This window comes from Zea mays, chromosome 7 (genome assembly GCF_902167145.1).
Source record: "Zea mays cultivar B73 chromosome 7, Zm-B73-REFERENCE-NAM-5.0, whole genome shotgun sequence".
Lineage (NCBI taxonomy): Eukaryota > Viridiplantae > Streptophyta > Magnoliopsida > Poales > Poaceae > Zea > Zea mays.
The window spans coordinates 126,729,467-126,801,555 of record NC_050102.1 but is presented as its reverse complement, the minus strand read 5'-3'; the positions used below and the strand labels follow the sequence as shown (position 1 = coordinate 126,801,555).

General features: G+C 45.5%; 3 protein-coding genes and 1 long non-coding RNA gene across 4 annotated transcripts; 2 read left to right on the top strand and 2 right to left on the bottom strand.

Moving 5' to 3' along the window:
• Window positions 1-32,473: 32,473 nt before the first annotated feature.
• LOC103632817 (copper transporter 5.1) lies at window positions 32,474-33,753 on the bottom strand. Its single transcript, XM_020541257.3, has 2 exons — window positions 33,064-33,753; window positions 32,474-32,737 (listed from the first exon to the last, which is right to left on the bottom strand). Exon 1 carries the CDS (start codon window positions 33,531-33,533, stop codon window positions 33,066-33,068), a length of 468 nt encoding a protein of 155 aa, XP_020396846.1. The 5' UTR covers window positions 33,534-33,753; the 3' UTR covers window positions 32,474-32,737; window positions 33,064-33,065.
• Window positions 33,754-37,250: 3,497 nt separating this feature from the next.
• Window positions 37,251-41,251, bottom strand: LOC103632816 (uncharacterized). The gene is given in 10 exon segments (NM_001346529.1): window positions 37,251-37,484; window positions 37,577-37,730; window positions 37,816-38,033; window positions 38,615-38,767; window positions 39,298-39,414; window positions 39,516-39,647; window positions 39,901-40,163; window positions 40,263-40,365; window positions 40,483-40,574; window positions 40,671-41,251. Coding segments are annotated over 10 exon segments (1,662 nt in total). The 5' UTR covers window positions 40,882-41,251; the 3' UTR covers window positions 37,251-37,265.
• LOC100277983 (uncharacterized) lies at window positions 40,849-41,653 on the top strand. Its single transcript, XM_020541165.2, has 2 exons — window positions 40,849-41,208; window positions 41,296-41,653. The coding sequence occupies exons 1-2, from the start codon at window positions 41,044-41,046 to the stop codon at window positions 41,458-41,460; spliced, it is 330 nt and encodes a 109-aa protein (XP_020396754.1). The 5' UTR covers window positions 40,849-41,043; the 3' UTR covers window positions 41,461-41,653.
• A 5,762-nt stretch (window positions 41,654-47,415) lies between these two features.
• On the top strand, window positions 47,416-47,883 carry LOC109940962 (uncharacterized). Its single transcript, XR_002263752.2, has 3 exons — window positions 47,416-47,502; window positions 47,587-47,691; window positions 47,785-47,883. It is a non-coding gene; the product is annotated as an uncharacterized lncRNA (long non-coding RNA).
• The last annotated feature ends 24,206 nt before the right edge of the window (window positions 47,884-72,089 follow it).

Here is a 72,089-nt window from a genome sequence, read left to right as displayed (position 1 = left end):
ATCGCAGTCTATTCGCGACGCACAGCGAATACAAACAGGCACAAACAAACATATACTTGCATAAGAACAATACACCATACAAGATAAAATATTATAAAAGCGAGCAATATAAAATAGAGAGCGCTTCTACAGTTATGCGAGGAAAAGAACCACGATAGTCGAAGCTACGGTCGAGGGGTTAGCGCGTTTACGTTAAACAAGTACTAATTAGAACATCCAATTCAACATAATTATATTAATTGATATTAATCAAATGTAAATTAATACTACTACTTAGTTTTGACTAACTTACTATTTTAATAGTTGACAGTTAAGCAAGTAACTTAATGAATATGAGCGATTCTAAGCGAGACGAATTAACGACGCACGACATGCAAACACGATGTGGGCAACGCGCGGACACAAACGACTTAGCACGCGGACAACGCGCGATACGCGCGAGCGGCACGCGGCAATGCGCGCGACACATGCGAACGGCACGCGACAACGCGTACGAACAACACGCGCGACACTCGCGAACGACACGCGACGACGTGCGCGAAACAGCACCGCGGCACGCGCGGACCGACATGCGAAACTAATAAATAAACAATGTGATTAAACTAAATAATTATTAATAAATAACATTTCAGTTAAGGTTAATCATATTGGTAACTACTTATAAGTGCACAAATCGAATTCCTAAATTAGGTTTTTAAATTGAAACGTCGTTCTAGTAGCCACTGGTTAAACAAACGTTTAACTAAATTAAATAAAATATGCAAAAATTGGGATAAATGTATCTAAATTAAGATAATTTTAATACGAATCTAACGCAACTTGAATGGATCGAATCGGGTTTAAAACGCAAAAGTTATGAATGTTTTAAACCATACTGTAATTCGCGCGGACTAAATTTACGAGACTGCCATCGTCTTCTTCCTCTCTTCATCTTCTTCCTCCCATCCATGGAAGAGAGAGGAGAGGAAGGGGAGGGGGCTGCGCAGGGGAGGTCGGGGTTGGGCCGGCCGGGGGTGGGCGCGGCCGCACGGGGCGCGAGGAACACAGCCACCGCTGCCGGGGAGGGGTGCGCGCGGGCGTGGGGCGCGGGAGCACGAGCGTCGCCGTCGGCCACCGCCGCCACCGCCGGGGAGGGGGAAAGGGGCGCCGCCGGGGAGGGGAAACGGAGGGGGAGGGGCGCCGCCACCGGGGAAGGTGAGGGGAGAGTGGGAGAGGCTCTGCACGGACGGGAAAACGAAGAAACGAAGAAACCCTAGGTGCAACAATGGAGGTTTCTCACCGGGGAAGAAGACCCTCGCCGGAGCCGAGGAGAAATCCGTCGATTGCCGGAGATTCGGGGATCCAATCGATGAACCGAACGCGCTGCGACGAAGCCTTCGACGAGACGAACGCAGCGGTACTCTCGGATTCCACAGACGATGCACGGATTGGGAGTAATTGCTCGCCGGAGTTGTCGCCGGAGTTGGAACCGCCCCGAACTTCGGCGAGCAATACCTGGAGCTAGGGATTGGATTTGGGGGAAACGTTTGGTGTTCTGGAATGGGCTCGACGAGATGAAGCCGGACATGTATATATACCTAGGGTTTGGACGAGATAAAAATTCGGTTAAAATTCGGATTTTATTATTTTTAAAATTCGAAAAAGCCTAGAAATCCATATTTTGTGCTCAAAATATTATAGATACTTTCAAAAATTCCAGAAAAATTCCTATAAATGTTTTGGGACCTAATGAACTCAAAAAACATAATTAGAATTTCTAAAAACATTTTTAAGTTCCACAAATAAATAGATTTTGGTTTCCGGAAAATAGAAAAATATTCCGAAAAATATGAAAATTTACCGAGCGCTTCTATAAGATATGTTAACATGTTTCAAACACATTTTGCACTTAGAAACACTATGCAACAGCATGAATGCAACAACCAAAGTGCCTCTAGGGCTCATTCCACTAGGTTTACGCTAACATAAAACAAAATGATTCTCCATTTTTAGGGAAAAGAGAAAGGAAAGCGAAGAACTGAGAGAGTAACACCTGAATTTGGTGGATATTAGAAAAGAAATTTTATACCCCCAAATTCAGGGTGTTACATCCGCTGCGGGAGAAGCCCTCTTGATCTACGTAGCCACAACCACTCAGGTGGTCAGCGCCGCAATCGTAGTCGAGAGACGGGAAGAAGGGCATGCACTGCTCGTCTAGAGGTCGGTCTACTTCATCAGTGAAGTGCTATCCGAGACCAAGATCCGCTACCCGCAAATTCAGAAGCTACTGTACGCAGTAATTCTGATGCGGCGAAAGTTGCGACACTACTTCGAGTCTCATCCGATGACTGTGGTGTCATCCTTCCCCCTGGGGGAGATCATCCAGTGCCGAGAGGCCTCGGGTAGGATAGCAAAGTGGGCAGTGGAGCTCATGGGCGATACAATCTCGTTCGCTCCTCGGAAGGCCATCAAGTCCCAAGTCTTGGCGGACTTCGTGGCTGAATGGGTCGACACCCAACTGCCAACAACTCTGATCCAACCCAAGCTTTGGACCATGTACTTCGATGGGTCGCTGATGAAAACAGGAGCTGGTGCAGGCCTGCTCTTCATCTCGCCCCTCGGGAAACATCTCCGCTACGTGTTGCGCCTCCATTTCCCGGCGTCAAACAACGTGGCCGAGTACGAGGCTCTGGTTAATGGGTTGCGCATCACCGTCGAGCTAGGGGTTCGGTGCCTCGACGCTTGTGGCGACTCGCAGCTTGTCATCGACCAAGTCATGAAGAACTACCGCTGCCACGACCGGAAGATGGAGGCCTACTACGACGAAGTTTGACGCCTGGAAGACAAGTTCTACGGGTTGGAGCTCAACCACATCGCTCGATGGTACAACGAGACGGCGGATGAGCTGGCGAAAATAGCCTCGGGGCGGACAACGGTTCCCCTTGACGTCTTCTCTAGAGACATACATCAACCCTCCGTCAAGATCGACGACACGCCCGAGCCCGAGGAGGCCTCGGCCCAGCCCGAGGTACCCTCGGCCACCGAAGGTGAGGCCCTGCGTGTCGAGGGAGAGCGGAATGGGGTTGCGCCAAATCAAAACTGGCAGACCCCGTACCTGCAATATCTCCACCGAGGAGAGCTACCCCTCGACAAGGCCGAGGCTCGGTGACTGGCGCGGCGTGCCAAGTCGTTCGTCTTACTAGGTGATGAAAAGGGGGTCTACCACCGCAGCCCCTCAGGCATTCTCCAACGATGCATATCCGTCGCCGAAGGACAGGAGCTATTGCAAGAAATACACTCGGGGGCTTGCGGTCACCACGCAGCACCTCGAGCCCTCATGGGAAACGCCTTCCGACAAGGCTTCTACTGGCCGACCATGGTGGCCGACGCCACTAGGATTGTACGCTCCTGCCAAGGGTGCCAATTCTATGCGAGACAGACGCACCTACCCGCTCAGGCCCTACAGACAATATCCATCACCTGGTCGTTTGCTGTGTGGGGTCTGGACCTCGTCGGTCCCTTGCAGAAGGCACCCGGGGGCTTCTCGCACCTGCTGGTCACCATCGACAAATTCTCCAAGTGGATCGAGGTTCGACCCCTAACCAGCATCAGGTCCGAGCAGGTGGTGGCGTTCTTCACGAACATCATCCATCGCTTTGTGGTCCCGAACTCCATCATCACCGATAATGGCACATAGTTCACTGGGAAGAAGTTCCTGGACTTCTGCGAGGACCACCACATCCGTGAGAACTGGGCCGCCGTAGCTCACCCCATGACGAATGGGCAGGTGGAGCGTGCCAACGGTATGATTCTACAGGGACTTAAACCGAGTATCTATAATGACCTCAACAAGTTCGGCAAGCGGTGGATGAAAGAGCTACCCTCGGTGGTCTAGAGTCTGAGGACGACGCCAAGCCGAGCCATGGGTTTCTCACCGTTCTTTCTAGTCTATGGGGCCGAGGCTATCTTACCCACAGACTTAGAATACGGTTCTCCGAGGACAAAAGCGTACGACGACCGAAGCAACCAGACCAGCCGAGAAGACTCACTGGACCAGCTGGAAGAGGCTCGGGACGTGGCCTTACTACACTCGGCGCGGTATCAGCAGTGTCTGCGACGCTATCACGCTCGAGGGGTTCGGCCCCGAGGCTTCCAGGTGGGAGACTTGGTACTTCGACTGCTACAAGACGCCCGAGGGCGCCACAAGCTTACTCCTCCCTGGAAAGGGCCATTCATCATCGCCAAGATTTTGAAGCCCGGAACATACAAGCTGGCCAACGATCAAGGCGAGATCTACAGCAACGCTTGGAACATCCAATAGCTATGTCGCTTTTACCCTTAAGATGTTTTCAAGTCGTTCATATACCTCATTTTCTTTACATACATAAATAAAGTCTAACCGTCAAGGAAGGGTCAGCCTTGCCTCGGCAAAGCCCGACCCTCCCTCGGGGGCTAGAAGGGGGGAACCCCCTCTGCGTCAAAATTTTCCTCGGAAAAAGTCTTTTGCCAGAACGTCTTTCGCGCTTTTTCGACTGCTTCGATAGCAGAGTCCTGAAAACGATGAGAGTACACGTAAGTGGCAAGGCCGACCGAGCTGAGGGACTCCTACGCCTCCGGGATACAGATACCTCACTCATCACCTTCCGCGATAGGTAACTCACGCTCGGATAAGCGATCCTGCTGCCGAACAAGTCCTAACGCTCGAAAACTTTTCTGCCAGAATGATTTTTGTTCCTTCTCGACTATATCGATAACATAATCCTACGAACAAGTAAGAGTGCACGTAAGCGGCAAGGCCGACTGAGCCGAGGGACTCCTACGTCTCCGGGATACGGATACCTCACTCATCACCTTCCGCGAAAAGTAACTCTCGCTCGGATAAGCGATTCTGCTAACGACGAACAAGTTCGGATACTCGAAACAAGAGGAAAGGAAACACAGCTTTATAACACGACAATAAGATGTTTAGGCCTCGGCGGCCGCAAAAAACATACGCATACTACAGACAAACTGTTCCTGCAGGTTCAGACATCGACAGAGGGAGCAGCAGCACCCTCGACGTCGTTTCCACCTTCGGCGGAATCTGGCCCAGCCTCGGACAGCGACACGGGTGGAAGGATCTCCACCTCGAAGGAGGACGCCAGCACCGCGCTTGGGCCATCGCAGCTAGGGTCTCCGCAAGGGTTCCAGCCTAAGCGGACGCCTCGGCTGACCGCTCCATAGCCTAAGCCAGCTATCCCCCGAGGGCCTTAGCCCGGCTCACGGCCTCGGCAGCATGACTCCAGGGTTGGTCCCGCTAGCGGATGACCTAGCTAAGCTCCAGTCGCCGCTGCTGCACCTCCTCGGCCAGGGAAGCCACCTGCTCTTGGGCCGACGAAGCCTCTTCTCGAGCCGACTCTGCCTGTGTCCACGCCGACACCGCTGCCTCCGGCTCCGGCTCATCGCAGAGTGGCCGAAGGTTCTAAAACTGAGCAAGAGAGGCCTTGAGTGGTAAGGCCGACCGAGCCGAGGGACTCCTACGCCTCCGGGATACGGATACCTCACTCGTCACCTTCCGCGCAAGGCAACTCACACTCGGTTAAGCGGTTCAGCTAGCCGACAGGCGAGTCCTAGTGCTCGAAATTGGGAAGAAACACGGTATTACGCTCAAATACCCAGATGTTCAGGCCTCGACAGCCACAATGAACAAACACCCATACTCAGGGTGCCATTACAAACGGAACTCTGGTTCCACTCCCACGGGTATGAACTACCTCCACACCAGAGGGCCTGCGGGACAGCAAATTCCGGGTAGCTCGCCGGCGACCGCTGCACCAACAGCGCAGCAACGACCTCCGTCTCGGACGGCAAGACAGCAGCAGCAATGGCCCCAGGGTGAACGCTACCGCTGGAAGGCCCTTGTTCACGTCCCCTCATGGGGGACGAGAACCAGCCATTAAAGCCAAAGAGCCGGAGGCCCGGAGCGCAGGTAGCACTGACGGTCTCGTCAGTAGGGGCAACCGCTTCAGCAGAAGCAACCTCCTCTGGCTGCCCACCAACACCGCACCAGCGAGCGGCGGCCGCCCCAAAGTGCACCGGCAGGTCCTCACTCACGTTCTCGCCACGAGAACTGAAAGTCGCCTAGAGGGGGGTGAATAGGGCGAATCTGAAATTTATAAACTTAAGCACAACTACAAGCTGGGTTAGCGTTAGAAATAAGAACGAGTCCGAGAGAGAGGGCGGAAAACAAATCGTGAGAAAATAGAGAGCGAGACACGATGATTTGTTTTACCAAGGTTCAGTTCTTGCAAACCTACTCCCCGTTGAGGTGGTCACAAAGACCATGTCTCTTTCAACCCTTTCCCTCTCTCAAACGGTCCCTCGGACCGAGTGAGCTTCTCTTCTCAATCAAACGGGACAACAAGTCCCCGCAAGGACCACCACACAATTGGTGTCTCTTGCCTCGGTTACAATTGAGATGATCACAAGAAAGAATGAGAAAGAAAAGAAGCAATCCAAGCGCAAGAGCTCAAATGAACACAACAAATCTCTCTCTCTAATCACTAAAGCTTTGTGTGGAGTTGGGAGAGGATTTGATCTCTTTGGTGTGTCTTGTATTGAATGCTATAGCTCTTGTAAGGTGTAGAAGTGTAGAAACTTGGATGCCATTGAATGTGGGGTGGTTGGGGTATTTATAGCCCCAACCACCAAAAATGGCCGTTGGAAGTGTGCTGTCGCATGGCGCACCGGACATTCCGGTGCGCCACCGGACACTATCCGGTGCGCCAACCACGTCAGTGGACCGTTGAGGTTCGACCGTTGGAGCTCTGACTTGTGGGGCCTCTGGGCTGTCCGGTGGTGCACCGGACAGGTCCTGTAGACTGTCCGGTGTGCCAACTGCACGTCCTCTGTCCTCTGCGCGCGCAGGCGCGCATTTAATGCGTTGCAGTCGACCGTTGCGCTCGAAGTAGCCGTTGCTCCGCTGGCACACCGGACAGTCCGGTGTGCACCGGACAGTCCAGTGAATTATAGCGGAGCGCCCTCTGTCTTTTCCCGAAGGTGAAGAGTTCGGCCTCGAGTGCCCTGGTGCACAGGACACTGTCCAGTGCGCCAGACCAGGGTGCCTTTCGGGTTATCCTTTGCTCTCTTTGTTTGAACCCTTTCTTGGTCTTTTTATTGGCTTATTGTGAACCTTTGGCACCTGTAGAACTTATAGACTAGAGCAAACTAGTTAGTCCAATTATTTGTGTTGGGCAATTTCAACCACCAATATCAATTAGGAAATAGGTGTAAGCCTAATTCCCTTTCAATCTCCCCCTTTTTGGTGATTGATGCCAACACAAACCAAAGCAAGTATAGAAGTGTGTAATTGAACTAGTTTGCATAATGTAAGTGCAAAGGTTACTTAGAATTGAGCCAATATAAATTCTCATAAGATATGCATGGATTGTTTCTTTATATTTTCATCATTTTGGACCACGCTTGCACCACATGTTTTGTTTTTGCAAATTCTTTTGTAAATTCTTTTCAAAGTTTTTTGCAAATAGTCAAAGGTAAATGAATAAGATTTTGCGAAGCATTTTCAAGATTTGAAATTTTCTCCCCCTGTTTCAAATGCTTTTCCTTTGACTTAAACAAAACTCCCCCTCAATAAATTCCTCCTCTTAGTATTCAAGAGGGTTTTAAGATACCAATTTTTGAAGGTGCTATTTTCTTGAAAATAAAATACCAATTGAAAAATTCATCATTTCAAGACCTTTTAAATTTTGAAAATTGGTGGTGGTGCGGTCCTTTTGCTTTGGGCCAATACTTTCTCCCCCTTTGGCATGAATCGCCAAAAACGGATACTTTGAGTGAAATATAAGCCCTTAGTAACTACTTTATCCCCCTTTGGTAAATAACATATGAGTGAAGATTATACCAAAGACGAAGAATTGCTCAGAGCGACGACGAAGGATGAGTTGATGGAGTGGAGTGGAAGCCTTTGTCTTCGCCGAAGACTCCAATTCCCTTTCAATACACCTATGACTTGGTTTTGAAATTCACTTGAAATCACATTAGTCATAGTATATAAAAGGGATATGATAAAAGGTATACTTATGAGCTATGTGTGCAAAAACATCAAAAGAAATTCCTAGAATCGAGAATATTTAGCTCATGCCTAAGTTTGTTAAAAGTTTGTTCATCTAGTGGCTTGGTAAAGATATCGGCTAATTGTTCTTTAGTGTTAGTATATGCAATCTCGATATCTCCCTTTTGTTGGTGATCCCTTAAGAAATGATATCGAATGGCTATGTGTTTAGTGCGGCTATGCTCAACGGGATTATCCATCATGCGGATTGCACTCTCATTATCACATAGAAGAGGAACTTTGGTTAATTTGTAACCATAGTCCCTAAGGGTTTGCCTCATCCAAAGCAATTGCGTGCAACAATGGCCTGCGGCAATATACTCGGCTTCGGCGGTAGAAAGAGCTACGGAATTTTGCTTCTTTGAAGCCCAAGACACCAAGGATCTTCCCAAGAACTGGCAAGTCCCCGATGTGCTCTTTCTATTAATTTTACACCCCGCCCAATCGGCATCCGAATAACCAATTAAATCAAATGTGGATCCCCGAGGGTACCAAAGCCCAAACTTAGGAGTATAAACCAAATATCTCAAGATTCGTTTTACGGCCATAAGGTGAGCTTCCTTAGGGTCGGCTTGGAATCTTGCACACATGCATACGGAAAGCATTATATCCGGTCGAGATGCACATAAATAGAGTAAAGAGCCTATCATCGACCGATGTACCTTTTGATCGACGGATTTACCTCCCGTGTCGAGGTCGAGATGCCCATTGGTTCCCATGGGTGTCTTGATGGGCTTGGCATCCTTCATCCCAAACTTGTTTAGAATGTCTTGAATATACTTCGTTTGGCTGATGAAGGTGCCCTCTTGGAGTTGCTTCACTTGAAATCCTAAGAAGTACTTCAACTCCCCCATCATAGACATCTCGAATTTTTGTGTCATGATCCTACTAAATTCCTCACATGTAGATTCGTTAGTAGACCCAAATATAATATCATCAACATAGATTTGGCATACAAACAAATCATTGTCAAGAGTTTTAGTAAATAAAGTAGGATCAGCCTTTCCGACTTTGAAGCCATTAGTGATAAGAAAATCTCTTAGGCATTCATACCATGCTCTTGGAGCTTGCTTGAGCCTATAAAGCGCCTTAGAGAGTTTATACACATGATTGGGGTACTCACTATCTTCAAAGCCGGGAGGTTGCTCAACATAGACCTCTTCCTTGATTGGTCCATTGAGGAAGGCACTTTTCACGTCCATTTGATAAAGCTTAAAGCCATGGTAAGTAGCATAGGCAAGTAAAATGCGAATTGACTCAAGCCTAGCTACGGGTGCATAGGTTTCACCGAAATCCAAACCTTGGACTTGTGAATACCCCTTGGCCACAAGTCGGGCTTTGTTCCTTGTCACCACACCATGCTCATCTTGCTTGTTGCGGAAGACCCACTTGGTTCCTACAACATTTTGGTTAGGACGTGGAACTAAATGTCATACCTCGTTCCTAGTGAAGTTGTTGAGCTCCTCTTGCATCGCCACCACCCAATCCGAATCTTGTAGTGCTTCCTCCACCCTGTGTGGCTCAATAGAGGAAACAAAAGAGTAATGCTCACAAAAATGTGCAACACGAGATCTAGTGGTTACCCCCTTATGAATGTCGCCGAGGATGGTGTCGACGGGGTGATCTCGTTGGATTGCTTGGTGGACTCTTGGGTGTGGCGGTCTTGGTTCTTCATCCTCTTTGTCTTGATCATTTGCATCTCCCCATTGATCATTGTCGTCATCTTGAGGTGGCTCATCTTTTTGATCTTCTCTTTCATCAACTTGAGCCTCATCCTCATTTTGAGTTGGTGGAGATGCTTGCGTGGAGGAGGATGGTTGATCTTGTGCATTTGGAGGCTCTTCGGATTCCTTAGGACACACATCCCCAATGGACATGTTCCTTAGCGCGACGCACGGAGCCTCTTCATCACCTATCTCATCAAGATCAACTTGCTCTACTTGAGAGCCGTTAGTCTCATCAAACACAACGTCACAAGAAACTTCAACTAGTCCTGAGGACTTGTTAAAGACTCTATATGCCCTTGTGTTTGAATCATATCCTAGTAAAAAGCCTTCTACAGTCTTAGGAGCAAATTTAGATTTTCTACCTCTTTTAACAAGAATAAAGCATTTGCTACCAAAGACTCTAAAATATGAGATATTGGGCTTTTTACCGGTTAGGAGTTCATATGATGTCTTCTTGAGGATTCGGTGTAGATACAACCGGTTGATGGCGTAGCAGGCGGTGTTGACCGCCTCGGCCCAAAACCGATCAGAAGTCTTGTACTCATCAAGCATGGTTCTTGCCACGTCCAATAGAGTTTGATTCTTCCTCTCCACTACACCATTTTGTTGTGGCGTGTAGGGAGAAGAGAACTCATGCTTGATGCCCTCCTCCTCAAGGAAGCCTTCAATTTGAGAGTTCTTGAACTCCGTCCCGTTGTCGCTTCTAATTTTCTTGATCCTTAAGCCGAACTCATTTTGAGCCCGTCTCAAGAATCCCTTTAAGGTCTCTTGGGTATGAGATTTTTCCTGCAAAAAGAACACCCAAGTGAAGCGAGAATAATCATCCACAATAACTAGACAGTACTTACTCCCGCCGATGCTTATGTAAGCTATTGGGCCGAATAGGTCCATGTATAGGAGCTCGAGTGGTCTGTCAGTCGTCATGATGTACTTGTGTGGATGATGAACACCAACTTGCTTCCCTGCCTGACATGCGCTACAAATCCTGTCTTTCTCAAAATGAACATTTGTTAGTCCCAAAATGTGTTCTCCCTTTAGAAGCTTGTGAAGATTCTTCATTCCAACATGTGCTAGTCGGCGATGCCAGAGCCAACCCATATTAGTCTTAGCAATTAAGCAAGTGTCGAGTTCAGCTCTATCGAAATCTACTAAGTATAGCTGACCCTCTAACACTCCCTTAAATGCTATTGAATCATCACTTCTTCTAAAGACAGTAACACCTATATCTGTAAAAAGACAGTTGTAGCCCATTTTGCATAATTGAGAAACTAAAAGCAAGTTGTAATCTAGGGAATCTACAAGAAAAACATTGGAAATGAAATGGTCAGGTGATATAGCAATTTTACCCAATCCTTTGACCAAACCTTGATTTCCATCCCCGAATGTGATAGCTCTTTGGGGATCTAGGTTTTTCTCATAGGAGGAGAACATCTTCTTCTCCCCTGTCATGTGGTTTGTCCACCCGCTATCGATGATCCAACTTGAGCCCCCAGATGCATAAACCTACAAAACAAGTTTAGTTCTTGATTTTAGGTACCCAAATGGTTTTGGGTCCTTTGACATTAGATACAAGAACTTTGGGTACCCAAACACAAGTCTTTGATCCCTTGTGTTTGCCCCCAACATACTTGGCAACTACCTTGCCGGATTTGTTAGTTAAAACATATGATGCATCAAAAGTCTTAAATGAAATGTTAGAATCATTTGATGCAGTAGGAGTTTTCTTTTTAGGAAATTTTGCATGGGTTGATTGCCTAGAACTAGATGTCTCACCCTTATACATAAGAGCATGATTAGGGCCAGAGTGAGACTTACTAGAGTGAATTCTCCTAATTTTGCTCTCGGGATAACCGACAGGGTACAAAATGTAACCCTCATTATCCTGAGGCATGGGAGCCTTGCCCTTTACAAAGTTAGACAATCTTTTAGGAGGGGCATTAAGTTTGACATTGTCCCCCCTTTGGAAGCCAATTCCATCCTTGATGCCAGGACGTCTCCCACTATAGAGCATGCTTCTAGCAAATTTAAACTTTTCATTTTCTAAGTCATGCTCGGCAATTTTAGCATCTAATTTTGCTATATGATCATTTTGTTGTTTAATTAAAGCCATATGATCATGAATAGCATCAACATTAATGTCTCTACATCTAGTACAAATGGAAGTATGCTAAACGGTAGATGTAGAGGGTTTGCAAGATTTTAATTCTACAACCTTAGCATGTAATATATCGTTTTCACTTCTAAGGTTAGAAATAGTAATGTTGCAAACATCAAAATCTTTAGCCTTAGCAATCAAATTTTCATTTTGATTTCTAAGGCTAGCAAGAGAATCATTCAACTTTTTAATCTTAGTAAGCAAATTAGCATTATCATTTCTAAGATTGGAAATTGAATCATCACAAACATTAGAATCAACCTTAGCAATAAGTTTAGCATTTGCATTTCTAAGGTTGGCAATAGTATCATGGCAAGTGCTTAGCTCACTAGATAGTTTTTCACATTTTTCTACTTCTAGAGCATAAGCATTTTTCACCTTAACGTGCTTCTTATTTTTCTTAATTAGGAAGTCCTCTTGGGTGTCCAAGAGTTCATCCTTTTCATGGATAGCACTAATCAATTCATTTAATTTTTCCTTTTGTTGCATGTTTAGGTTGGCAAAAAGAATGCGCAAGTTATCCTCCTCATCACTAGCATTATTTTCATCACTAGAGTATGCATATTTAGTGGAGGATCTTGATTTTACCTTCTTCCTTTTGCCGTCCTTTGCCATGAGGCATTTGTGGTCGACGTTGGGGAAGAGAAGACCCTTGGTGATGGCGATGTGTGGCGGCGTCCTCGTTGGAGGAGGAGTCGGTGGAGCTCTCGTCGGAGTCCCATTCCCGGCAAACATGGGCATCGCCGCCCTTCTTCTTGTAATACCTCTTCTTCTCCTTTCTTCTCCCCTTCTTGTCATCGCCCCTGTCACTGTCACTAGATAGTGGACATTTTGCAATAAAATGACCGGGCTTACCACATTTGTAGCACACTTTCTTGGAGCGGGGCTTGTAATCCTTCCTCCTCCTTTGTTTGAGGATTTGGCGGAAGCTCTTGATGATGAGCGCCATTTCCTCGTTGTCGAGCTTGGAGGCGTCGATGGGTGTTCTACTTGATGTAGATTCCTCCTTCTTCTCCTCCGTCGCCTTGAATGCGACCGGTTGTGCTTCGGACGTGGAGGGGTCATCTAGCTCGACATTTTTCTTTGAGCCTTTGATCATCAATTCAAAGCTCACAAAATTCCCTATTACTTCCTCGGGAGTCATTAGTGTATATCTAGGATTACCACGAATTAATTGAACTTGAGTAGGGTTAAGGAAAACAAGTGATCTAAGAATAACCTTAACCATCTCGTGGTCATCCCATTTTTTGCTCCCGAGGTTGCGCACTTGGTTCACCAAGGTTTTGAGCCGGTTGTACATGTCTTGTGGCTCCTCCCCTTGGCGAAGTCGGAAGCGACCGAGCTCCCCCTCGATCGTTTCCCGCTTGGTGATTTTCGTCACCTCGTCTCCTTCGTGCGCGGTCTTTAGCACGTCCCAAATCTCCTTTGCACTCTTCAACCCTTGCACCTTATTATACTCCTCTCGACTTAGAGAGGCGAGGAGTATAGTCGTGGCTTGGGAGTTGAAGTGTTGGATTTGTTCGACCTCCTCCTCGTCATAATCCTTGTCTCCCTTCTTAGGTACCTGTACTCCATACTCAACAATATCCCATATGCTTTTGTGGAGTGAGGTTAGGTGATGCCTCATTTTATCACTCCACATTGAATAATCTTCACCTTCAAACATAGGTGGTTTGCCTAATGGAACGGAGAGTAATGGAGTACGTCTAGAAATGCGAGGATAGCGAAGGGGCATCTTACTATACTTCTTGCTCTCATGGCGCTTTGAAGTAGTGGAGGCCGATTCCGAGCCGGAGGTGGAGGGTGACGAAGAGTCGGTCTCGTAGTAGACCACCTTCCTCATCTTCTTCTTCTTGTCACCCATCCGATGGGACTTGATGGAGGAAGAGGATTCCTCCTTGTGCTTGTGGGCGGACTCCCTTGAGTGTGTTCTTCCCGAGCTTGCGGACTTGTCGCCGGTCCCGAGATCCCTCTTGGCGGATGCTCCCGATATCACTTCGAGCGGTTAGGCTCTAATGAAGCATCGGGCTCCGATACCAATTGAAAGTCGCCTAGAGGGGGGGTGAATAGGGCGAATCTGAAATTTATAAACTTAAGCACAACTACAAGCCGGGTTAGCGTTAGAAATAAGAACGAGTCCGAGAGAGAGGGTGGAAAACAAATCGTGAGCATATAGAGAGCGAGACACGATGATTTGTTTTACCGAGGTTCGGTTCTTGCAAACCTACTCCCCATTGAGGTGGTCACAAAGACTGGGTCTCTTTCAACCCTTTCCCTCTCTCAAACAGTCCCTCGGACCGAGTGAGCTTCTCTTCTCAATCAAACGGGACAACAGGTCCCCGCAAGGACCACCACACAATTGGTGTCTCTTGCCTCGGTTACAATTGAGATGATCACAAGAAAGAATGAGAAAGAAAGAAGAAATCCAAGCGCAAGAGCTCAAATGAACACAACAAATCTCTCTCTCTAATCACTAAAGCTTTGTGTGGAGTTGGGAGAGGATTTGATCTCTTTGGTGTGTCTTGTATTGAATGTTATAGCTCTTGTAAGGTGTAGAAGTGTAGAAACTTGGATGCCATTGAATGTGGGGTGGTTGGGGTATTTATAGCCCCAACCACCAAAATGGCCGTTGGAAGTGTGATGTCGCATGGCGCACCGGACACTGTCCGGTGCGCCAGCCACGTCAGTGGACCGTTGGGGTTCGACCGTTGGAGCTCTGACTTGTGGGGACACTAGGCTGTCCGGTGGTGCACCGGACAGGTTCTGTAGACTGTCCGGTGCGCCAACTGCGCGTCCTCTGTCCTCTACGCGCGCAGGCGCGAATTTAATGTGTTGCAGTCGACCGTTGCGCGCGAAGTAGCCGTTGCTCCGCTGGCACACCGCACAGTCCAGTGTGCACCAGACAAAGTCCGGTGACTCACCGGACAGTCCGGTGAATTATAGCGGAGCACCCTCTGTCTTTTCTCAAAGGTGAAGAGTTCGGCCTCGAGTGCCCTGGTGCACCGGACACTGTCCGATGGTGCATCGGACAGTCCGGTGCGCCAGACCAGGGTGCCTTTCGGGTTATCCTTTGCTCTCTTTGTTTGAACCCTTTCTTGGTCTTTTTATTGGCTTATTGTGAACCTTTGGCACCTGTAGAACTTATAGACTAGAGCAAACTAGTTAGTCCAATTATTTGTGTTGGGCAATTTCAACCACCAAAATCAATTAGGAAATAGGTGTAAGCCTAATTCGCTTTCAAGAACGAGAACGGGACCATCCTATAACACGAGTACCGCCCTCGTGGCGTACGACGTGTTGTGCAGCCGACGGCGCAGGGAGGACCTGGACGCAGCCAGCCCGCGCACGGCACGGCCATCACCCGGGTGGAGGACGGACAGTTGCACCTTGTCCAGGAAGCAGCAGTTCGCCTTCCCCGCATGGCTGGAGGACGCCTCCTCCCCAGAGCTGGAGGATGCCTTTCTCCCCCGAATACCGGAGGAAGAAGCGGGTCGCCAGCCCACACGAAAGTAGGCCCCAACTCGCCCCGCCCTCCTTCCCAGCACGGATGATGAAGATCCTTGAAGCTAAGGGCGAGGCAGAGGCCGCAGCCCGGCTTGCTTCTCCCCACCACCGAACTAGTGGTCATCATCCTGGATGACCATTGGTGAGGGAGTGTAGCCGAGCTGCATGATGAAAATCCTTGAAGCCGAGCGATGGCTGAAGGGCGCCAACTCCCGCGAGGTCGTGCTCCTCCAACAGCAGCAAGACGAAGGCAACGCGGGTGCCCCCCATCCAGGGGCTCGGAAGGTGGAAGGGCGCAATGCATGAGGGGAGTGCGGAGGCATGCCCACCGCCCGGGGGATCGACCCCTTTTTAAAGGCGGCTCTCCCCACTCGCATCCTCAAGCGTCACGAGCAAAGTCTTCACCGACGTGCTCCAGGGTCCTCCCCCTACGACATGGGGGCTGGGTCCCCCACGTCATGCAAGCTGACCCGAAATGGAAGAAGCCAAACCGCCACACGCGGAGCATGTAACCGCCCTGCGGTTACAAGCACTCCTCCATCCTCGCCGAAACCAGCGGTCGAAAGGGCGGACTGCCATGCAGGTGGCGTGCAACCGCACCACGGGGGCGCACCCCTTTGGCTTCGTCGCATCCAGCATGGAGGCCCAGGCTCACACGTCATGTAACCGGCACGCCGGTTACTACGTGCAAGAAACCGCACCGCCACTTGCTCCAATGTCGCGCCTCCTCGACTGCGGAACCGGTGCCACGACTCGAGGCAACCCCGCGCATGGCCCAACAGTACCAATCGAGCACAACGATCACGTGTCAGTCAGCCGCGGGAGGAGGTGCGACGGTTGATATGGCCAAAAGTGGACCGGCAGTAATGGCGGCAGCAGACGAGCGGAAGCAGCGGTCAAATCGCCTGCAGGCTCGCGTCCCCTCTTGAAGCAGCAGGGGAGCCCTCTCCCACGGCGTGAAGACGACACGCCCGTGTTCCGTTCCTTGAACGACTCACGCACGCGCAACGGCCGCCCCGCGAATCGCCCGTCCCGTCGCATTAACTCCTCGGCAGGGCAAGCGACGCCTTTGGCAGGCGAAGCGGGCGTTGTTTCACCTCCACCATGATGACCACGTCAAAAAATGTGCGCCACACCATTTAAATTCATATCATTTTCCTCCTCCCCTTTCTCTCTCTTGCTACAGGGACCGGGAAAGGGGATATTTCGAAAGGTATCCTTCTCCGCGAAGGAAGCGGGCCCCGAGCCCTCCTACTGATCAGGGGTTCGACGGCTGGCCCCTCAGAAGGGTTCGACAGCCGCCCCAGAGCACTCAGGCTCCGCGCCCACTACTGATCAGGGGTTCGAAGGCTGGCCCCTCGGAAGGGTTCGACAACTGCCCCAGAGCACGCAGAGCGAGGGATGACTCTAGGTACGTCCGTTACATGACCGAGGCTCGGGCTATGCTCCCGAGGTACCCTAGGACATTTCCGAGACCAGCAGGAGCCATTTTGTAACGGAATCCCACCAGAGGGAGGCATCGAGCCCTCAGACCCTATCGAACGGGTCCAGGTCCGGCAAATCACCTACATGTACTTTTGGAGCGCGCCTCTGGGCCACTAGCCGACCCTTATCGAACGGGGCACGGGCATCCACTAGGATCACCCGTTAGCAACTCACTGGAGACACCATGTTCGACGCCCTCCGAGGGCAACATGGCGCTTTCCCCCCCTTCCTCCTTGCGGAAAGGCGACGAAGGGGCGTATGATAAAAGTCGAGACAGTCCTTTATCGTCCTCTTGCTCCGTGCAGAGGCTCGGGGGCTGCTCTCGCAAACTCGGCTATGGCCAAACCGTTGACAGCGTCAACAAACCAGCCTAAAAACTCGGAACCTGACCGTGCACCGAGGCTACGATCAGGTCGCATGAGGGAACAACTAGGCCGGCCAAGGCATCACAAAAGGCATTAAGACCTCAGAGGAGTCAAACCACTCCTCCGAGGCCTCGGGGGCTACACCCGGCGGGTGCGCTCGCGCGCACCCACCAGAACAAAGTGTAACCAAGAAAGGTCGGTCCCCTCGCAAAAAAGTGCGGCAAAGCCTCCAAGCGAGTACCAACACTCCCTTTGAGGCTCGGGGGCTACTGTCGGGTACCGTAATTAGGGGTAACCCCAACACTCCTAAACACGGCTGGTAACCACCATCAGCACAAGCTGCAGAGACTGATGGACATGATTCAGGTCAAGGCTTCGTCTACTCAAGGGACGCGATCTCGCCTCGCCCGATCCCAGCCTCGGGCGGGAACAGTAGTCCCAGACGAATTCACGCCTCGCCCGAGGGCCTCCTCAAGCAACAGGCGCACCCTCGACTCGCCCGAAGCCCAGCTCGGGCAGGCTTCGTTGTGAAGCAACCTTGGCCAAATCGCCTCACCAACTGACCGTATCGCAGGCGCATTCAATGCGAGGATCGCCTGACACCTTATCCTGACACACGTGCCTCAGTCGGCAAGGTCGAAGTGACCACAGTCACTTCACCACTGACCGACCTGACAGGAAAACAGCGTCGCTCGCCCCGCTCCGACTGCTGTGCCACCCGCCAGGGTGAGGCTGACAACAGCCAACTTCAGCCTCAGGCGCAACAGGAAGCTCCGCCTCGCCCGACCTTGGGCCTCGGCCTCAGGAGGAGGTCTCCGCCTCGCTCGACCCCAGGGCTCGGCCTCCACCTCGGCCTCGGAAGGTGGTCTCCGCCTCGCTCGACCCCAGGGCTCGGCCTCAACCTCGACCTCGGGAGGAATCGCGTCCTCGCCCGACCCCGGCCTCGGCCTCAGGAGGAGTCTCCACCTCACCCGACCTTGGGCTCGGACCAACCGCGCCACGGGGGATACATCATTACCCTACCCCTAGCTAGCTCAGGCTACAGGGGAACAAGACCGGCGTCCCATCCAGGCTTGCCCCGGTAACAATTAATGATGGCTCCCCGCGTGCGTCCATGACAACGGTGGTTCTCAGCCCCCTACGGAAGCAAGGAGACGTCAGCAAGATCCCAGCAGCCCCGACAGCTATGCTTCTATAGGGCTCAAGCGCTCCTCCGACAGCCACGATACCACGTACACAGGGCTCTAGCACCTCTCCGACAGCCACGTTGGCATGTACACAGGGCTCAGGCACCTCTCTGTCGGACATGTTAGCGCATAGCTACACCCCCATTGTACACCTGGACCCTCTCCTTGCATCTATAAAAGGAAGGTCTGGGGCCTTCATGCGAAGAGGTCGCGCAGGAGAACGGGCTGACGAACAGGCTCACTCTCTCTGTCGCGAACGCTTGTAACCCATACTACGAGCACACCCCCCTGGCGCGGGGTAACATGAGCCGCGTTTTCCCCCCTTGTGTTCCATCTCGTGCCAACCCATCTGGGCTGGGACGCGCAGCGACAAATTTACTTGTCGGTCCAGGGACCCCCCCGGGGTCGAAACGCCAACATGAGTTCTCCATAAGGGCAAAACATTTTAGCCAGTAAGGGAAACCACCATATGCCTACAGTGTTGTAAGGATGTACACACTTGTCTATGATTCATGCTTACCATTTAGAAATACATATGTTTTCAGAAGGAAGCATCCAATTTCATATGTCTGTTTTGGATATATTTTTGCTGCATGATATGCAAGTTTGATGCATGCTTTCTCTGTTTTTGTTTCAGCATATCTGACACACCTCTTCCAAGGGCATCTCGATGGAACCGATTGAATGCAGGATGTATTGTTGGTAGCATGCATCAACACAACTAGAATTTCAGTAGATCTTGTATAAGTAGGTTCTAATTTTTTTGGTCGTTCGCATAACAATTTCTAAAAAAACATGACATAATTCTATCAGAACATTTACGATGTTCTTTTATTATTGAATAAAACACTGAATGCTAAGGCATGCATTAATCCATACGTCTTGTGAAATGCTACGGTCTAGGGAAAAAGTGTGTCTAAAAAATACGACAATCTTTTTTCTCTAGAACTGATATGTGCCATTTGTGTATTTCTTTGAATCTTAGAAGAACTTCCAGGTTAATATGGACGAACTAAACCATCTCCTCGTATCTAAGAACTTTCAAGTTGCAGGTTAATAGGATGCCTGATGTAAGCTTTGTTGGGTTCATGTTGAATGTATTTTTTGAAATGATTTTATTTTTGGTGACTGTAAAAATTATGTGAGCATGTTAGTTGATTCTTTGCCTGGCGTGAGTTTGGGGAATGGTTTGTATGAATCCTACCTATGTTTGCATATTGTTTGCTTGGATAACAACTTGTTTGGATCCATTAGCCCTAGATGCTCCTCTATGCCACTGGAAGTAATTATGTTGCCGTCACAATACACGGGTATTATATCATGATGCACGAGCATTTTTCTTATCTCGTGGTAACACATGAGCACGTACCTAGAGCTCTGCCAGGGCTCTAAGTCCATTGAAGGCTCGTAATTTGTGTTCCGTGGCATCGCACGGGCACCCACCTTGTAATATACTAAAACACCAAACACTACTAGAAACAACTTCTTTGCCGAGTGTTTGTCTATGCCGAGTGTCCTACTCTCGGTAAACATGGTCGTTATCGAGAGTAGGACTTTAAGTGCGGCTCTCGGCAAAGATTTGTTTGTCGAATGCCAGAAAAAACATTCGGCAAAGCCTCGAGCACACCGCAAAGACCCAAATTCTGGTAGTGAAAGTCATATCATACTAAAACATACATGAATGATAAAACCACAAAATAGACTATGGTTCATCACCATATAAATCTAACAATCCCATCAAATTATAGGACATATATAAAGTGCTCTCACTTTCCAGATATTTGATATACCAGTGTTATAATGGAAACATTTAAGTTGAACATCCACCTAAAGCAAATACTACATTTTCATAACTAAACAATAGACTATGCCTTTGCAAAATAAGTTTCACCTACCAAAACTAGGTTACTAAAAGCATCCCCTCTAGTTAGAGCAAATACGTTGAACTTCATGGTCTTTTATGAGTATCTAAAGATCACAAAAATCTCATAGACTATAGCTAGCAGTCAACTCATATAGGTGTGTTCCTCAAAAGATATCATGTAAGACAACATCTTTGTTTCAACAAGCCACTTAGAACACATTAATGTAAAACCATAATGCCTTATAGAAAAGGAAAGATGTTCCTATGATATGACCTTGTAACACTATTTCTTTATAGCCTATCAATAGCTTGTTTCACCATCCTACTTCCTAGGATCTTCGATCACATAGAACATGTTACCACTATGATAGACTCCATATGCATCTCAAGCCCATCACACTCGATCTATTATCTATCATATTATGTGACAGTCCTTAGTAAATAAATCTGGTAGATTTTTAGATGTATGGACATAATCCAACTCCATCAGTCCAAAATCTCTCATTTTCAAACATATTTTAGTCGCCTCTTTACATGCCTTATGTACTTCATGTTAGCCATAAATTATTCACCTTGATTATCACAGTTCATGAAAGTAGTTGGTATCAGTTCTTTTAACTACAGACAAATCCATAAGAATTTCATGAAGTCACTCAACCTCCATATGAGCGATATCTAACGTTGTGAGTTCTACTAACCTCATTAAGATGGTCTACTTGCAAGGCTTCCATGAAATAATGTCATCTTCAAGTGAGAACACATGTCCACTTGTGGCATATATCTCATTAGCATCAGATGTCTAGTTTGCATCACAATGACCCTCTAGTGCCTGGTATCGTGAATGTCATAGCTTATTGTACATTTCAAATAGTGTATCACTCTCTCAAGAGTATACCAACGATCATCTCTCGAGTTTGATAAAGACCGGCTTAGCTTGCTCGCTCACAACAAAAGAGATATCAAGGCTTATGGCACTATGTTGGTCACTCGTTTTTAGTTCCTAAAGGATACCAAAAACAAGGCAACACAAATAAATAAATCTCGAGCTTCTCCCTTTAACTAACTTCCTTTTGAAGGTTAATTAAAGGGAGAAGGTAAAAACTCAAATGAATAGCAATGAGTCATAAAGTATAAAGAATGAAACAATTTACTCATTTTAATACATCTTTAGACTTGCTTCATTCTCGTGACATAATAGATAATTACAAATATACCTTTGGCTTTACAAAGGAGAAGGTATCTTTTGAGGTGGAGAGAATCTGTTCCTTTATGCCTCCAAAAGTCCCCCTATGCATGGTATTGTACTCTATTTATAGTGGAGAGGCATAGCTTCATATGAAATTACAAACATGTCCCCAGACCTTATACACATGGATTACAAATCTCGTAATGACAATGACGTCTTCTTTCTCCTCCCTTCTGTGTCAAACAAACTTCATGGTTCTTCTACTTTTGTTTAGCTTCATCACCGAAGCTTGTGGGTCTGAAACCTACCAAAACCATCTCCTTCGGTTCATGCCTTCACGACAGTCCTTCGAAGCCGAAGCTTCTTATCTTCTACTCTATTTGACACGCTCTCTCGACGAAGGCTAGATTCGATTTCCTTTTATTGGGTACCTAAAACATGCTTTAATTTAGTAACGCAAAGTTTCGAAAACCTCGGACGAGTCATGACTTAGGTACCTCGTGCCATGTCTGGTGTGTCATGCGACTCAAGGTGCGCAATGGTTGGCTCGGCCGTAGAAGCTAACAGATCGCTGACTGTTCAGTCCGGTGCAGATAGACAGGGAAGGTTGATTGCTTCCCATATGAAGAACCAATGGCTCCTAGGCTCCTAGGCTCCTTAAGGCTATAAAAGGGGCCCCTAGGCGCATGGAGCTGGTACCGAAACAATCGCAAGAGCATACAACAACTCCGAGACTCGCGATCACACTTTGTTTCATTAGAGAGAGATTTGAGCGCATCTTGAGTTAAGACTCTGTCGGATTTCATTAGTGCACTCTTTTCTTCACTTGTGTGCGTGGTCTTGCTGCATTTGTGCTCTTGTGTGTGTTGCTACTCTCTCTCTTACTCTTGTTCTTGATTGTGATCATATTGTGTAAGGTGTGAGAGACTCAAACTTATGGAGATTCCTCACAAATGGGAATATGCTATAAGGAAGACAACCGTGGTACTCAAGTTTGATCTCTAGATCACTTGAGAGGGGTTGAGTGCAACCCTCGTCCACTGGGACACCACAATGTGGAGGTAGGCCTTTGATTGAAACACGGGATAAATCATCGTGTCTCATTGTCTACTTCCTTTCATTGCTATTTTGTTCTTCCTAGCTCTCCATTTCACTTTCATTATCGCTCTAGTTTCAATACACATCTCGTGAGAGCAATTAAGTGAAGAAATCCTCCTATTCTCGATTGAATTTGGTTTTATTTCACTAACCCCATTTACAGACCAAGTTTGTTGTTTTAGTTAATTTTTTGCAGGATCACCTATTCACCCCCTAGGTGCTCTCACCTGGAACTTATTCCTTTGGTAGCCTGGTGCACCGGACCGAGTCTGTGTGCACCAGACCACTTGTACGACTGAACAGTGAGGTCTCGGAAATTATTAATAATAATTCATCGAACCGGTATTGTGCATGATCCATTGGCGCACTGGACCACCCAGTAATGGCTTTCTCCAGGCACCAACGGCTACTTTGTGAGGAGGCGACACATGGCGTTTTGATGGTGCACATACTTAGTCTGGTGCGCTCCCAAGAAGAAAGGAGGTTGTCAGCATCCTAGGAATGGTGCACCGGACCGGTCCGGTGCCCCCACAGACAACAAAAATTCAGTATATTTTAGAAATAAGGAGCAACAACTATGGGCTACCTTGCACTATAAAAAGGGACCCATGGCACACTCCATCAGCACCCAAGACCTCCAAGAAGAACACATCACTTCGACACTCTGCCACAACACATTCTAGCGATACTAGTGAGATCTCATTGTTCTTCTGAGTCATTCTTGTTGTTTTGTTAGGTCATGCTTTTGTGATCTTGATTCTTGTGTTGTGTTGATGTGTTTCTCTTGTGTGTGTACTCTCTCCTCTGTCTTGTGTTGTGCTTTGAGTTGTAAACTCCATCAAATTGTGTATGACTACAAGAGACTCCAATTTGTGGATATTCCTTGCGAGGAGATTATAATCGGTATAAGAAAGACCGTGGCACTCAAGTTGATCATAGGATCACTTGAGAGGGGTTGAGAGCAACCCTTGCCCACTGGGACACCACAACGTGGAATGGGCAAGCATTTCAGGCTTGGTCGAACCATAGAAAAAAATCGTTGTCTCTTTTGTGTGATTTCTTATTGCAATTATTCTTCCTCTTTCTAAGTTCTATCTTTCACTTGCAATATTGCTCTTAGTTTAATACATATCTTGAAACAGTGATCAAGAGAATAGAACTTCTCTCTTCTTCTCACACCAACTTGGCCTTATTTTGCACTAACATTTAATTTGGACCAAGTTTATGTTTGAAGTTGTGTTTAACAGGTATCACCTATTCACCCCCTCTAGGTGCTCTCAAAATATACATACAAGTTTGAGACTGTGTTTGGAGATCCATGCGACGAGTGGCTTGAAGCTATTGAGGATAAGTGCAACGAAGTTCTTGGAAACTTCAACAAAAAGGAAGACAAAGCACTGACTGTGGCCATTGGAGGTCAAAAAACGTCGCTTAAATCGTGTATTTTACGTGATTGGGTTTATATACCCTGATTACCCTCAGCTAACCCAGGGTGGGGGAAAGAAAATGAAAGAAAAATAGAAAAACGTTATAACAAAGCATCGGAAAATCTCTGTTGCCGAAGATGCTCGAACTAACATAGAGAGCAGTTTCGAAGAACGGGCTACTGTTATTGAGCCAAAACCAGCTCCTGGGACTTGAGAGCCACTGAAGGTGAGAAGTAACATCCTTAGAGATACTTTACATAATGCCATAACTTTTCTTTTTAACATTTTGCTTATGATTTTTTAGGAAACTTGTGAAAGCGATGATGTTGTTGAGCTATTGGTTCTTAACGAAACTCCTTTAGCTAAAATGGAAGCATGGTCGGAGAGGACACCAACTTCAATTAAAATCCTGAATAGCGAGTGGATCATTCTTGTATTCATCGCTTTTCTTTTCTATGAAATGGCTGAGACCGAAGAAGTCGGAGATATCCGGGAACTTTAGGGGAGAAAGTCATCGGTATGATGCTAGAAGAAGTTGACGCATGCAAGGCGATCATAGTTGCAAATGATTGAGCAAACCTGTGCAAGACATCCATTGATGGCAACGAAGGAAGCCGAGGCTACAACAACACTTATGCCAATAAGAGTGGTTGAAGCTAAAGACCGTACTGAAGAGACCACATCTGCATACAACAAGGGCAAGAGTGCAATAGAAGTCGAGGAGCCAAAGGTCGAGCCAACGGAAAAAGTCTCTACGAGAGAAGGCTCTTCAGAGCAAAGACATACTAGGGTTGGGCGATATGTGGTTCACCATTATTCAACTGACAAAACAATGACTGGTGAATATGTTTGCGAGACTCGGTCCTTTGCAGAGAAGGTAGGGTACCCTTCGGGGGTGACGATTTTTGGAGGAGGGCTGGATGACTACCTCTACTACTGCCCGGATAGCCTAGAAACCGACGTTTTCCACTACATGATGGACAACGTTGGGTTTCCAAAGTTAGAGGTTGTGTTGTCCATGATGCCCTTTGAAGATTTCTCAGACTGCTTGGCTTATACGCACTTGAAGGTAGATATCTATTGTTTTTTTTGCCCTGCTTCGGATTTGATCAATCCTTGCGGTGACTAATTTTGGCATTCACTTTGGGATGTGTAGAGGCTGATATTGAGTAAGGCACCAAGAGGCATGGCGAAGCATTTTGTGGTAGTGGATGGTTGACCAAAGGTGGGCGCCAATGTTGATCACTCGTTTTTAGTTCCTGGAGGATACCAAAAAGAAGGCAACACAAACAAATAAATATCAATCTTCTCCCTTTAACTAACTTCCTTTTGAAGGTTAATTGAAGGGATAAGGTAAAAACTCAAATGAATAACAATGAGTCATAAAGTATGAAGAGTGAAACAATTTACTCATTTTAATACATCTTTAGACTTGCTTCATTCTCGTGACATAATAGATAACTAGTCAGTTGCCCGTGCTTTGCTACGGTTGTTATATACTCAAATATAACTATTGTTTATTTCTAAACACTAAGGTACGTTTGGTTTGATGGGTAATCCAAAATTTCTGAAGCAGGTTCTATTTTTCTTTAGCTTTGTGCATCGAAGCTTATGAAACTGAAACCGACCAAAATCGCCTCCTTCGATTCATGCCTTCATGATAGTCCTTCGAAGCTAAAGCTTCTTATCTTCTACTCTGTTTGACATGCTCTAGACAAAGGTTAGCTTCGCTTTCCTTTTATTGGGTACCTAAAACATGCTTTAATCCAGTAACACAAAGTTTTGAAGACCTTCGGTGATATAAGCCTCCAACACGCTAGCTAACTACATAAGCAAACCAATTATTTTGGAATATCTCAATTGATCTTGTTATTCTTTGGTTTTTCCTCAATAGCACACTAGGGCCATAAGGAGTAGAATCAGGTTGGCAGTCACTAAATCCAAAGCGACTCAAAACTTTTTCCGCATAATAGGATTGCGTAAGTGTAACCCCACCATTGTCATCTCCTAGTGGCTTAAAATTAAGAATGATATAGCTTCTTCCAAATCTTTCATTTCAAAATTATCAAGCAAAAAGTCCTTCACTTTCTTGATTACATCAAGACTAGTTCTACATATCAGTATGTTGTTAACATACAAACACAAGGTCACACCTTCACTCCACTATAGCGATTGTACATAAATTTATTAGCTTTGTTTACAACAAAGCTAAAAATGGTAAAGTTATATCGAATCTATCATGTCATTGCTTAGATGCTTGTTTTAGCCATATAACTAGTTTTTGCTCTCTCTATAAATAGAGAGGGTGGTTACACTGGTTGGACATGACAGGAGCAAGTAGGACTTTATGTTTGTGTTTTATGTAGCTCAGTGCCCTCCAACTCACTTGTGATCGATAGTGTTCGTGCCCAATAGTCAGTGAGTGTTCCTAGTGCGTTCTGTAGAGAGATTGCATAAAGTGGCACTAGGTGATCGAGTTGCAAGCCGATAGTGCTTGTTACTCTTGGTGGTTGCCACCTCCTATATGACTTGGAAGTTGTGACTACGTGGAAGCCTGTGTGAAGTCATGTGTGGCTTCAAAGAAGACTTTATGAGGGGTACCATGCTCACCCAATAGGAGAAGCGAAGAGCCACACTAATAGAGCGAGGTCAAAAGTGTGTCAAGTCGTCTGGCTGGATCAAGTACTAGAGTTGAGTGTCAACACTCGAGAGTGTGACTTGTGGATCACCACTAGCAATAGTATCGATGAAAACCTTGGGCATGCCTCAATTGGGAGTACTTGATCAGCAAATCACCGAACCACACAAGAAAATTAATTGTGTCAACATGTTTCTTCATGTTGGTTTTCATCTCCCTAACACTAGCTTGTATATTTGTTCATATTATACCTAGTGTTTATTGCTTTTTTGTAACTAGTTAATTTGTGTAGTAAAGTAATTGATCTCTTGTTCTTATAAGCTTGTGTAGCTTAATACTGTTACTTGTGTAGTTAAGTTGTTTACCTCACTAGCTTGCATTTACCTGATCATATACTTGTGCCATTGAGTATTTTTGCTCTTGCTTAACTAGTTTACTTGTGTAGTAAAGTTGTTGCTCTTATTAGTTAGCTTGTGTAGCTAATTAGCTTAATTACCTTATGTAGCTAAGTAGTTGTATCTCTCTAGTTGTGCTTGTGTAGTATAACTACTAAGTAGTGCTAACACTTCTTGTGCTTTGTGCTCTTTGCTTACTAGTATGTGTAGAAGCTTCAAATATGTTTAGAGTACAAGCTGCATAGTTTTTTTGTAATCTTGCTAACTAGGTTTGTGTAGGTGAGCTGTCACTAGCTCAACATCTTAATTGTTTCAATTACAATCTTTTATAAGGTGCTTATGATAGATAAAGAGGTGTAGTCTTGACTAGACCGAATAGTTTTAATTCCACATTATTTCGGTTAGCCGACATAATTAGTTTTAGGATGGACTATTTACCCTCCCCTTTAGTCCATCTCGACTCTACATTTTCTTTTAATGTTGTGAATCATGGTCATACCGATTGAAGCTACATATTGGCAACCTAAATTTTATAAGTTAAATGTTAATTTCATTGATACTTATGTAACTGAGTTTGTAACTAAAAGTGACTTATATGTATATCTGGATCTTTTATAAAAAACAATATTAATATTATTAGTGTTGACATTAATATATTTTAAGTTATAATACGCTTAGTTCAACAAAGAAACATAATACCTTTTATTTCTCTTTTACCACATGTCATTTATCTTTCAAATTAAATGTTCAAATAAATTAAAAGATATATGATTATTTATAAATAAAAATATGATTACAATTTTACTTTGATTTTAAAATTCAATTTAATTTGATTTGGTTAAACTTTAGGTATTTCTCTAAAATGTTTATCACCTTATTTTATTAAATTAAAATAAATGCACCATACTGAATTTTATTCCTTTAGGGCTTGTTTGTTTTGTAGTTAATCCATGTGGATTGGGTGGGATTAAGTCAGATTAAATCCATAGCAAGTCAAAATACACCTCAGTCCCACTCAATCCACTACAATCCACTTGGAATGGGAATAAACCAAACAATCCCATAAGAATGCAAATCGTAAGAGTCGTGTTCTTTTTTTATGGTAAGTTACTGTAGAGCGTGCCTACAGTATTTTTATTGCTTCTGAGAAAAGTATGTACATTTTACAAGAGGGGGTAGCGGACCACTATGTTACAGAGTGTTGTATCCATCTTCTAATTCTATCACCTACCCCTGACTTAATCCTGTGGCATATGAGTCTCATTTCACCCTTTAACATCTCCCTACATGCTTCCACCGTGGGCGAGATCTCGTTGAATATCCAGTTATTCCTACTCCTCCAAATGCACCACGACATGATTATGATAATTTCCATTCTCCATGGTACTTTCAGTCTCACTCTGATCCTCAATAGAGCATGTACTAGATCCGTTGTGCTCGACGGGGTGATACCTATCATAAGACAACATCTTCTAGCAAAGTTGCATCTAAGGAAGAGATGGAGAATCGTTTCTCCGTGTTGAAGTATGCAATTTTCACAAGTGTAGGAATCCAGGAGCATTGATCGACGTCTAAGGAAGGAACGAGTGTTTAATCTGTTCTTAATTAGTAACCAAAAGAAAACCTTGTGTTTTGGCTGGCATTTTGTTCTCCATATCCAGAAATATATTGGGTGGGTCCACTCATCGCCAGCCATGTGAACATATGCCTTATGTGATGTGAAAAGGCTTGAGGTACCAGTGCAAAGCCATCTATCCCTCTGGTCTTCCTTGGGAAGATTTGCAATCGAGTCTTGTAGGCTATGGAGCTGCTGGAAAGCTTCCACTGACAAAGGAGTGTGAAACATCTCATGTATGCCCGCCGTTCTCGCCTGGTGTATAGTGATGTCTTTGTTGGAGGCAAACGACCATAGTTCCGGGAAGATCTCAGATTTACATATACCGTCCCAGTTGTCATGCCATAATAAAGTTGTCCTTCCATCCCCTATCTCCACCCGAACGAGCTCTTTGTAAGTGCTTCGGATTTTTAAAATGTCCCTCCACCAGAAAGAACCTACTAGTCTCTCTGAAGGTATTGTATTGTTGTGGTAGTGATTGGCCCAGATAATGTTGATCCAGGGAGTGCCAGCTCTGTTATAAATTTTGTGTAGGTTTTTCATCAGGAGAGCTTTGTTTTGCATTTCTATATTGATTACTCCAAGTCCACCTTGAGTTTTTGGTTTACAAACTGATTTCCATGCATCTTGTGGAGGCTTCTTTGCATTGATGTCTGCTCCTCTCCAAAGGCAGTGTCTTCTAATTTTGTCAATATGTTTAATCACCGATTTCAGGAGTTTGAGAATGCACATATAATATGTTGGGAGGGAGGAAAACCCAACATCGACCATTTGCAATCTGCCATCCCGAGATAGAAAAATGGAAGTTGTCGCAAGTCGTTTCTCTATCTTCTGAATGAGTGGAAGGAAAGCTACAAGGTTGGGCTTTTTTAGCCCCAAAGGTAGCCCCAAGTACGTGAAAGGCATTGACCCAATCTTGCAATGAAACGTGTTTGCTAGAATTTCCATCTTCTGGTCCAACACATTGATGGGGTAGATGTTGGATTTGTGATAGTTAACATGTAGACAAGTTGATTCAGCAAAGGAGTTTAACATCGCCTTTAGAAAGAAAAGTTGTTTGGAACAAGCCTCCATTACTAAAATAGTGTCATCAACCTATTGAATTATAGGGAAGTCATGTCCAAATGTATTCAGGAGAGGAAGCTTGAGAATACCAAATTATGTAGCTTTGTTAATGATAGACTGTAGAAGATCCGCCACAAGGACAAAAAGAAGGGGCGACAGAGGGTCCCCTTGTCTGACTCCACGCTTACAGTGAAAGCGTTGTCCTGGGACTCCATTTAGAAGCACTTCAGATGTTCCTGAGCTCATAACCATTGATACCCAGCGAATCCATTTATCACCAAACCCTTTGTGTTTTAGTATATCAATAACATCCTCATGTTACAGTTTATCGAAAGCTTTTTCGAAATCCATTTTAATATGACCATTTCTTTCCCTGATTTGTGACAAAGAGAAAGATATTCGAATGCCCAAGCTAACCAATCCTGGATGGACCTTGCCTTAATGAAACCATATTGATTCTGGTGAACTAGGTTGGTGATAACACGTTGCAGTCTGTTGGCAAGAAGTTTCGTCGGCACTTTAACACTTGTGTTGAGTAGGGAAATCGGCCTATAATCTCCAACTGAGGAAGGCGAGCTGTTTTTGGGGATGAGGGTCACGTAGGAGTCGTTGATGCTTTGCATGCAAATTGACCCCTCATAAAACTTTCCACATAGTTCATAGTAGTCTGGTGCAATCACTGACCATCATTTTTGAAAAAAATCCGTGTTGAACCCGTCAGGGCATGGTGATTTATTTGTTGGTAGATTCTTGATGATCAAATCAATTTCTTGAAGGGAGAAAGGCTCCTCTAACTCTGACAGGTTGTCCACCGGCTGGATCAAGGTAGATAACTTAAAAACCATTGTCGTTTGCTGGGTTGATCCAAGTCTTTCCTTGAAGGCTTTGAATAATACAATTGTTTTGTCCTCATGAGTGGTGGCGGCATTGCCGTCACTATCTTGTAATATCGAAATGAGGTTATGGCAGCTGCTTAACAACGGTAGCTCTATTAAATTCTTTTTTGTTGTGTTAGTTCCATGTTGATGTGGTCTATCTTGATAGTGTCATTATGATATCACATGTTTTGATTTTTTTAGTTCAAACCTTAACTAGATTCCTCTAAATTAAAAAATAAATATAGATTTTATACTTCACGGTTTGTACACAAATCTAAAATAATTAATTACAAACTTTAATGCATTTGTAAATTATAATTTGCTTAGTTAAGTATTCAATTAATAAGAGCCATGAGATGATCTCACATGTTTTTTATTTATTTTGTGAAGTACTCTCTGCTTTGTTATCTAACCGCAAATTATTTCATTGATTTCAGTGTGCTGAAACATTGAACTTATTGGTATGGAATACTAAATTGACAATATGAAGTCATATATGCAGTTCAAATATGGTTAAATTATTGTCCATATTTTGTTTTCCAATTATAGGCAAATTGTTCTCATTTTTTTATAAATTGTGCCAATATAGTTGAATTGTTGGTACAAATCATGTAAAAATCTAAAAAATATTCTCATAAGTTGTCCAAATTTTATTTTTTTAAAAAATAACCTAATTCCATAATTAAATTAAAGTTTTGTTCAATAATATGTTTGAACATAGTACTAACAATTTTTAGTTTGAAAAATAGAGGCATATGCGTGATTGCTATTGAAAAAGTAGGGACAATGGTGCAAGAGTATATTTCTCTCCTTTTTTACTGAGACTTAATCACTGTTAGATAGTGTTAATGAAATAGGAGCAAATAGTAGCTTTATTTTGAAAAATATTAGCAATAATACAAACTAAAAAAAGAGGAGCAAAAGTAGGGGCATAGACCTAATTACTCCATCATAAAAAAGTGTATTAGGGTATGCTTGGATCCATGTGGCAAGTAGTTTGACGACTAATTTTAACATCTTAACCTCTAAATAGACCGACTAACAAATTGACTAATTGTTAGCCGAGGGATGACAAACTGTTTGTCTATTAGCCATTTGACCTTGCTAATAAATGCTAATAAATCGTATAAAGAGAAAAGGACATTTATTAGCCAAGTCTTCAAACATACACTGACTAATTTTTGCCAGCTAATTATTTACCGGCTAATTATTAGCCACTAAATAAATAAGTTAGGAGGATCCATACATGGCCTTAATTACCACATCATAAAAAGTGTATTGTCTTTTGATATCTTAGATGCAATTATTTCATTGATTTCTAACGCGCATGCGTGAAAACCTCGTGACCATCGCAATCGCAATGAACATTTCATCATTTTTCTTCGCGAGCAAACGGAGAAACAAACTTGGTCACAATATGGCTGACGACAGTGATAGAGTGACATGGGTTGTAGCCCTCTAGCGTTAGCGATTGTTCTACATTCTATCTAGGCTTAAAAATGTTGATGGATATTAATGGTATTGATAGGCCAACTTAATGGAGAGCATCATAATGCTGACTTCATATACCACATGGCATAGTGCACACCATAGCTGCTGAAAAAGGAGACAGATGCTCATATCCGAGCTTATTCTTATGTCATGGACGAGGGCGTCGTATGCCAATTTTGCCTTTGTCATTGTCAATAATCGACTGCACACTGCCAAGGGTCAATGAACTCGCACATTTCACAATTCAGGCAAGCTAAACTACATTAGGTAAACATAAAGATAACAAAGCAAGAACGAACGAGCATGATGATATAACCTGAATTTTTTTACTGCGATTTGTAGACAAGTCTGGTTCATATTTAATCTTAAAAGAACTGGATATACACTTTTACAACAAAAGGTAACGTAGTTTCTGTACTTGTACTCACAGTCATAGGGACAGGTAGCTACAGAGTACAACTCATAAAAGACGCAATAGAGGACAGGCCTTCTCTTTCCAGTGATCAGATCTAAGCTAGAATTCTTCCAACAGGTATGGCTATGCTTCACTCGGTTCGTCCTTCCGTTTCTTGGATCAGTAGCATTGCAGACAAAATAAACATGTTCAATGTAGAGGTTGTCCAATTTGATATCAAATGAAGTCAAACAATTAACTGCTAAAAATCATCTCCTCCGATCCATTAATCGATAGAAAGCAACAAGACAATATTACTGATTAGTTACCCTATACCACCCTCCCCCCCCCCCCCCCCCCCCCAAAGGAAAAAAAATTACACTTTGAAAACTGAAAATCCTCCAAACACAACAATTGGATCGAAGATACCTGTGTTATACAACAACATGAACAAGGAAGGCAAACCTGGGTAAGTACAAGGCAATCCGGCGACCCCATACCTTTAGGCGCAGGCGCATGGGTTGTCAACGACGACGAGATCCTCCCCGTCGCTGCTGCGGAACGCGAGGTACCCGAGCGCGAGGCCCACGACGACGGCGACAAACACGCCGCCGTTGAACGACATGACGGCGAGCATGAGCAGGTAGCCGAGGCCGGAGTTGACCCCGAACATCGCGGCCACGGCCAGGCGCGCCGGCCAGCGCCCGGCGCCGGCCGCGAAGGCGGGCGCGAGAAGCGGCGTCCGCGGGTCGGAGCCGGCCGGTGGCGGGATGATGGAGGAGGGGGCTGGCTTGGCGCCTCCTCCTGCGACGAGCTTCACGCGGACCCGCAGGGCCTCGAGGTACTGGTAGAAAGCGGCGGCGAGGAGCAGGGCCGCGAGGGAGAGAAGGTAGTCGGGCCACGTGGAGGTGCGCCAGCCGTCGAACAGGATCGTGGCCGACTTGCCCCAGTAGAAGGTCATGTGCATCATGTTGGCCGGCGGCGAGGGCGGAGAAGGGAACGGTTGGGACTTGGAAGCGGCGATGGGAATGGGAATGGGAGGGAGGAGAAGGATTGCCGGCGAGGAAAGAGAAAGAGACCGGTGAGATTTTTAATCGAGGCCTGCTCCTGTGCTTTGCGAGCCGCCCGCAGTACAGTCGCACGACCCGACCTGTTGTACTGCAGTTGTAGACAGTCCTGTACTACCGCCTGCCGGGCGCCAACCGCTCGGCCGGCTGAAAGCCTGAAAGGAAGCTGGACAAGTCGGAACTCAGCCCCGCTTTGGAGCGATGCGTGCACAGACGAATTCGTTAGAGGCTCCACCTCGGTTGCGTTGTTTCGTCGTGCCCGTCGAGGAAGATAGGGTCGAAACTGAGGTCATTCTCGCTGTTCGTTTGTCTTTAATCTGTAACGACTTTTATCATTTCAACCGTGTGTCCTTATATATTACTTCCTCCGTTTTTTTTAATTGTTGCTGGATAGTTAAATTTTGCACTATTCAGCGATAACTAAAACAAAACGGAGGAAAATCTAAATATAACAGTCAAAATAGCTGGTTTTTCTTAGGCCCTGTTTGGTAGGGCTCTGGCTCCTCTAAAAAGGACTCCGGCTCTAGCTTCTCGATAAGAGCAGCTCTTCCTAAGAAGTCAGTGTATTTTTATAAATCGTTTGGTAAAACGGCTCCTCTTATATTTTTTTTATTTGGTGTATCTTAAGAAACAGTGGCGAGCAGAGTAGGACAGAGGACGTGCGCCAGTGGAGCTGTTAGATGTGAGCTGACCGAGCGGAGCCGGCAGGCTGCGCATCGAATCCGATCCAAGAAACCGCGCGTGGAAGGTTTGTTCAGACGAACGTCCAATCCGACCACAAATCGCTTGCGGCAAATGGCGCACCCCACGTCCCATTCCCACCGTGCAAAAACAAGGATGAATCCGGATATTTATTTAGATATTAATTTTTTTCTTCTTTCAAATTGCCAACAAATAATATATAAAATTGCTATGAAAATTTATATTCTTATTTTTGGAATTAAACTTATTAAGATTCATAATAAATAGATAATCAAATTTGTTTTATATCTTTTTAAATACTTGATATAAAATTTGGTTACGCATACAAATTTAGATTCGAATGCTTTTTTATTTTATTTTTTGTATGAAAAATAATGAACAAAAAAGTTATATAATGTTTTATTCTTATCTTTCATAATATTTTTAATAATATGATTAATCAAATTCTATGCATACCTATATTAAAATATTAAATTTAGATATTTAGTATCCATCTTTTCTAATTGTCTCGGCTCACGGTGGACGCCTACCGGCCCAATATCAGGCCACGGTAGTGTTTCAAAAATGTTTGATGTTAGTTTATTAGCAGTCTATCCTTTTCAGAGAATGATTTTTAACAGCAGTCCCGTAAGATGTTCTGGGGAACAATTTTTTGATGCCCTTTTGCAGTTGCTCGAAGGGCATATTTGTTTTCATCTCAATTCATATAGATTATAGGGGATTGAGTGAATTTAAATCCATAGCAAATCAAAATCTCTAACGGGGCGTTTGAACCCCTTTATTTTAGAGGAATTGGAATTCACTCAAAAAAAATAACTTATTTAGTTTTGAATTTGACATTCCACCACTTTCTAAAGTTTAGATATAAGTTTATCATAAATTCATGGGTTAGAGGATGGGAAATGGTTTTATAATTAGTAGAATTTGTTTCTACTCTGTAACTTACATGACACTCTTTGTCTCACTCCTCTACAGTAAAAATGTAGCACATAAATATCTCCGACATCTTTCTATAATAGTATACAAATATATTTTGCATAAAATCAAATTAACTTCATTGATATATGCCTAAATTATTATTATTAGAATGAAATTCAATTCCAATAATCCGAACAGAGCGTGATAATTTTTTCTATTCTTATCTAATCTATTTGGATAGAAATAACCGAATAAATCCTTGTGGTGCTGAAAACGGTGGAGTATTTGGTGGAGAAAAAGCAACTGGTGCTGGACGAGCAGCAGTGAGTGATTCCTGGAAGCATTGCACGAGGGCGACTTGGCAAGAGCACACACATTTTAGATGTGATTGGATTTGAAATGGTACTATAGATAATAATTATTAGAGAAGTGCATAGTAAGGGTGGCTGCAAAATAGTTGTATAATTTGATATTATCGTATACTGGCATGTCAATTGCAACATGTCATTACCATTATTATACTCAACTATCTTCGTGCAGCCCTGATCTATGGTTTGGTTATTTGGGTCCACCCTTTGGACCTTGTTTTGTTGCATCTAAATTAATGAGATTGAGACCTTGTTTGTTTTTCCCGGATTCATTCAGTTAATCAAAACTTATATAAAATAGACAAACAATTTAGCTAGTAACCATTCCAGGCGATGGTTCCGTAAAAACCGAACGGCCCTGAGGGATTAAATCCGTTTGTATACAATTTTGAATACGAAGGGATTTAATCTCCCTCGGGTTTTTTTGGTGGGGGTGGGTGGGGGGGGGGCTATTGGAGCGAGCTACCTCTAGCCCAGGGCAGAGGCGGATCCAAGGGGTGGGCAAAGGGGGCCATGGCCCCACCTCAATTTTTATATACTATTATACCTAGATTTAGATATACATAAAAATAAAAAATATATATAGTAGGTACACCAAATCTAATGAAATCTAGTTTTGATTTAACTTTTTCTCGACAGTCTATTGCTCAGCCCGCTCTCCATCCAAGTCGTTCGATTCCTTCCTCTAGCGGCTAGCTATTCGGTTCCTTCGATCATGACTGGATTGGTAGTGGGTGACCAAACCCGTCCGCTACCAGTGTCACATTGTCTTCTCGTCACTCGTTAGTTCATCGCGTTGTCGGGATCCCACACGCAGTGCCACTACTGTGCCTCCTAGTCCGCATCGACTGGTGGGCAAGCTATTGGTGGGATCCTGCCTTAGCACTAGCACCATTGTGCCACCACCATCTACCCTCACTATGTCACCAGGGTTCGTCGTAATGCAACAATGGTTGTCGCTTTCCACTGCCTACAGCCGCTTGCCCTCGTTGCCCCTAGCATGTTGCTACCTCATCATCACCATCTCAAGGCAGACTCGCCACAGCGACGCGCCAATATGGCCGCTTCACCCTGGTGCTCTCCCCTCACCCCTTTCCCTCTCTCGGTCTTTTCCCTAGTGTGGCCAAAATGGTTTTCTGATATTCATATAATCTTAGAACGTTCTTAGTATTATCATCTAACCTTGTTATTATCATGAAGCTATTTTTATCTAGCTGTCTAGTATCGTGATTTGTCTCTTATGGTGTCACTCTACCTGAAATTTTATTCTGCGTTCGCCACTGGCCCAGGGAATCAGATTTGGTTCTCCTGCAGGAATGTTGCACATGGATCTCGGTGTTTTCTGCAGACGTGGATGCCGTATGGGAGAACTGATGCAACCGCTTTTGAGATTTTTACATAGACTTGAGCAGCGTTTTTTGGGCGTCAGTTGTCAAACATAAATTGCAGTTGTCAAATCTTCCCATGTAGCCTTCAAAATGGATCGTTTAATAAGTAAACATTCAGGCTTATCGGTACACTATATGCTCCTGAAAGAAATGTGGAGTTATTTTCTACAGTACATCTTTGTTCTGCAAAAGATGCTACATCCTCGCTAGATATAAGTCAACACAAATTTTGACAAAAAGGCACCTGAGTGTGGTGCGTTCATGCCCTAATCACAAGCTCATATACATTACTACTATTTTCCCTGTTGATGCGCTTTAGTGCCTCAAAACTTCTTCTGCTTCCTAAGAAGTCTATTCTTTTGAAAGCTACAAGTCCTTTCTCTGCTGATTCAGCACTCGAATACAAAGATCGAAGTCGGTCAGCATGGCGGGAATCTGTGTGCAAGGCCATGTCTATCTCGTTGGTTGACATGTTCTCCTGTGAAAACGAGAAATAGTTTTACTGCCATCAATGTTTTACAAGACAAAAAGAGTCCAAACTGGAGCGATGAGTGTGCAGTAGTTATATACCTGGTAGAAGTTGTAAATGTGATTCAGTACTTGTATACACGTAAAGCCACCATTGTTATAGAACGTCTTTGAGGAAGGTCCAAGTTCTCCAAAACGATCAACAGGGAAGAGTATGGTAAGGAAGTGATTCTTGAAGATCAGCTCACTTCGCTCACTGCAAGAACAAATGAAAGCAACTAAAATAGCAGATCGGACGAGGCTTGATCAATTTCAATTCCAACTAAGGATCAGTGTGTCACCTTTCTTTCAGTGGACGGGAAAAATTGTCATTAGGTTGATCTGGATCCCTCACGTCCCCATTTGCATCAAAGTAAGTGGTGCTTTGCTGCTCATTGGCATCATCGGACCACGAAGAGTCCATATAAATTGACGCAGATGAAGTTGGCTCAGAGATTGTCCAGCAGATTGAATCCAGAAGTGTGGCCGGTGTGATTGGATGAATGGTTACTTCACATGACTGGCTTCAAGCCAAAAGTTGGTCATTTTCATTTGAGGAAATGAAATAGAGAATAGCTAAATAAATGTGCTGTATTTTATCAAAGAACAAGGAGCTCAACGTTCACTGTACTATGATCTTTTCTGGGTGATAAATTAACTTAACTTTAACAGTCATACTGACCACTAAACTGCCTGGGAAGCTAAATAAATGTGCTGTATTTTATCAAAGAACCAGAAACTCAGCCTTCACTGTATAGTGCCTATAATCTTTTCTGGGTCTATGATCTTTTCTGGGTGATAAATCAACTTTAACAGCCATACTGACCACTAAACTGCCTGTGCAGCTGGTGAGAAGACCCCACATGCAGATTTATAGCAATGCACACAAAGAAGAAACCCATACGCAGATTAATTCACACACAAAAAAAAGAGAAACAAGGACTAATTAAGTATGAAAAAAATTCAATGCCTCGTTATAACCATGATATAAATGACTAAACCATATTAATAATATCGATGACTGATAATTTTGTCTTATTTACATATCAGTTTTGTGGGTGCATGCCAACGAAATCTGCAACTTGTAAACATAACGTTTACCTGCATACGACGGGCACGGCGGTCTCGGACTTCTTTCTTTGCTCCTTCAACAAACTTTTGCTTCGCTTGATGGACTTCATTGATCTCCTCTTTGGTTGATGGACGACCACATGAGCTTGTGTTTATAGAAGGTACACTTCCAAGTTTCCTATTCTAAAACAAACAGAGGATCTTATGTCACTTCAGTTGTAATCAAGCAATAGAAACTTACCGCAAACAATAAACAAAGCATACAATTTCAAATGCAACGGATTGTGAAAACATAGGATCAATACATCACGGAATTCATTGAAGAAAAAATGATGTTGTTCATCATGCAAAATAAGAAAACAATGTCAGGTCCATTACTGCTCTTCTACATGGACCACAATACTGCAGTATCTTGTCCCTTCTCACTAAACATGTCGCAGAAGGGTAGGTGCCTGTTTTCAAACAACTCTACTATGTACTCCATACTATCCATTATGAAAATAGGTAACAAAGGGTTTGATCATGTAATACGGCAGAAATAAATTCGGTATTTCTCAGATCCAATACAAAGAGGATGAGGTGAAATGTCATAATAAAACAAGCATATAAATGAAAACTCCTTGTTGGTCATGATTTTTTCTAGCTGGTGAGGGCACAAAAGGCATTTTTGGATAATTTGCTCAAGAGTACAATTGTACAACATAGTAACTTACCTCTTCAGATGTCTGAACATTTTCCAGAACCATGGCAACATGCCTAGCTAGGTCGGAAGACAAATGGACAAGACGCTGCAAGTTTTTTTCCTTCACTGTTTTCAAGATCCAAAGCGGCTGATAAATTGGAAGGAGAAAAGGTTAAGACAAAGCAAACTCTGGTAACTTTAGCACCTAACAAGTTACAAATGCAAGAACGGTAATGCACTATTGCTTACAGTAACAATGTTTTCTGAGTGGCCTACATATCTCTTAACGCAAACATCCTCACAGACAATATAAGTTGTAGGGCAACCAATAAACCAGTGCTCCAGCAACTTTCCACCTTCTCTAGTAACAGCGTCAGAAATCTGCAACGAAGGGGGTTTGGTAATCCTCATAAGCCAAAGAAATTCAGAGAAGTCATTGCATGACTTGAGTTGATTAGCAATTTGTTTGCATGAAGTATTAACAGATTCATCAATCCAAATGGTGTTGCAAATGCAACATTCCATAAAAAATAATATAAATTACTCTTTTCCTGCCTAAAAGTTACAGTTTGGCTGCTTCGATTAATTGAACAAGCTTCACAGAAAAAGTGGGAAGAAATTAGTTGGACCATACCTTTTTCCTCATCTCATCAGATATCCCAGGGTCAATGTAGATTGTGTCATTCATAAAAACCAACCCATCATGACCACCACCGTTCCCAGGAGTCTGGAGCGAATGCTTCTGGGTCATATCTGAGCATGCCTTGTCCTGAAATATCAACGGTGGAAGGCAAGACTTCTCGTTAACAGGAACTCCAACAAGGCGGCTGAACTCCCCGGGCGGCACACCATTCTCCCCAATGCTCTTGATGGCATACAAGGATTCATCCAACCTCACTACAGTCAAAACATAACAGGATACAATGATGCACTAGACCATCAGTAACTTCAGCCAAAATTGAAGGTCACAAGTTGATTCATGGGGCTTGAACTCACTGTTCCTCCTCACGCAGTCCACAAACCAACCCAGCGTAACGAGGAATAGCCCATTCCTCGGACCATGCTTCAGTGCATGCTCGAACTTGCGTCCGGCAAAGCTGTGCTGCAGGTTAAGGAGCCACAGCATCCAAGCCGGATTGGGGAAGCAAATACTAGTACCCTAGTGGGCAGAGAATAATTTTAACAGCACGCGACGATCGTGTCGCGCAAAGGATATCTGAACCACGAGGTGCGTGCACTTGGGGTGCAAGCTCCCGCTGTACTCGCCCCCGAGCCGCTCCGTCGCCTCCTTCACCTGAACTCTCGCCTCTGCAACCAAGCAAGTAACCAGGCCGAGAATACCAAAAAAAAACCATCAAACAGGCAACCTTCGTCGGCAAAATCACAAGCAGCTAAACCGCGCACCTTTGGACAGCCCAGTGACGCAGATGACGAGGCCTGCGAAGGGCCCATCGGCATGCGCCGCCGGCCCGGAACCGGCGGCGGGGGCCGCGCGCGATGCCGCGGAGGAGGAGACGGATGCGGCGGATGAGGGGTTGTGATGCATCCCGGGGATCACCATCCGCGCGCACCCCCTACTGGCGACCACCTCCACCCCGCTACGGATACGCGACATCCCGGCCGCGGCTGCTGCGTCGGAAGGCGGCGGCACTCGCGCCACGCATGTGGGGCGAAACTATTAAAAGGGCGGGCGGGGTTCCGTGAGGTGGGGAGAAAGGGCGGGTGGGGAGGGACCGGATCCGGTGGCGCTTGCGAGAAGGGTGGGGGGAGGGAGTTAATGGCGGCAATCGCGCGGAGTTTCCCTTCACCTTCTCCTTCTCCTTCGCCCAGTGAAGGCTGGAGGGGGACCTCGCGGGCGGCGGTGGATGACGATGAGCGCCGAGGGGTTGTGGTCAGGTCGTGGAACCTGAAGGCGATCTGGCTACACGGCGCGGCGGGCGAGGTGAGGTGACCGTTGGGAGGGTCTGGTTCGCTTGGTTGCCTTTTCTTTTCCTTTTTTGTATTGGTGTTTGTGTTTTCGCTACTGCAGGGCGGAGCAGTAGATCAGACGGATGAAAGAACAGCGGTGGAGACGAATGTTCAGTCTGGGCATTATTGGTGTGGTGTGTGGACACATGTGATGATATGTGATGGCGATAGTAGGTGCGCTAATCCGTGGTTGTTTACTGGAGTAGGCAGTGTGTTTTATTGTTAGAAATAATCTGCACATCGGTTGCTCTTGTTGGATAAGCAAGCGCGTAGATGTTGATGTGATGTACAAGTTGGACTTTTTTGCGAGTGTCCCTTTCCAGTGAGGTTAGAGGTGATATATCAGCGTATTGAGAATTGAGATGTACTAATCGATTTAATCTCGGTATTCACTATTCCGCGGTCTGTGTTTAAGGTCATGTTTGGTTTCTATTGATCCTAGAACTAATGACTATTTGGTTCTAGGAACTAAATAGGTTCAGAACAAAGAAAGACTGATATACCCTTTTATATATACTTAAAATGTCACAGAGAGAACAATAAATAAAGGTCACAGATAGAGGAATAAGTTTGTTTTAGTCTCACCCTTTAAGAGACTAAAGACAATTAGTCCCTACTTTAACCCTTCCGTTTGGAAAAAAAGACTAAACGGGACTAAAATAGGGACTAAATATTAGTCTCTAGAACCAAACAGAGTCTAAATTATGGTTTTCTTTAGCTTTGTTTTAAAACTCTAAAATTTATTTAACTTTAATTAAATTCATAAATATCTACCAACAATTAAATAATCAATTTTTGCTTTGTTAAATTGTTTATATAATGTGTTTTTGACATGGGACTTTTTTGGATTTGTAGCTATGAATACATTCTTATAAAAATGTGATTAAAGTTATAGAAGGTTGACTTGAGACAAAATCTGACTGGACTGTAATTTAAAATTGAGAACAAAATTGTTAGTATCAATTGTTTTGAGATTGACACAACAACAATGATTCATCTTCGAGAAAGGTTGGGTGATATTTGATTTGAGGAATGTTCTTTAAAAGTAAGTGGCCTAGAAGATGTGTAGCTGTTTTATTTGGTTTAGTTGTGAATTATGAGAAAATAACTATTGTGATTATAAAACAACTATTACAAGCCATAAAAATGTGTAAGTTATTTGGTTAAAATAACTATAAAACATATTTTATCTCGTTATCTTCCATGACTCTCAAAACACCTCTCCATTTCCATCCATTTGGAGTAAGTGGTGAAAGACAAAAAAAAGTCCAAAGTGTCGTAAAAATATATTATATAATACTAGTTGCTTCCTACAAAAAATAGTTTTAGATTTTACCCGCTTGGCTAGCGTTCTAATTTTATGGCACTAGTACTTTCCAAAAGCTGAACCAAACAACGTAAACTAATACATTGTTTGCAGCACAGTATGAGTGATAAATGATGGGAGTTAAATGTTTTGGTTGATTAGGAGCACATTAAATTAACATGGTAATAACATCAATGGAGATTTTGAAAAAGAAACAAGAAGCGTCCAATATGCTCGACGGAGACCCGTGACCTAGGTCTGAGTGCTGCTCTAGGCAAGTTTCACACTTCATGTGTACGACAATGCACGTTATGTGTTCACTCGTTTCCCTGGGTACATGGTGGTTATTAATACAATAGTGTGCGCAAGCACAAAAGGGGTAGATATATCTATTCCTCACTTCTAACACTAGAGCAATGCACGGTTGTCTCTTAATAAAATGATTGGCGCAAGCACCAAGGTGTAGACATGTGACATAGATTAAGCGCTATATAAAATGGCATAACTAATCTAATGAGTGAACTAGTTGTAGCAAGAGTAGTAGGTCTCACTTCACACCATTGGACCGTCTGACGGGTGCACCATGGAACCATTATGCATGGTCTGACGCCTCTCAATGGTTACTGTGTGAATAATGTTTTAGAGCTAGCCATTTTCGACCATTGGTGCAGCGCTCTACGATGCATGGTCCAACACTATTGTCGGGCCAGTCCCACACCCAATTTCTCTCTCTAGAACCTTTCTGTGTGATTGTCAGTCTGCTCCAATATTATGATGATCTATGAACAGTTATGGTCTAACGCCTCTGTGAGATGAATAGTGTGACTGTATTGTTCGATGCCTTGGCTGCTTCGAGTCGCTTCTGTTCATTGCCACATGCTAGGTTTTAAATCATATGGTCTAACACATCTTTCGGGATGGTCCAACGCCTTAGTCTGATTCCCTTCAAACCCTTGCTTTAGTTTTCCATGATCTCTTTGTCTGAGTTGGTTCCATCTTATGTATTGGACTTTTGCATGACCTTATAAGTCTTCAATGAGTCATTTCCTGTCTTCCTTGAGGTTTTGATCTTTTGGATTATTCTTAGTCTTTATCCAAGTCTAGTTTACATCCTTTAAACTATAATAAAAGATACTAGCAAATAAAATTAATACAAATAGTTATATTGATTATCAAACATCAAAACTCAATTATCAATGGACCTCAGTTCATTTTCCATGTATTCACAATAGTGCATCTACAATAGTTAAGTTTTCATTCCATTTATATATCCACAATAGCCTCATATTCATGTGTACATAAATGCATGTTATGTATTCACAATAGCACATCTATAATAGTCACATTATATATTCAGAATAGCACATAAACAATAATTAAGATGTCATTCACTCATGTTATGTGTGGCACGAATGCATCTGCAATAGTTAGGTTGTCATTCCCTGCACGAATGCATTCACACTAGTGGAATGTTAATACTCCTTCATGTTATGTGTATGTGAATGGACATTGTGTGTTCACAAGTTCATTCCCTCATGTTATGCGTGCGCACAAATGCATCTACAATGTTTAGGTTATAATTGTTCACAAGTTCACCCTCATGTTATGTGTGAGCATTAATACACTTATAATAGTTAATTTATCATTATACTTATGTGTCTGCATCAATGCATCCACAATAGTTAAGTTGTCATTATCAATAGTTTAGTTGTCATTCTATGCATGATGCATTTACAATAGTGAAGTTGTCATTCTCTTATGTTATATGTACATGAATGCATGCTATGTGCTTGCACGAATGCGTCCACAGTACTGAAGTTGCCATTCCCTCATGTTAGATGTACATTAATCCATCCACAATAGTCAAGTTGTTATTCCCCCATATTCGCTCATGTTATGTGTACATGAATGCATGTTATGTGTTCACAAAAGTCAAGTTGTCATTCTCTCATGTTATATGTGCGCACAAATGCATCCACAATAGTTAAGTTATTATTCTCTGCATGAATGTGTTCACAATATTGAAGTTGTCATTCCCTCATGCTATGTATACATAAATAACATTATATGTGCACATGAATACATCCACGATAGTTAAGTTGTTATTTCCTCATGTTATGTGTACATGAATGCGTCCACAACACTCAAGTTGTTATTTTTCTCATGTTATAGGTGTGTGTAGTCCATAATAGTCGAGTTGTCATTCTAGTACATTATGTGTGCATGTAGTGTAGTGTAAGTTATGTTATGTGTACCCATAGTCCATAATAGTTAAGTTGTCATTCTCTCACTTTATGTGTGTAGTGTGTGCATGTAGTCCACAGTAGTTAAGTTGTCATTATCTCACATTTATGTGCGCGTGCAATAATATAGTGTCAGTTATGTTATATGTGCGTGTAGTCTATATATAATAGTCAAGTTGCCATACTCATGAGTTTGTGTTTAAGTTTAAATATATATAGTTTGAAATTGAAGTATTGAAGTATAAAAGAAGTAGAGAAACATGTTTTATCCCGCGTTCAACAAAAGGTTGAACTCTAAACAGACCTTGGAGTTCTAGGTCCATCAGATGTTTTTTCTCACAAATTGGTAGAAGCATATGTTTTTATCTAGCGTCCGTATGTTCATGTCATTGCAAATTGCAATATTATTTCCTGATCACAAATATAAATCCACTAGAACATCAGCACAATTTTTAATAATGCACTTTGACTAACAATACTTATAAAAAATATACAGGTTAAAATACAAAGAGTTACTATATATTATGACCTGTGAACCATGACGGACACAGTAAAAGCAGCCCCATATTAACAATTTGCATATATATTTTGGACAGCCAGAGGCAAAGCTAGGTAGTGCACAGTGAATGCGCATGCATCCACAAAAAAATTACGAACAAATAAAATAGACTAGAATTTTATCATATATGTACCACCTACAAAATATTATTATGCAGTCTCAAGGTATTTACACTATCCTCTAATTCACTCTAGCCACTGTGGACAGCAATGGTCAATGCTAAAAAAAAGTTTCTAAACATGCTTATATTTGTGGTCGAAAGTAAAAAAAATCTTATACCGTCAAAAGGTTTAGGGCACCGTAAACACTCACCGTAGAGTATTGAGCTACCACTCTTAGGGGGTGTTTGTTTCGCCTTTTTTCCAGCTTTTGGCTGACAGAAGCTGCTATAGACTGCCAAAAATGTTTAGCTTTTCAGCATGTTTTCATGGGAATCATTTTATTGAAAACTATCCAAAATCAACGTGAACACATGACCGGTCAAGTCGTCGCAATAGTAGAAATCCGCCACTTCCAAGATCTTAAACCCTACGGACCCATTTATGTTCTCTACTCATAATCACTCGGACACTCAGATTCTCAATTGAGGAAAAAAAAACCAAAACAAACCGTTGATCAGAATGTTACCTAGGAGGCTACGAGTTTCTGCGATTCTCATCTCTATTGGCTTGTCCACAGCTATTGGACTTTTTTTTGGGGTGGGTGGGGGGGGGGGGGGGGGGGTTGTGAGATAGAACATACAAATAAATATAGTATTCCGTAGGCAAACCTACCGAATAAATGACATAGAATGAATCAATGAGCAATAAATTTTCGGCCAAACTCCGTTGATTCATCCTTTCCCTTTGCATCCGGACACAGCACAGCCTACGGCCGTACGGCGTACTACTACACAGTACTACACTGTACAGCTCACAGGGCCTCAAGCCCTCAACAGAGAACGAAACCTCCCGATCCAACTCCAACCGGCCACTTCCTCGCGCGCTTTTTTTTGTACCGGCGCACAGCGAAGACGCAGCACGGATCACGTGCTCTGTTGCGCCCAGCCCAGCCATCATATGATATGATATGAGCGTCCAAGAAGAATCCTCGTTTGGCCGCCGAGAACGAGAAAGCCTGCGGTTGACCGGAAAGCGGCACCAAACCCTTCACGAGCCGAGCAGTGTCTCGTATGACTGCCCTTTTCCACGGTCTGGTCCATGGATGGCATGGCAGATGGGACATGGGGTTGCTGTTGGTGGACGGACCGAGAAGGCAGGGTGAAGCCCGTGAGTTTATAGTAGGGGTGGTTGCGGCTGTTCCCTCGCCGGCCGCTCACGCACGCAATGCATATACATACTGATGACCTGATTCAGATCACACGACACGCTGGTGTTTTGCCGATCCAAAATGGACGTCAGGCTAAAAAAAAAGAAGCTGGATTGCGCTGTTGGTCTAATAACTAACTGTATGCTGGAGAAGATGGACGCTTCGATTGCTGTTGCTGCCTCCACTGAACCCATTGTCTGTTTTCTTGTACTTGCTCCTGATGGGAACTTGTTGAACTAGAAGGTTGGTTTGTTGTCCATGCTTCCTCAGGTGGGAGAAAACAATCTGCCCCGTGCGATAATATCCAATTGTGGAGGATGCAACATGCAAGAACAACATCTACTTGTGTTTTGAAAGGAAAGAAAGGTCGAGCATCATCAAGAAACTTAAAACGGTTCTTCAGGTCCAAAGGCACGCTCAACAGTAACCCGTAGTTGTGAATGCCTTAAATTAAATAATTCCTTCTCATTTTCTGGCCTGTTATCATTACCCCACTCTTTTAAGTGGTATCGGACACCACGAAAAGGTGGTAAGAACCCTGGCTTTGCACCATAACCGCAGTCAACTAGGTAATATTTTCCTACAATACCATGACATTCATTAGAGAATGATCTATCTTTTGGTGGGTGCATATTGTAGACATTCATTAGAGAAGATTACCTTCAGGTACAACGAGACCATTCTGCCTTTGTAAGGCATCAGCTAGAACGACGGCATCATGTGCCGAACCCTCCCAACCAGCTAGCACATATGTGAAACGAAGATCAAAGTCTACCGCGGCCATCACATTTTGGGTTGTGAAACTCTTTCTACCTCGAAAAGCTGCCTCACGAGACTTGGGGACACTAGCTCGTATGTGTGTACCATCAATTGCGCCAATACAATTCTACATTATAATTTTGACTTGATGAGAAATAAGAATACCATTATGTGCAGGTCAAAAATAATTTTAGTGTGCCTAGACCATACCTCAAAGTAAGGATACCATCGAGGATTTCCAAGGATTTTGACTGAAGTTTCAAGAGATGGAGGCCTAATAAGGTCATCACGAAGTTCACCGATAGCACGAAGTACTAACTTAAAGTAGCGACTGACAGTTTCCCCTGATCTCTTGAAATTTTTTTCCTACAACAGCATTCCTCTCGTTGTGACCAATTGTGTGAAGGAACATTGCTACTTGTTCCTCAACACAACAATGGATACTATCAGAAAGAAGGCTTCTTTGTTTCAGTGTATCACACAATAAAAAGAATGGTGCTCTCCTCAATCTTAGCATGCGCAAACAACTCGTATCATCTTTATGGTAAATACTAGAAAGGTAGTCATTTCGTTTCATTTCCATATCAATCATTGGGGCATACGAAATTCGTTTCCTTTTCATCTTCCTCCTCACAATCAGAATATAATAAAATGTAGCGGCGGCTAGAGCAACAACTTTAATAATTAAAGATCTTCTTATTTCATTAGCATCCATCTACATGAAGTTCAGAGAGCTTTAATACATAAAAAGACATACACATGATTGCATATGCATAATTTACAGTCTAGCTAAAAAAATACAGAATAGACCCAGCCCAATAGAGAATAGACAAGAAACAATACAGAAAAAGATGAAAATAAACATAACAGATTAGATTGTTACCTTACGCTGGTGATGAGAGAATTAAAGACCAAGATATGTGTAAAGAGAGAATTAAAGACCTGCAAGAGAAACAAGAAGAGAAGATTGGTAAGAAACTGAATAAGCATGGAATGTATGTGAGAAATGGTATATCCTGTTTTCATTTTGGGTACATCTTTCGATAAATATAGATAACACATAGATACAGTGCATAATAACTGATGTGGCCTAATGTGTTAGTTCCATTATGTGTGAGTAGTGGTAACTCTCTAGCTACCAAAGCTTTGTCTAAGTAATAGCTGAATGTCATGGCAGCACCCAAACTTTGTATGGATGTTAAATTATTGTGATTCTTCAGGCATATATGTGGATTTATTCAGTCACCCGCTCACCCCTTGGCATCCATCGCACGCAACGAGAGTGGAACCTCTTCCCATGAGAGACTGACAATATTACACACAAGCGTTGAATGTTCCTTATCCGTACTGTAGTTATTTCATTGTTCCTGATCTGAAGCAAACTACAACAAGCTTGCTTGATTGCTCTAGCACGCTGGCTGGACCAAGATATAACACTACTGTGGCGGCGGCGGCGAAACCGCTACGCTGGAGCCTGGAAGTGGCTGCCTGCCGCGCCGAACGGATGGACCTGTGGCGCGAGACAAGTGCGAGGGCGGCGAGGTCTCCAACGGCACAGGATAGACAGAGCAATTCGGAAAGAATCCAGAGGCGGGATCTGCATCTGAGTGCTCGATGAATTGCTGCAGTGACTCGTTCCTGCGGGCTGTCAGCTGGGTTCCTCCAAGCTCCGTGGTGTCGGCTGTGGCGCCGAACTGGTAGGAGTCGAACCCGTCGAACATGGAGAGGCAGACGCGGGAGAGGAGCGCGTAGCGGTAGTGCCCGGCCTTGGAGTAGGAGACGCCAGGGTAGACGAAGGAAGCAGTCACCGGAACGGATGGCTGGCCGGGGAGGAAGAAGCGAGGGCGAGATCAAAGAGCAGGGAGAGGAGGTGGAGGAGGGAGCTCACCAGTTGACGGATCTGAGGTGCGACGCCTAGATCTGGTAGTGTGAGGAGCGGCGGTTGGGTGAGGAGGGTCGCTGTCGCCGCTGGGAGCCGCGTCGCCGCCGCGGAGAGATCCCCTCAGAGCTGCCCCGCCACCGCCAGGTGCGAGATGCGAACGGGAGTCAGCTCATCCGGTTGATTTGGAGGAACGAGTCGCTGCTAGGGTTCTGTTGTATTTTGGAATGAGTGGATGACGAATGGGTAGACTCCGTGACGCTATCCAAACGATTTTGTAGGCTCGGATACAGGTTCGGATCACTCTGGATCCATGCCGTGCTGCAAACCAAACACACTGTAACTAACTGTATGCTGGAGAAGATGGACGCTTGGATTGCTGTTGCTGGACGTACTATACGGTACGCTACGGGTTCCTCATTGTGGTCCCTTGAGGCAGAGTCATTCTGACAGTCTCCGAGGCAGAGTTTCCATCACGCCACGCCACGCCATGGGTAAAAAAGTGGGATTTTGTCGTGGGCGATCAATTCTTTCGACGAGGAAAGGCCGGCACGCAGCAGAAGGCATGCATGCATGCATGATCGATGGACGATGGCCATGCCCATGCTGCGCTCCCTCCTCCTTTGGCTCTTTGCTTTGCCGGTTTCCTTCCTCGACGGCTGCACTGCGCCGGCCGATGGATGGTCGCAGTCGGCAGTCTGCCAGTGCAATGATTAGCACGGCGCGCGGCTCGGGCCTCCACCACCGATCTACGGCCTCTCCGTCCGTTGACGCCATGCCAGCTTGCAAAAGCAGTCGTTCTGTTAACGCACACCCGGGGCGCTTTCCCGTGCTCGGATTCCGCGCTGAGCACATGCGTCCGTCCGGCATTGTGTGTGTAAAATAATCATGCATGGTTCCCCTATGAGGATCGACGCGAGACTAGAAGAGCATGGCTGGATTGAACTATCCATCTGATTTCAGGCCCATTATGCTGAGGTCCTGCTGGTCGTGGACGCCGCCTCGTTGAAGGCCCTGGGCCCATCCCCGTGCGTTGTGGAAAGTCGCCCCGTTCGTTTATCCAGCTACGTCTCCCATCCCATTGCGTTTTTCTTTTTCTTTTTCTTTTTGTCATGTCATTTAGCGGCATACCTCACTTACGTCCTTGAAACAACTGCTCAAAGTTTCTCCATACATCATACTACATGCTCTTACGAGTTACGACACCATCTTGTGTTACATCTAGCTTCGACTGGGCCAAAAATTGTATGCTTCACGACAGCCCATAAAGCCTGGTTCGAATGTACAACTACAACTGCCTGCCAACACCATGTTAGAAAAACTAGTCCACACATAATAAATCAACTAGGTTAGTGCCCGTGCGTTGCAACGGGAACATATAATATCATGATAACTTAAAGAGAAACCAGAGAACAATCCTGATTGTACTACTGTATATGTTGGCAACCTTGGACATGAGGTAGAATCAAATTACTGCATAACCATGTTCATCGTTCCAATTTGTTCTAGCTCTCCGTGGAGCACATTGTCCCTTCGTATCGGAGGACGGAGAACCGGCTGATCCTCAGGGAACGCCGGTGGGGCAGAGGAAAAAGGACGAAGGGAGAACTCACCTCGGCGAAAACCAATGTGATGAGGGCGGACGCGAGGTGACGGCGGAGTAGATGAACAGTTAGGGAGCGGGCTTGCCGGAGCAACGGATTGGGGACACGCGGCTCTGCGCTAAAGGGAGGGGCGAGCAGATTATTGGGAACCTCCTTAGGAGCATGGTTGTTGAGAGCGGCGTAGATCTCAGAATCGAGGGTGGCCGAGACGCACGGCGATGGGGCGGGGGTTGTTGAGAGCGGGTGGAGCGGACCCTCCTGAGGCGCGTGTGACGGTGATGCAGTTGTCGTCGTGGGCGAGCACGTGGTTGAGGCGCGCGTGAGAGCGGAACCAGTCAATGCCGGACGCGGCTTCTGGATGTGGAGGCTTGCGGGAAGAGGAGTGAGGTGGAGGTTGAGGTGAGGGAGGCCATGGCGGGCGGCGGAGGCAGGTGAGTCTAGGGTTGTCGAGTGGGCGAGCGAGCGCGGCTTGAGCGGGGGCGGGTGAGCCGGTGAGGTGGGGGGGTTGGGGCGCACGAACGGACGTGGGATGTTGGCGCATCAGGCGGAGGGACGAGGCGCACGGACGGACGTTGTAGATTTGATGATATAGATGGACAGTGTAGATTCATGGAAGGCAGAACCAGGGGAGGCAAGCTACCCTCTTGCAGCCTTAATATAGTAGTGTAGATTTTAAACTTGTTTCTACAAATTGTTTGTCGTCCTCTATTTTACACACTCTACCGGACAGTCTCATGAGAAATCTTTTTAAGCGAAACACATAAATGATACATTATAATAGACACTTATACAGTGATAAGGGGGCCTAATTTTTCTAAGGGAGAAAGTAAAAAAACGGGAAGAAAAAATGGGTCGTATAGTTGAATGCATGTTTCAAGCAATGTAAAGCCCTCACTAATTTGCCAATGCAGCAGCAGTGTCACTCCTCCGAGCGTTCAGAGCCTTCGTCGCTGTCGTTGCAAGGGACGGTGTAGTGGATCACGACACAGGCTCCGGACGACAGCCTGCACGAAGGATTCAAAGCACAACCCTCAATACCAGCCCTCGATGCCACTGCGTCAAGACGACGACGGGGCAAAAAACAAGAAAGCATCGATCGAGTGCATTACCGAGCACTGACAAAGAGTTCACAGTAGGTTCGGGTAAAGAAAGGCCACCGGCGGCACTTAACTTTCCTTGATCTTGACGAGCTTCTCCTCCTTCCTGAACGACTCGGCCCCTATGGTCGCGGACGCGACGGAGGCGTCGGTGAACCTCTTGCTCCCGTCCTCGAAGGCCGCGTCGCAGTCCCGCCGGGTCGAGGAGCTCCGAGGAATATGGGTGTTGCTGATTTTCCCAAGTCAAGTGAATAGGTTTTCTTGAAATCTTTCTGGCCCCCACCAAGTCCATAGAAGGCTGGTAGAAGTTTCTAGTTCTCGCTGGCATCTTTTTTTGAGCACTTATCTAGACATGCACATTTGAAGCTGTCAGGTTTTGATAAAATTTCCATACATATTTCAACCACCAGTACTTAATCTTCTGGTTCCATCTACAAGTTGCTGAGAAATGGTAAAAATGAAATATATAATAAGATATGGCATGGACCATCTTTATAATTACGAATCTAGAAATATCTGCTTTATACTGAAGGGACAAGGCAAATGCCATTATTATTATACCATTAAATGAACATACATTCCTCAGTTGTGATGCTCTGTCCACTTTCATAGCAAATTGTGCCAAAGTAAGTAGGCTATCTTTCATGAAGATAAAAGAGCTCTCTCCTAGAAGAAAAAAAGTGATTTAAACAGAATTAGTCACATGACGATTGGTCCAGATTCCAGATTCATAGTTGTGCCACCTGATTCAATGACGAGAAATTCATCATCGATCTTTGCGGCAAAGTCTTCATCAACCTCCACCTAGCGCACAACTCTAGGATGGAGTAAGGTCGTGCTACTGCTGCTGCAGCTGACTCTTGATCGCTCGGCTTCATCTCCATTCCAGTTGATCTGTCAACCCTTCTCCTTTCCAAACAGCTGCTCAATAAGATCACGGCAAGGCTTCAGGTCGTCCTCAATCCGTGTCCTAGCCAGCTTACCAAGCAGCTCATTTAAGCTTCAGCTTCTCTCTCCATCTTGTGCTTTGTGCTAAACTTCATTGGGTTTAGATGATCGTCCTAATTTGGATCAGATGGTTTGTCATCCTCATCTGCGCTTTGACTCTCAAGCAGTTTCTTTAGCTTCTGCTCCAAGATAGTTGAAGGCACCAGCAATTTCGTTATCTGACTTTAGCCTCACCTTTGCCCCCGAAACAAGCAAGTCCGTCCTTCCTTGTTAGCAATAGTAGGAGGAGAAGGTAGATGGGGTTTTGGGAAGAACAGAGAAGGGAGACGAAGGACAGAGGGATGTTATTTCTTAGAGTTTCTGTTCATCCATAAAACCTCCCAGCCAGTAGTCGGACCAGGTTAAGTACATCACACACACGCCAGCCGCTGCGTACCAGCAGGTCTACACCCACTCGGGCCCATATACGCGCCTGTTGGGCCGACGCACACGACGAGTTGCCGCATCCTGCTTGCTTGGACCATTCAATATTGCGTCATCTTGCTGTTGTAGCGGCTGGGACATCTCCTCCATTGGCGAGTTGGTAACATTCCCTGGCCCTTCGAAGTCTGCTTGTCCCCAAGCAGGGGCCAAAGGAAAGCTTTGACGAAGAGCTTCTTGATCTTCCCATGTAGCGAGGTCAGGCGGGAGGCCAGACCATTCCACCAGGACCTGCTGAACCAGCCTGTTGCCCTTGGATAATCCTCGGGTCTGGAGTACTCGGACAGGAACGCGGAGCTCCGGCAAGGATGGTGGAAGCGAGGAAGAAGCCACCCCTTTGAAACCTGCAGCAAGTTTTAGTTGTGATACATGCACTACAGGGTGTATACGACTGTTATCAGGAAGCTGCAAGTGGTAGGCCACAGCTCCCACACGACCAGTGACTAGATATGGTCCGAAGTACTTGAAGCTCAGTTTATGGTGAGAGCGCGGCATGACAGATGATTGAGCATAAGGTTGGAGTTTCAAGTAGACCCAATCCCCCACTGCAAATGAACGTTCAGATCTGTGCTGGTTTGCCTGCTTCTTCATGCGGGCTTGAGCGCGCACCAGGTGTTGATGTACAAGCTCTTGCATCAAGGATCGCTCTTGCAACCAATCAGAGAGCTGAGCTGGTATTGTATTGTTGACAGAAATGCCCAAAGTGCGAGGCTGGCGACCGTACAATACTTCAAAGGGGGAACGACCCAAGGCAGAGTGGAGGCTTGTGTTATACCAGTACTCGGCCACCGGTAACCAATCTTTCCATTTTGTGGGACAAGCATTGGCGAAACAACGGAGATAGGTCTCTAAGCACTGGTTAACCCGCTCAGTTTGTCCGTCTGTCTGAGGGTGATAGGAGGAGCTCAACTTCAATTCAATCCCTGCTAATCCAAACAGATGCTGCCAAAATTGGCTAGTGAACATCGGGTCTCGATCAGATATTATCACCGAGGGCAGCCCATGCAACTTGTAAATGTTGGACAGGAAGGCTTGAGCTACAGACCGAGCTGTGTAAGGGTGGCTGAGAGGAAGGAAGTGGCCATACTTTGTGAATTTGTCCACCACAACCAAAATGCAGTCCACATGCTGCGACCGGGGTAAGCCTTCTATGAAGTTCATGGATATCGTGTCCCAAGCCGAGGGTGGCACAGGAAGCGGTTGCAGCAACCCGGGATAAGCAGCTCGATCTGGCTTTGCTTGCAGACAGACCTGACATTCCTGCACGAACTTCTGCACAAAGGGCTTCAACTTAGTCCAGGCAAAGAGTTTTTTCACACGGCTGTATGTCACTGGTATGCCAGAATGTCCGCCCAATGGGGAACTGTGTAAAGCTTCCACAATGCGGTGCTGCAGATGTGTGTCCTCACCCACCCAAATGCGTTCCTTGTATCGGAGTAGACCATCATGCAGGGTAAAATTGGGTACAGCCGCTGGGTGATAGTCGCCTAGAGGGGGGGTGAATAGGGCGAAACTGAAATTTACAAAAATAATCACAACTACAAGCCGGGGTTAGCGTTAGTAATAATAAACGAGTCCGCAAGAGAGGGAGCAAAACAAATCGCAAGCAAATAAAGAGAGTGACACGTGGATTTGTTTTACCGAGGTTCGGTTCTTGCAAACCTACTCCCCGTTGAGGAGGCCACAAAGGCCGGGTCTCTTTCAACCCTTCCCTCTCTCAAACGGTCCCTCGGACCGAGTGAGCTTTCCTTCTTCTCAATCAACCGGGAACAAAACTTCCCCGCAAGGGCCACCACACAATCGGTGCCTCTTGCCTCGGTTACAATTGAGTGTTGATCACAAGAGCAAAAGAGAAAGAAAGAATGCGATCCAAGCGCAAGAGCTCAAAAGAACACGGCAAATCACTCTCTCTAGTCACTAGGGTTTTGTGTGGAATTGGAGAGGATTTGATCTCTTTGAATGTGTCTAGAATTGAATGCCTAGCTCTTGTAAGAGGTTGAGAAGTGGGAAAACTTGGATAGCTATGAATGTGGGGTGGTTGGGGTATTTATAGCCCCAACCACCAAACTTGACCGTTGGCTGGAGGCTTCTGTTCGATGGCGCACCGGACAGTCCGGTGCACACCGGACAGTCCGGTGCCCCTGCCACGTCATCACTGCCGTTGGATTCTAGCCGTTGGAGCTTCTGACTTGTGGGCCCGCCTGGGTGTCCGGTGCACACCGGACATGTACTGTTTGATGTCCGGTGCACCGATATGGGCGATTCTGACTTCTGCGCGCGCTGCGCGCGCATTTAATGCACCGCAGGGAGCCGTTGGCGCCGCAGGGAGCCGTTGCTCCGCTGGCACACCGGACAGTCCGGTGCACACCGGACAGTCCGGTGAATTTTAGCGGAGCGGCTGCCGCGCGAACCCGAGGCTGGCGAGTTCCGGGGGCCGAGCTTCCTTGGAGCACCGGACATGTCCGGTGCACACCGGACAGTCCGGTGAATTATAGCGCGCCGGCTTCCGAGAAATCCCGAGGGTGAAGAGTTTGAGTCTGGGTCCCCTGGTGCACCGGACAGGTACTGTTCACTGTCCGGTGGCACACCGGACAGTCCGGTGCGCCAGACCAGGGGTGCCCTCGGTTGCCCCTTTGCTCCTTTATTGAATCCAACACTTGATCTTTTTATTGGCTAGATGTGAACCTTTTGCACCTGTATAACTTATACACTAGAGCAAACTAGTCAGTCCAATATTTGTGTTGGGCAATTCAACCACCAAAATTATTTAGGAACTAGGTGTAAGCCTAATTCCCTTTCAATCTCCCCCTTTTTGGTGATTGATGCCAACACAAACCAAAGCAAACATGGAAGTGCATAATTGAACTAGTTTGCATAATGTAAGTGAAAAGGTTACTTGGAATTGAGCCAATATAACTACTTACAAGATATGCAAGGAATGTTTCTTTCTTATATAATATTTTGGACCACGTTTGCACCACTTGTTTTGTTTTTGCAAAACCTTTTGTAAATCCTTTTCATAGATCTTTTGCAAATAGTCAAAGGTAAATAAATAAGAGTTTGCAAAAGCATTTTCAAGATTTGAAATTTCCTCCCCCTGTTTCAAATGCTTTTCCTTTGACTAAACAAAACTCCCCCTAAAAGAGATTCACCTCTTAGTGTTCAAGAGGGTTTTGATATACCATTTTTGAAATACTACTTTCTCCCCCTTTTGAACACAATAGAATACCAAATGATAAAGACTTTTTGGAAAGCACTAAGTTTTTGAATTTGGTGGTGGTGGTGCGGTCCTTTTGCTTTGGGCTCATTTCTCCCCCTTTTTGGCATGAATCGCCAAAAACGGAATCATTAGAGCCCTTGAAGTGCAATCTTCCCCTTTGGTCATAAATAAGTGAGTTAAGATTATACCAAAGACGAAGTCCTTTTGCGTTTGAGCTTTTACTCTCTCCCCCAAGGATGAAGTCCTTTTCCTTGATGCTCATTTTCCCCCAAAGAAGAGAGAGTTGCTCGGAGTGGTGGCGAAGTATGAGTTACGGAGTGGAAGCCTTTGTCTTCGCCGAAGACTCCAATTCCCTTTCAATATACCTATGACTTGGTTTGAAATAGACTTGAAAACACATTAGTCATAGCATAAAAAGAGATATGATCAAAGGTATTCAAATGAGCTATGTGTGCAAGCTTAGCAAAAGAAATTTCTAGAATCAAGAATATTGAGCTCATGCCTAAGTCTGGTAAAAGATTGTTCATCAAGTGGCTTGGTAAAGATATCGGCTAATTGATCTTTAGTATTAATGTAAGAAATCTCGATATCCCCCTTTTGTTGGTGATCCCTAAGAAAATGATACCGAATGGCTATGTGCTTAGTGCGGCTATGCTCGACGGGATTGTCGGCCATTTTGATTGCACTCTCATTATCACATAGCAAAGGGACTTTGGTTAATTTGTAACCGTAGTCCCGCAGGGTTTGCCTCATCCAAAGCAATTGCGCGCAACAATGTCCTGCGGCAATGTACTCGGCTTCGGCGGTGGAAAGAGCGACCGAATTTTGCTTCTTTGAAGCCCAAGACACCAAGGATCTTCCCAAGAACTGGCAAGTCCCCGATGTGCTCTTCCTATTGATTTTGCACCCCGCCCAATCGGCATCCGAATAACCAATTAAATCAAATGTGGATCCCCTAGGGTACCAAAGCCCAAACTTAGGTGTATAAGCCAAATATCTCAAGATTCGTTTTACGGCCGTAAGGTGTGATTCCTTAGGGTCGGATTGGAATCTTGCACACATGCAAACGGAAAGCATAATATCCGGTCGAGATGCACATAAATAAAGCAATGAACCAATCATTGACCGGTATACCTTTTGATCCACGGACTTACCTCCCGTGTCGAGGTCGAGATGCCCATTAGTTCCCATGGGTGTCTTGATGGGTTTGGCATCCTTCATCCCAAACTTAGCAAGAATGTCTTGAGTGTACTTCGTTTGGCTAATGAAGGTGCCCTCTCGGAGTTGCTTGACTTGGAATCCTAGAAAATACTTCAACTCCCCCATCATTGACATCTCGAATTTCTGTGTCATGATCCTACTAAACTCTTCACATGTAGACTCGTTAGTAGACCCAAATATAATATCATCAACATAAATTTGGCATACAAACAAGTCATTTTCAAGAGTTTTAGTAAAGAGCGTAGGATCGGCCTTGCCAACTTTGAAGCCATTAGTAATAAGGAAATCTCTTAGGCATTCATACCATGCTCTTGGGGCTTGCTTGAGCCCATAAAGCGCCTTAGAGAGCCTATAGACATGATTAGGATACTCACTGTCTTCAAAGCCGGGAGGTTGCTCAACATAGACCTCTTCCTTGATTGGTCCGTTGAGGAAGGCACTTTTCACGTCCATTTGATAGAGCTTAAAGCCATGGTAAGTAGCATAGGCCAATAAAATGCGAATTGACTCAAGCCTAGCTACGGGTGCATAGGTTTCACCAAAATCCAAACCTTCGACTTGTGAATACCCTTTGGCCACGAGTCGAGCTTTGTTCCTTGTCACCACACCATGCTCATCTTGCTTGTTGCGGAAGACCCATTTGGTTCCTACAACATTTTGGTTAGGACGTGGAACTAAGTGCCATACCTCGTTCCTCGTGAAATTGTTGAGCTCCTCTTGCATCGCCACCACCCAATCCGAATCTTGGAGAGCTTCCTCTACCCTGTGTGGCTCAATAGAGGAAACAAAAGAGTAATGTTCACAAAAATGAGCAACCCGAGATCGAGTAGTTACCCCCTTATGAATGTCGCCGAGGATGGTGTCGACGGGGTGATCTCGTTGTATTGCTTGGTGGACTCTTGGGTGTGGTGGTCTTGGCTCTTCCTCATCCTCCTTTTCTTGATCATTTGTATCTCCCCCTTGATCATTGCTATCATCTTGAGGTGGCTCGTCTTCTTGATTTTGCTTTTCATCATTTTGAGCCTCATCCTCATTTTGAGTTGGTGGAGATGCTTGCATGGAGGAGGATGGTTGATCTTGTGCATTTGGAGGCTCTTCGGATTCCCTAGGACACACATCCCCGATGGACATGTTCCTTAGCGCGATACATGGAGCCTGTTCTTCACCTATCTCATCAAGATCAACTTGCTCCACTTGAGAGCCGTTAGTTTCATCAAACACAACGTCACATGAGACTTCAACTAGTCCAGTGGACTTGTTAAAGACCCTATATGCCCTTGTGTTTGAGTCATAACCAAGTAAAAAGCCTTCTACAGTTTTAGGAGCAAATTTTGATTTTCTACCTCTTTTAATAAGAATGAAGCATTTGCTACCAAAAACTCTAAAATATGAAATATTGGGCTTTTTACCGGTTAGGAGTTCATATGATGTCTTCTTGAGGATTCGGTGAAGATATAACCGGTTGATGGCGTAGCAGGCGGTGTTGACCGCTTCGGCCCAAAACCGGTCCGGTGTCTTGTACTCATCAAGCATGGTTCTTGCCATGTCCAATAGAGTTCGATTCTTCCTCTCCACTACACCATTTTGTTGTGGCGTGTAGGGAGAAGAGAACTCATGCTTGATGCCCTCCTCCTCAAGAAAGCTTTCAATTTGAGAGTTCTTGAACTCCGTCCCATTGTCGCTTCTTATTTTCTTGATCCTTAAGCCGAACTCATTTTGAGCTCGTCTCAAGAATCCCTTTAAGGTCTCTTGGGTTTGAGATTTTTCCTGTAAAAAGAATACCCAAGTGAAGCGAGAATAATCATCCACAATAACAAGACAATACTTACTCCCGCCGATGCTTATGTAAGCGATCGGGCCGAATAGATCCATGTGTAGGAGCTCCAGTGGCCTGTCAGTCGTCATTATGTTCTTGTGTGGATGATGAGTGCCAACTTGTTTCCCTGCTTGGCATGCGCTACAAATCCTGTCTTTCTCAAAATGAACATTGGTTAGTCCTAAAATGTGCTCTCCCTTTAGAAGCTTATGAAGATTCTTCATCCCAACATGGGCTAGTCGGCGGTGCCAGAGCCAACCCATGTTAGTCTTAGCAATTAAACATGTGTCGAGCTCAGCTCTATCAAAATCTACTAAGTATAGCTGACCCTCTAACACACCCTTAAATGCTATTGAATCATCACTCCTTCTAAAGACAGTGACACCTATATCAGTAAAAAGACAGTTGTAGCCCATTTGACATAATTGGGAAACAGAAAGCAAGTTGTAATCTAATGAATCTACAAGAAAAACATTGGAAATAGAATGGTCAGGAGATATAGCAATTTTACCCAAGCCTTTGACCAAACCTTGATTTCCATCCCCGAATGTGATAGCTCGTTGGGGATCCTGGTTTTTCTCATATGAGGAGAACATCCTTTTCTCCCCGGTCATGTGGTTTGTGCACCCGCTGTCGAGTATCCAACTTGTGCCCCCGGATGCATAAACCTACAAGTTTAGTTCTTTGTTTTAGGTACCCAAACGGTTTTGGGTCCTTTAGCATTAGATACAAGAACTTTGGGTACCCAAACACAAGTCTTGGAGCCCTTGTGTTTGCCCCCAACAATTTTGGCAACTACCTTGCCAGATTTGCTAGTCAACACATAAGATGCATCAAAAGTTTTAAATGAAATGGCATGATCATTTGATGCATTACTAGTTTTCTTTTTAGGCAACTTGGCATGGGTTGGTTGCCTAGATCTAGATGTCTCACCCTTATACATGAAAGCATAATTAGGGCCAGAGTGAGACTTCCTAGAATGAATTTTCTTAATCTTATTCTCAGGATACCCGGCAGGGTACAAAATGTAACCCTCGTTATCCTGAGGCATGGGAGCCTTGCCCTTAACAAAGTTAGACAAGTTCTTAGGAGGGGCATTAATTTTGACATTGTCTCCCTTTTGAAAGCCAATGCCGTCCTTAATGCCCGGGCGTCTCCCATTATAGAGCATGCTTCTAGCAAATTTAAATTTTTCATTTTCTAAGTCATGCTCTCTAATTTTAGCATTAAGTTGTGCTATGTGATCATTTTGTTTTTTAATTAAGGCAAGGTGATCATGGATAGCATCAACATTAATATCTCTACATCTAGTGCAAATGGACACATGCTCAATAGTAGATGTAGAGGGTTTGCAAGACTTTAATTCAATAACCTTAGCATGCAACAAATCATTCTTAGTTCTAAGGTCAGAAATAGTAGTATTGCAAACATCAAAATTCTTAGCCTTAGCAATTAATTTCTCATTCTCATTTCTAAGGCTAGCGATGGAAGCATTCAATTCATCAATCCTAGCAAGCAAATCAACATCATTATTTCTAGGATCAATGCAAACATGAGAATCAACCTTAGCCAACAAATTAGCATTTTCATTTCTAAGGTTGTCTAAAATCTCATGGCAAGTGCTTAGCTCACTAGATAATTTTTCACATCTTTCTCTTTCTAGAGCATAAGCATTTTTAACCTTAACATGTTTCTTGTTTTCCTTGATTAGGAAGTCCTCTTGGGAGTCCAAGAGATCATCCTTTTCATGGATAGCACTAATTAGCTCATTTAATTTTTCTTTTTGTTCCATGTTAAGGTTGGCAAAAAGAATACGCAAGTTATCCTCCTCATTTTTATCATCCTCATCACTAGATGTTTCATATTTAGTGGAGGACTTTGATTTTACCTTCTTTTTGCCGTCCTTGGCCATGAGGCACTTGTGGCCGACGTTGGGGAAGAGGAGGCCTTTGGTGACGGCGATGTTGGCGGCGTCCTCGTCGTCGGAGGAGTCGCTTGAGCTTTCGTCGGAGTCCCACTCCCGACAAACATGGGCATCGCCGCCTTTCTTCTTGTAGTACTTTTTCTTCTCCTTCCTCTTGCCCTTCTTGTCGTTGTCCCTGTCACTATCACTTGATAATGGACATTTAGCAATAAAGTGACCGGGCTTACCACACTTGTAGCAAACCTTCTTGGAACGGGATTTGTAGTCCTTCCCCTTCCGTTGCTTGAGGATTTGCCGGAAGCTTTTGATGATTAGGGCCATCTCCTCGTTGTCGAGCTTGGAGGCGTCAATTGGTTGTCTACTTGGTGTAGACTCCTCCTTCTTCTCCTCCGTTGCCTTGAAGGCCACGGGTTGCGCCTCGGATGTGGAAGGCTCATCAAGCTCGTTGATCTTCTTGGAGCCCTTAATCATGCATTCAAAACTAACAAAATTCCCGATGACTTCCTCGGGGGTCATTTGTGTATATCTAGGATTGCCACGAATTAATTGTACTTGAGTAGGGTTAAGGAAAATAAGGGCTCTCAGAATAACCTTAACCACTTCGTGGTCATCCCATTTTGTGCTCCCGAGGTTGCGCACTTGGTTCACCAAGGTCTTGAGCCGGTTGTACATGTCTTGTGGCTCCTCCCCTTGGCGAAGACGGAAGCGACCGAGCTCCCCCTCGATCGTTTCCCGCTTGGTGATCTTGGTGAGTTCATCACCCTCATGTGCCGTCTTGAGTAGGTCCCAAATCTCCTTGGCGTTCTTCAACCCTTGTACTTTGTTGTATTCCTCCTTGCTTAAAGAGGCAAGGAGAATAGTTGTGGCTTGAGAGTTGAAGTGCTCGATTTGGGCCACTTCGTCCGTGTCGTAGTCCTCATCTCCTACGGATGGTACCTGTACACCATACTCAACAACATCCCATATTCTTTTGTGGAGAGAGGTTAGATGGAATCGCATCAAATTACTCCACATAGCATAATCTTCACCATTAAAAGTTGGTGGTTTGCCTAATGGGACGGAAAGTAAAGGTGTATGTTTAGGAATGCGAGGGTAGCGTAGGGGGATCTTACTATACTTCTTACGCTCTTGGCGTTTAGAAGTGACGGACGCCGCGTCGGAGCCGGAGGTGGAGGTCGATGAAGTGTCGGTCTCGTAGAAGATCACCTTCCTCATCCTTTTGTGCTTGTCCCCACTCCGATGCGGCTTGTGAGAAGATTTTTCCTTCTTCTCCTTATGGTGAGAAGAGGAAGATCTTTTCTCCTTCCGCTTGGAGGATTTCTTCTTCTTCTCTCTTCTCTTGGTGCGGGACTCTTCCGATGAAGATGAAGTGCTCCCTTGGCTTGTAGTGGGCTTGTCGTCGCCGGTCTCCATCTCCTTCTTGGCGTGATCTCCCGACATCACTTCGAGCGGTTAGGCTCTAATGAAGCACCGGGCTCTGATACCAATTGATAGTCGCCTAGAGGGGGGGTGAATAGGGCGAAACTGAAATTTACAAAAATAATCACAACTACAAGCCGGGGTTAGCGTTAGTAATAATAAACGAGTCCGCAAGAGAGGGAGCAAAACAAATCGCAAGCAAATAAAGAGAGTGACACGTGGATTTGTTTTACCGAGGTTCGGTTCTTGCAAACCTACTCCCCGTTGAGGAGGCCACAAAGGCCGGGTCTCTTTCAACCCTTCCCTCTCTCAAACGGTCCCTCGGACCGAGTGAGCTTTCCTTCTTCTCAATCAACCGGGAACAAAACTTCCCCGCAAGGGCCACCACACAATCGGTGCCTCTTGCCTCGGTTACAATTGAGTGTTGATCACAAGAGCAAAAGAGAAAGAAAGAATGCGATCCAAGCGCAAGAGCTCAAAAGAACACGGCAAATCACTCTCTCTAGTCACTAGGGTTTTGTGTGGAATTGGAGAGGATTTGATCTCTTTGAATGTGTCTAGAATTGAATGCCTAGCTCTTGTAAGAGGTTGAGAAGTGGGAAAACTTGGATAGCTATGAATGTGGGGTGGTTGGGGTATTTATAGCCCCAACCACCAAACTTGACCGTTGGCTGGAGGCTTCTGTTCGATGGCGCACCGGACAGTCCGGTGCACACCGGACAGTCCGGTGCCCCTGCCACGTCATCACTGCCGTTGGATTCTAGCCGTTGGAGCTTCTGACTTGTGGGCCCGCCTGGGTGTCCGGTGCACACCGGACATGTACTGTTTGATGTCCGGTGCACCGATATGGGCGATTCTGACTTCTGCGCGCGCTGCGCGCGCATTTAATGCACCGCAGGGAGCCGTTGGCGCCGCAGGGAGCCGTTGCTCCGCTGGCACACCGGACAGTCCGGTGCACACCGGACAGTCCGGTGAATTTTAGCGGAGCGGCTGCCGCGCGAACCCGAGGCTGGCGAGTTCCGGGGGCCGAGCTTCCTTGGAGCACCGGACATGTCCGGTGCACACCGGACAGTCCGGTGAATTATAGCGCGCCGGCTTCCGAGAAATCCCGAGGGTGAAGAGTTTGAGTCTGGGTCCCCTGGTGCACCGGACAGGTACTGTTCACTGTCCGGTGGCACACCGGACAGTCCGGTGCGCCAGACCAGGGGTGCCCTCGGTTGCCCCTTTGCTCCTTTATTGAATCCAACACTTGATCTTTTTATTGGCTAGATGTGAACCTTTTGCACCTGTATAACTTATACACTAGAGCAAACTAGTCAGTCCAATATTTGTGTTGGGCAATTCAACCACCAAAATTATTTAGGAACTAGGTGTAAGCCTAATTCCCTTTCACTGGGTCAACAGACAATTTAGAGATGAGGGAAAGTGCTTGTTTATCTTGGTGATAACTATCTTGGACGGCAACCAGCCATTGAGGAACAATAACGGAGATGGCTTGACATTCTGCAAAACTATGTCGTGACAGGGCGTCAGCAGCACGGTTGTCAGAGCCACTTCTGTACTGGATGCGGTAATTCAAGCCCAAAAGTTTGGTGAAGACTTTGTGTTGCCAGGGCGTGTGCAGGCGCTGCTCGTTAAGCTGAGTAAGGCTTTTGTGGTCCGTGAGGATTGTGAATTCGCCATGTTGGAGGTAGGAACACCACTGCTGGACTGCGACAATAATCACCATGTATTCCTTTTCATAAGTGGAGAGACCACGGGTCTTAGGGCCCAAAGCCTTGCTGAGGAATGCAACTGGGTGCCCATGCTGCATCAATACAGCTCCAATACCGACTGCACTGGCGTCCGTTTCCACTGTGAAGGGAGAAGCAAAATCTGGTAATGATAACACAGGAGCCGACGTAAGAGCTTGCTTGAGGGTGGAAAAGGCGGTGTCATGCTCAGATGTCCAAATGAAGTGCACACCTTTCTTCAATAACTGTGTGAGAGGCTGACAGATAACCCCGAAGTGGCGAATAAATTTTCTATAATGACCGGCCAGACCCAAAAAACTACGCAGATCCTTAAGTGAACATGGTACGGGCCAGGAGGAAATTGCCTGAATTTTACCCGGGTCTGTAGCCACTCCATCTTTACTAACCACGTGGCCTAAGTAGGAGACACTGGACTGAGCGAAGGAACATTTGGATCGCTTGACTTTCCACTGATCCTGAGCGAGCAAACTGAAGACCTGATGCAAGTGCTGCACATGACTCTCCAAGGAATCACTATACACCAGTATGTCGTCAAAGAACACCAAGGCACACTTGCGCAATAATGGAGACAAGGTGTGGTTCATAGCCCGTTGGAATGTGCCAGGAGCTCCTGTGAGTCCAAATGCCATGACGCGAAACTCGTAGTGGCCCATGTGCGTCTGGAAGGCTGTTTTGTGCTCCTCACCGGCCTTGAGCAACACTTGGTGGAATCCAGCCCGGAGGTCCAAAATGGAGAAATAGGAGGCTCCAAACAATTCATCTAGCAACTCATCAATAATAGGAACTGGGTATTTTGACTTCACCGTGAGGGCATTAAGGTGCCTGTAATCCACACAGAAGCGCCATGTATTGTCCTTCTTGCGCACTAGCAGGACCGGTGAGGAAAAGGAACAGGAACTGTGCTGAATCAAACCTTGGCGTAACATATCAGCCACCTGAGTCTCTATTTCATCCTTCATTGTTGGTGAGAAACGGTAAGGCCGGATATTAACTGGGCGAGCGCCTGCGATGAGTGGAATATGGTGATCACAAAATCGGCTGGGCGGCAGAGACTTAGGTTCAGCGAACAGGAAGTCAAATTCATGTAGGAGGTGTTAAATTGCCTCTGGAACTGATGAATCATGGGCTATCTGCAGCTGGAATATTTCAGACTGGTCCGGAGCTGTGTGTCGTAACTCCAACAGGGATGCAGACGGTGTTGTTGGCTGGACTCCTTGAAGAAGCGCAGATTTGCCCAGATGTGAGAGGGATATCCACTTGTGTTTCCAGTCCACATACATTGGGCTACAGCTTTCAAGCCAGTCCATGCCGATGATGGCATCATAACAAGGTATAGGAAGAAGCTTAAATGATGAAGTAAACGAGAGCCCCTGACAAGTCCACTCTGCATTTGTTAATTCAGCCGTACACTGCAACTTGTTGCCATTAGCCACTGTTACTAACAATGGTTGAGCCAATTGATTCACCCCTGTGAGAGAGCTTGCCAGTGACGTGTTAAGAAAACAATGAGAGCTGCCAGAATCTAGTAACATCAACAATTCCTGGCCGAACAGCGAACCCGATAACCGGAAGGTGGACCGAGAGGACTTGGTGGACACAGCTTCAGTAGAAAGCAGTATCATGAACTGTTCTGATGTATCTTCAAATTCAGCCTCTGGTTCCTGGGACTCTGGAGTGAGTAGATCCCAAAGTTCCTGCATCACATGCAACTGGATAGTGGGAGAGCACTTGTGGCCTTTAACCCATTTGTCAGCACAGTATTGACAGAGACCTCGTGCCCGACGGTAAGCGCGGAGAGACGCAACCTTACTGTCAGACGACGAAGGATCTGAAACCATTGAAGTAGGTCTGTCAGAAGCTTGTGGAGAATATTTGTCCCAATTCTGATATGATGTTGTCTTCGTTGGAGTCTTGTAAGACAAGTGGGCATCACCGCGACGGACCTCACGACGGCGAGACGACTCCGCCTCCTCCTGCAACAAGGCCAGCGCACAAGCAGTATCCAAAGTACTAGGACGTTGGACTAAAATTACAGATTTAATGTCGTCGCGTAAGCCATCGATAAATCGCATGGTATAGTAAAGGGGATCTGTGGTATGTTCATAGGTTACTAACAGATCAACCAATTCACTAAAACGATCGACGTAGTCTTGCACGGTGGAGGTCTGTCGGATATGAAAAAGTTTGCGAATCACCAGTTCGTGCTGTTCGCGACCGAATCGGTCTTGAACCAAACGACAGAACTGAACCCACGACAGAGAAGGCTGGCGGGGTTCCACTGATTGGAGCCAGCGGCCAGCTGCCCCTTCAAAATACATGGTGGCAACTTTGACCCAGACCATCTCCTCTGTGGCATACATTTCAAAGTATTTTTCGCAACGTCGTTGCCATAACTTGGGACTGGAGCCATCAAATGTGGGGAATGTAAGTTTGGGCAACCCGCCACCATGTCTGTTCAGAGCCCCTCTGAGATCTACGTCGCCCCCGTCGAACCCATTTGGTTGAGCAAACGAAAATGTTGGAGAAGGGGGACGCCACATACCCGTGACCGGGTAGCGGCCATCGGCAGTTGTTGGGGACTTGTTCTCAAATGCTATGAGTTAAGAACAAGGCAACATAGAAAATGTTAATTGGTTAAGTCCTTCGTCCTTCGAAGCATTATTCCCCTTAGGATATAATGGTTTTCGGACGAAGGTTATGAAGGGTGTACCTTCATAAATACATTATATAGAGACGAAGGATGAAATGTAAGGAATATGAAGGATGATATAGATAATTATATATTATTATTATGTATAAACAAAAATAACATCGAATTACAAGTGTACCTTCAACTTGAAGGAGATGAAAGTACAAGCGTGACGCAAAAGCGAATGCCAAATCAGCGTGAACAGTACGGGGGTACTGTTCACCTATTTATAGGCACGGGACACAGCCCATACAAAATTACATTCATGCCCTTTACATTTGATAATAATTCTATAGTAGTCTATCGAGGTCTGAATAGCCTTTTCATCTTTAAGTCGGTTTCATTTTCTGCTACCACGCCGAAGCTTTCCTGCTCACATCTTCGGCGCTGTATCGACCTTCGTATTATCCTGGTCTACTCCTGCCGCGATACCGACTTGAGTCCGAAGGTACCTGCTCACACATTATACTTCCAGAAATACTGTTAAATCCTGTTTTTGAGGACCTTCGTAAGCCGAAGGCCCCCAACAGCAGTTGGATGCCGAAGTCCACTATCCCGGAGGTAGCTGTCGAAGCCGTGCCCGAATCTAGGGCCATCAGTGTAGTCGACGGCGGCAGGTGGGCGCCCCGGACCGGATCCAGTGGAGGCGAACGCGCCCGGAGTTCCGAGGATGCTGGGCGACGCAGCAAGGGAACCGGGGGAACCAAGGACACCTGGCATGGTGGCGCCGCCGACGCGCGCTCCGTGGGACCACTGAGCATCCATCTTGGCGATCTCGGCGCGCATCCAGTCCATGTTCGACTGGAGCGAGTCGATGGAAGAGTCAACTCGGGGACGCCAAAAGTCGAACATCTGCATCGCGGACTCGAGAGCAGCAATGCGGTTGCCAGTCTCCGCTTCGAAGTGGTGCAGACGCCCGTCTGTAGCGGCATCCGAGGCTGTGAGATGGGCCTCCACATCGGCGCGGAGGGCAGTGGAAAATTCGGTGACGGATCTGGCTGCATCCGTCGCCGTGTTCTCCAGGACGGACACCCGCGACTCCCACTTGCTATCCATGGACTGGATACGCTTGTCCAGCTCGGCAAGCAGGGAGCGGGTCTGGTTCTCCAGAGCAAGGGTAAGGGTCGAATCAGAGGTAGATGGCGGCGCCATGGGCGGAGGAAGATCGACTGCCTCTGATACCAGGTTGTTAGCAGTAGTAGGAGGAGAAGGTAGATGGGGTTTTGGGAAGAACAGAGAAGGGAGACGAAGGACAGAGGGATGTTATTTCTTAGAGTTTCTGTTCATCCATAAAACCTCCCAGCCAGTAGTCGGACCAGGTTAAGTACATCACACACACGCCAGCCGCTGCGTACCAGCAGGTCTACACCCACTCGGGCCCATATACGCGCCTGTTGGGCCGACGCACACGACGAGTTGCCGCATCCTGCTTGCTTGGACCATTCAATATTGCGTCATCTTGCTGTTGTAGCGGCTGGGACATCTCCTCCATTGGCGAGTTGGTAACATTCCTTCCTCTGAAGAAAAATTGCTTCAGCTTCAGGCTTCAACGTCAGCATCTTCCATGGGAGAAAGCATCGATCGAGTGCATTACCGAGATCTCTGTGGTGAAGACGAACTCGGGCGCGGCGGTGACCACGTGCACGTCGTGCCCCGCGGCGACCAGGTGCCTCACCACCTGGAGACGATGGGGTCAGGAAACGGTACGCGCCGGCACCAGGCAGGCAAGCCGCAAGCGGGCGGAGGGAGCGGCGACGAACCTCGAGGGCGCGGGTGGCGTGCCCGAAGCCGTGGCCGGTGAAGTAGTAGGCGAACACCAGGTGCTGCCGTCCACGTCCCCGTCCTGAACCCTCATCCCCGGGTACCGGCCTCCGCGATTCGAGTCGGCGATCGACACTCAGTTCCGCTCCGCTCCGCCACTACTCTTCACTCTCGCTCGACTGGGGAGCGGCCCCGAGCAATCTGCTACTTATCATCACATCGCCGTCGAGCCTATCCGATTCGGGCAGGTAGGGGGAGACAGGGGGAGTAGGATTGCGTGCGTACCAAACCTCCGCCAGAGACAAACTTTGGCTTGCTCGTGCTTGCGACGGCGGATTGCTCGGGGCCGCGCGCGGGGGTTTCAGCTCGGGGCGAACGGTTTGCGGCGGAGTGTTCGGAAGTCACGGCCGTCGCGGCATGTGCGGGTTCAGGTAGGGATTGCTCGGAGCCACGACGGACGGATTGCGGCGGACATGGCTCTTGCTGTGGTTTGGGGAGGCGAAGTTTGCGGAGGTTGGGCGGGCGGAGGAGGGGGCAGGGGCGGTCTACAGTAAGCACTTCATAGTTAGTAGAGATCTAGCGGTACTCACACACTCAAAATGGAAAAAACCTGAAGTCCCCTTGTCTTAAATCTTTCTTCCTAATTTTTTTTACTCCTTTAATATAAGTCACTCTACCTTTTCTAGAGAGTAAAAAAAATCATAAGTTTCATCAGACATATAACCAAATAATACTCCCACTATTCCAATTTATATTTTGTTTGACCTTTTTACCCCAAGTTTGATCGGCTCACCATATTAAAAAAAATCATAATTATTATCAATTTTTACTGTGATATTGTTTAGCATAGTAATATACTTTAAGTATGGCTTTGAATTTTTTATTTTTTCGCAACAAAATGAATAAGACGAGCCGGTCAAACATGGTAAAATGTCAAACAAATTATAAATGGGAACGAGGAGAGTAATAACTAGGATAGCAAATAATTACCATTGTGCTTATTAATTATATTGTCATAGTACAAATACTTGATTTATAAATCATTACAGTTTTATTTATAATTTTGGTTAAACTTAAAATACTTTGATCAGGATCTATAACGGGGTAATCAATTTTTTCATGCAATCATCGTTAAATTAAACTTCTTGTAGTCACGAAAAATTCTCAAAACATTTATCAAAGCACTTCATTGTTTACTCTACCAATATATCAAATTTCAAATTCTAACTCGTCATGTGTAAGAGATATAAAAAAGAGAAATTGTATATAATACAAAGGATTTATAAATGATAAGTTTTTTTATCTAGTAGCATTGGATGGATTAGAATTTGAAATTTGATATTCTGGTTGAGTAAATAATAAACTACATCTATAGATATTATAAGAACATTTATAACCTTTGTTAATTTAATTCCACAATAATTATACGTAAAGTTTGATTGTATAATGGGTTTTCTCCTTTGGCTCTCTATGAAAATTAATATGAATTATACTTTAAAAACAAAAGGAGTAGATGTCTAACATATGTTTAGATCGTCTTCAACAGTTTATCTATATTGTCATCATATATTGTCATCGTATAGTGAAATTTGAATATAAGGTCAATGATTGATATGTTCCTAGAGATAACCATATTACAAGATAACTCTCGGTACGACACAACCATTACCTCTCAAACCTCTTCACTGAAAAGTTAAAGACCATGTGTCCTAATCATCTACCGGTTTGGTACGGTGCGGTACTGTAGCCTGTAGGGTTCAAGATTTTTTTTTAAAAGCACCTCCTTCTCTCAGTCTTAGTAAACGCATTAGCGATTGAACATTCATTCAGGACCACCACACCTCTGTCCATTCCTTCGTTGATAAATCGCAAGACACGGGTCAAGAAATGGCCTTATTAGGAACCAAGGTGCCGTTTGGTTCACATATTTGTAACGTAATGGGTAACGGATAACGTTAAATCATGTTTGTTTTAATCCAACCGTAATCCGATACCACACTAAAATTTGATACCAGCCTATTCAAATTTGTTACCGCTAATAATCGAACCGAAACCATTACCATTACCATTTGCGTTACATTTTTTGAACCAAACAGCACCCAAGTTTTTACTACTAGTACGAGGTTGCTAACTTGTGGGCTTATGTCTATAATTAGCGGCCCTAGTCCTCTATAGCTAAGGGACCACGACGCATTAGCTTGACCATTATTCTCCTACGACGAACGCCTCGCAGGTGGCAGCTCAGCCAGCCAGGTCGTCGGTCGCAAAGTTTCCCGATACTGCTCGACGGATGGTTTCCACTTCAGGCGAGGGAGAGACGCGCGCGGGGATTCCAACTCAATTCCATCTAAAATCTCCTCGTGTTTGGCGCACGCACCGCATGCATCGCCGTTGCCGCCGATCGATCGAGAGCGAGAGCGGAGAAAAGTGCAGGGTGATCTGCCGTGGCGTGGCTCATGCATCTCGAGGCCAGCAGCGCGACGACGTGGGACAACGACGCCGATCGAATCGATGGTTATCATCTTCTCGTCGCCAAGCCCGGCACGCACCACATGGGGAGAAAGCTAAGCAGCCAGCTGCGGCGGTGCCTGCCTGCCTACCCTTCGTTCGTCGTCCGTCCCTAGCACGATCTCATCCCAGGAAAAGTGGCCCGAGGCCGCACGCCGTAAAGTCCATTAGTTTCCTACATTATCCAGCCATATAAATGTTCATGTGCAGACCAAATATCGACGCACATTTTGGAGTGCATCATTGCGCGTACTTGTGACATGGAGGCTTGCTTGTAATTCTATTGGCAGCACCGCCCTCTCGTGTTAGCTCGTGAAATGCCAGCAGGCCGGCTACGTGCTATGCCCATCATCACCTGTC

Excerpts from the sequence above, each read along its gene's own strand:
- LOC103632817 (XM_020541257.3), bottom strand. The coding sequence starts at position 33,533 with ATGATGCACATGACCTTCTACTGGGGCAAGTCGGCCACGATCCTGTTC.
- LOC100277983 (XM_020541165.2), top strand. The coding sequence starts at position 41,044 with ATGGCGGCAATCGCGCGGAGTTTCCCTTCACCTTCTCCTTCTCCTTCG. Across the intron at positions 41,209-41,295 it reads TACACGGCGCGGCGGGCGAG|GGCGGAGCAGTAGATCAGAC; the intron begins GTGAGGTGACCG and ends TCGCTACTGCAG.